This window comes from Heloderma suspectum, chromosome 6 (assembly GCF_057233095.1).
Source record: "Heloderma suspectum isolate Gila_16-S chromosome 6, 16-S_ref, whole genome shotgun sequence".
Lineage (NCBI taxonomy): Eukaryota > Metazoa > Chordata > Lepidosauria > Squamata > Helodermatidae > Heloderma > Heloderma suspectum.
The window spans coordinates 113,355,749-113,427,656 of record NC_139463.1 but is presented as its reverse complement, the minus strand read 5'-3'; the positions used below and the strand labels follow the sequence as shown (position 1 = coordinate 113,427,656).

Here is a 71,908-nt window from a genome sequence, read left to right as displayed (position 1 = left end):
TCTAAGAATCCTGCCTCATTGGAGTCCATGGCGGAATTCTCCGCCATCCCTACCAGGCACCCAAAAGTTTCCTTGGTCTTCTAGGAACATCATAGTTGCTTAGAAAAGTATTGGAAGTAACTATGGTTATTTTGATAATTATGGGGGATTTAACAGCCAACTCTGAGTTATAGGTTAAAAGTGAATTTGCAGAACAAACGGTGTGGGTAACATCATAGAATAGAAATCCTGAGAGTTTGGGGAGAATTTAGCAAGAAATTGCAACCTGAGAATTCCCTCTCATCATTCCTCTGATCTTCTTGGGTGCTCTGGGTGTATGCAATGGTATATATTTGTCATATGCAATGCCTTCCAAACTGATATTTTACTCCTGAATAGGGATCTTTTTTTCTTTATTAACTGCTCCTTTTTGTTCAGATCAGGCCTCAAAAAGATGATGTAGCATTTCTGGGAAGAAGACACAGCTTGTAACTCAGCACTGGAGGGCAAGATGGAGAAGATATCCCAAGCCACCATGTATTTTCCTTTGGTGCTCAGGTAAGCTGGAACAAAGGACAACCAGACACTGCAAATCAGCAACATGCTGAATGTGATCGACTTCATGTCCTGGAAATTGTATGGCAACTTCCTCGATAGGAAAGCCACAGTAAAACTGGCCATAGCCAGGAAGCCCATGAAGCCCAAGACAAAATGCAACAGACCCTATCATATGCCATCAAATGCCTGGGAGTAGAGGATAGTCTTAACCTGGGACTCAAAACATAACATAGATGGTGTTATGCAGACCTCAGTGAAGAGAGCATTTCATAGCTGGAGGCCATCACTGAGAAGGCCCTATCCCTTGTTGCCAGCTTTTGAGCCTTCTGATCCTACCTCAGACGAGGCACTCAGAGGAAGGCTTCTGATACTGATCATAGAGTAGGTTCAGGTCATGAGATACTAGACAGGGATCAAGGTCTCAAGCCTTGTAAGGCTTTATAGATTAGAAACAACCACCTTGAATCAGACTCAGAAATGTACAGACAGAAAATGCAAGTGGGCCAGTATTGGTGTTTTATGGTCAGAACTTATGGTCCTTGGCATTAATCTGGTTGCAACATGTTCAACAAGCTGCAGCTTCTACACATTCTTCAAGGACAGCCCCACATACAGAAAATTGCAGTAATCTAAATTGGAGGTTGCCAGAGCCTAGAATAATGAAGCCTGGCTATCCCTCTTCAGACAGAGCATACCAGGGCTATGAATAGGGATGTACAAAACCCCTACCTGGCTCTGCGCCAGGCAATCTGTGGGGGGGGGAGGCACTCTGTCCCTCCCCCCGGAATCCTTGATGGGGGGGGAGGCGCTCCATCCCTCCCACCAGAATCCTGCCCGGCCGGCACCGCTCCGCGTCCAAACTGCGGAGCCGCCGGCCGGCTCCAGCTGCCCCCAGCCAGACATCTGGCCACTGAGCAGCCCTGCAGGGACACAAATGGCAGCTGTCGTAGCTGCCGCCATTTGCATCCCTGTAGTGAGCCATGATAGGCTACGTAAATATTTACGTAGCCTATCACGGCAGGGGGAAAAACTCCAGCGTATGCAAATGGCGGTAGCCTCCTATATTTGTGTACGCTGGGGTTTTTCCCCCCATGCCGTGATACACGACTTAAATACTTACGTAGCCTATCACGGCCCTACAGGGATGCAAATGGCGTCCCTGCGTTAGGTGTGATAGGCTATGTAAGTATTTATGTAGCCTATCACGGCTACTGAGCAGAGGAAGCCACCATTCGCAAAGCAGCGCAGACGGAAGCAGGTAAGTACTCCATTTTGAGCACCATTCATGGGGTAGGGGGGTGGGGACTTTGTTCCGCGACAGATTTCGGGTGGCCGAATGCCAGTGCATTCGGCCTCACTGAGATCCGTCGCAGAATTCTCTGACATCCCTAGTAGGGATGTGCAAAAGTCACTTACCTTTTCGAAGGGGTGATTCGCAATGGGGGGGAGGTGCTCTGCCCCTCCCCCCGAAATCCGAACCCAGCCGGCCCCGTTCTGCCAGCCAGGTAGGGATGGCGGAGAATTTCTCCACGAACCTTGGGGAGGCCGAATGCCAACGCATTCGGCCCCCCGAAATTGTTGGTGAAATTCTCTGCCCCCCCCCCCCAGGATGGGACTTACCTCCCTCGAATGTCCCTCTCGGCAGTGGGTCCTGGTGGGAGTTTGGCGGCGGTTCATCAGGGGCGGGGGCGGCGGCCGGTCTTCCGACCAGCTGCCGCCGCCGCCATTACAAAATAAAGTAAAAAAAAACAAACAAACACCCGTGATAGGCTACGTAATGATTTACGTAGCCTATCATGGCTGACTTTGGAAATCTAGCCATGATAGGCTACGTAAATCGTTACGTAGCCTATCACGGGTGTGGTGTTTTTTTTCAACTTTTTTATTTCGCGGCTGGGGAGACAGGGCGCTTCTTCCCAGCCTGAATTTCGGCCGGGCGAGGCGGGGCGCCTCCCCCCCCAGCCTGAATTTCGGCCGGGCGAGGCGGGGCGCCTCCCCTCCAGCCTGAACTTCAGGGGGAGAACCGAAGCGCCTCCCCCCCACCGCCAAGCAAGCTGCGGGACCAGGTAAGTGCCTTTCGTACATCCCTACGGCTGGGTGCATTTGTAGGCGTGCAGACCCTGCAGTCGCAAATGGTGGCAGCTACGGTGGCCGCCATTTGGGTTCCTGTTTTTTTGCCGTGATAGGCTACGTAAATATTTACGTAGCCTGTCATGGCCTCCACAGGGACGCAAATGGCGTCCCTGCATTAGCCGTGATAGGCTACGTAACTACTTACTTACTTACTACGTAAATACATACTATGTACTTACGTAGCCAAAAATGGGGAAGCAAATGGTGGCCACAAACGCAGCTACCATTCACAAAGCAGTGCAAACGGCACCAGGTAAGTGCTCCGTTTTGTGCGCCTTTCGTGGGATGGTGGGGGGGGGCTTCCTTCCGCCACAGATTTCGGGGGGCCGAATGCACTGGCATTCAGTCTCACTGAGATCCATGGCAGAATCCTCTGACATCCCTAACTCCATGTGTTTATCCAGCGAACAGGCGAATCTGGGACTTGCCTGCTACTGCCAACCATCTAACTCCAATGTAGTGGTGAAGAAGGAAACAACCTTAGCATAAAATACATTATATGCATATCACCTAAATAATGTGTCTGTTAATGGTGTGTCATTTAACATCTGTACTTTCCCAGCATTTTGCAACTTGAAAGAACATTGAAAACCTTTAACACAACAAGTTAAACTGATTTTCATTTTGTGTCTATCTATCTATCTATCTATCTATCTATCTATCTATCTATCTATCTATCTAGTATAGGCAATGACTTCCAAGCTGAAATGTTATTCAATTGTTTCTTTTTATTAGCTGCCCCTTTTTGTTCAGATCAGGTCTCAAGAGGATGATGTAGCATTTGGGGAAAAGACACAACCCAGTAACCCAGCACTGGAGGACAAGATGGAGAAAACCTCCATAGCCACCATGTATTTTCCTTTGGTGCTCAGGTAAGCTGGAACAAAGGACATCCAAACACTGCAAAACAGCAACATGCTGAATGTGATGGACCTGGTTTCCTGGAAATTGCCTGGCAACTTCCTCGATAGGAAAGCTACAGTAAAACTGGCAATGGCCAGGAAGCCCATAAAGCCCAAGACACAATGAAACATTGCAATTGACCCTTCATTACATTCTAAAGTGATTTCACTCATTACTGAGTGCATATCAAAATCTGGGAATGGGGGAGAGGTTGCCAGCCACACAATACAGATAATCACTTGAATAAGGGAGCAGAAAAGAATAATGGAATATGCCAGCTGTTTCCCCATCCATTTCCTCCTTTTGGACCTTGGCTTGGTGGCCATGAAGGATAGAACCACAGTGATGGTTTTGGCCAGCACACAAGAAACAGCCATGGAGAAGATGATGCCAAAAGCAGTTTGCCGAAGGGGACATGTCACCTTCTCAGGTTGGCCAATGAAGAGCAAAGCACAAAGGAAGGAGAGCAGGAGGGAGAAGAGAAGGATGTAGCAGATGTTCCGGTTGTTGGCTTTGACGATGGGTGTGTTGCGGTACTTCATAAAGATTCCTAGCACCAAAATTGTGATGGAAGAAAGCAAAAGAGCCCAGGTGGCCAAGATGATCCCCAAAGGTTCTGCATTAGATAGGATAAGTGACATACTTTGGAATGCATGAATCTTGGTTGTTGTTTGGATAATAACCTTCTTGACACTAAATGCAATCATCCATGTCTGGGAAAGCAAATGTGCATATGAATAAAAGATATACTTGGAAGTTGTCTATAAAATCAAGGCTCAAAACTCCATAGTTGTGCATGAGGGGTGTAAGTTTTAAATCTTTGCCTCTATCACTGTCAACTGTATTTGCCTGGGAAGGACCTAGATCTAGCCTTCTTTCAGGAACGTTGTGACAAAGATAACCTAAACCTATTACTGAAAGTTCCCTTCTTCTATCCTCAACCCTTGCTACCTCCAAGCCAGAAAAAACAAGAGTTTAAGGTAGAATTTCACAATTCCTTGAGTTAGAAATGGACTTTTCCATAGTGATGTTGCCAAAATATACCTTGGTTCAGAAAAATCAATCAATCAATAACGATCAAATCAGGAAATGAGATGGGAAGGAAATGCTCTCAATGAGGACTCCATGGATCACTGGGCAATTCGAACAGCACTCACACCTGAATAAATGTAAGCTGTGCAGCACCAGAATGTATCTGACCAAGCTCTGAGAAGATTAGTTTCCCAGGTTCTCTTAGCTACTACCTTTTTTGCTTAGAGAACGAAATGATAGTGACTTGGTTAGCATCATCATGGCAGGGGAAAGAAGCCACAGAGCCTTATTTCCCACAATGCCCATGCTGAACATTTGCTGTAGGATTAGCATAATAACACTCAGCAGTGAGGCTTCCCATGTCATGCAAACCTGGTTAGGGTGGCTTGTTGCCATGGTTAACAGGACACCAAAAATCTTGCATGACCCAGGTTCTGGGTGGCTTGTTAGCCATGCAACAAGCTACCCTGGGTTCTCATGACACAGGAAGACAAACCACCTGTGCTGGTGGCTGCCCCTTTTCAGCATGTAACTCCTTTTTTGGAGGAACTGCACTGGCTGCCTATCCCTACTGGGCCAGGCTTAAGGTTTTAGTACTAGTGTACAATGCCGTAAACAACCTGGGACCAGGATACCTGAGACAGCGCCTTCTCCCTTACCAACCTTCCAGGTCACTGAGGTCATCGGAGGGCTTACTCCTGACAGTTCCATGTGGACCTGTGGCCCACCAGGAGAAGAGCCATCAGTGGGATGGCCCCCTTTCTTTGGAACTCCCTGCCCCTGGAGGTCAGGCAGGCACCAACATTGTGTTGTTTGAGGCACCTACTGAAAACAGCATCTTTCCTGAACAGTCACTGCTTCTATTGCATAATGCATTAAAAAGCATTTTCCTTTTTAAATAGCTTTAAAAGGTGGTGTTCAAATCTTTTTATTCTTTACTGTTTCATGTTTTGAGTTCAGTACTGTGAAATCTGTTTTAGATATGGAGCGGTATTCAAATATTGAACATAAATAAATAAATAATCCCTCCGGCATGTGACTGGCATGTGCAGGGTGCTAAACTATTCACCATGGCTTATTAAACATCCCACTGTTGTGCAACCTGGCCTTGTGTCTCAGTTGTGTCTCCTCTGGTTCACTAAATCACTGCACCCCACCATGGTTTATTAGCCATTGTGGGTTGCGGTGCCTGCTGGGGCCAAATTGCTGATCCAAGCCCCATTGCTGTGGCTTCTCATATCATACAAACCCAATGAGGATCGCTTGTTGGGATGGTTAACAAACAGTCCCACAACCCTATAATAGGTAGGGATGGTGGAGAATTCCACCACGGATTTCAGTGAGGCTGAATGCACTGGCAGTCGGCCCCCCGAAATCCATGGCGGAACGGCCCGCCACCCCCCCGCGGATCCCCCCCGGGATGAAACTTACCTGGGGCAGATGTTCTGGATGGCAGCGGCTTCAGCGGCGGCTTCAGTGGCAGCGGCAGCTGGTCTTTTGACCGGCTGCCGCAGCCGCCATTTGCAGTCTGGTCTTTTCTTTTTTTTTACACAGACGTGATAGGCTATGTAAGGACTTACATAGCCTATCAGGTCTGTAAAAAAAAACACACGTCATATCCAAATGGCGGCGGCTACAGCGGCCGCCATTCGCGTTCCCTATTTTTTGCCGTTTTAGTCTACGTAAATATTTACGTAGGCTAAAACGGCGAATAAAAAAGGAACACAAATAGCACTCACTACGCTATTTGCATTCCCCTTTTTTTCTCCATAATAGTCTATGTAAATATTTACGTAGACTAAAACGGCGAAAAATAAGGAACGCAAATGGCGGCCACCGTAGCCACTGCCATTTGCGTACATTTTTTTTACCCAGATGTGATAGGCTACGTAAAGACTTACGTAGCCTATCATGGCTCCCTGGCAGGATGCAAATGGCGGCCGCTACGACGGCTGCCATTTGCGTCTTCACCAGCCAGTCCACGGCTGGAAATCCGGCTGCGGACAGCCCTGGCCTGGCCAGCTGCTCTGCGGAGCTGCCGCAGAGCAGAGCCAGCCATCGAGGATTCCGGGGGGGAGGACCGGATTGCCTCCCCTGCCGTCGAGGATTCCAGGGGGAGGGGCAGAGCGCCTCCCCCCCCACACAAACAGAATCTGCAAAAAGGTAAGTGACTTCCGTACATCCCTAATAATAGGACATGGGTTCTTGGTTTTTTGTTAACCACCCCAATAAGCCACCTTCATAGTGTCTGGACTACATGAGAAGCTGCACCCAGAAAGGGTAATTATCAAAGTTAGCTGGTGTGTGACAGGCACCCTGTGATCATGCAAACGTGGCTTCTGTGTCCTGCACAAATGTTGTCAAATAAATTCAGGAACCTATTTCAAATTAGGAAAATTAGTTTTTATACACCCTGAGGTCTAAATGCTGGAACACAACATATGTTGCTTTCAGAAATGTATCTTGCCTATCTGGCTTGAAATCTTCCCTTCTGGACATGGGAGGCAATCATAGCAGCAGAATGGCTTCCCTTCCTTCTTTGTTCTTCTGTGACCAAAATGGCAGTTATCATTACACACCGAAAGGGGCTGTGCCTGTCCACAAGAGAATACAGTGTTAACATTCACAAACCATTTCGGCAAACGTCACATGTCACCTTCTTAGGTACATCCCATTTCTGCATGAGCTTGCAGTGTATTATGATCATTTGTTAAAGAAATCCATATGGAAATCCCCTTCCAGTTTTTGTAATGCATGCATTAATCCGTGCATCCATTGAATACAGAATGTTTGTGCACATTTTGGAAATGTTCACTTTTTCAAAGGTGTGCACGTTGTCAGATGTGTTTGCTTCTGTTCTGTGGAATGCATTGCAAGCTCAGAAACACATGGATTTCCATCCACAAATTGCATTATTGTTAGGGAGGTGCAAATTTGGTCTGGAAGGGACAATGCAGGAGCCGATTTTTCTTTAGGGAGTTCTCTGCTAATATAATTTCAAATAATAGGCCCCACTCCAAGGATACAACTGGATCCAATCGAACTGGATCTGTGGGATCTTGGACACTTGAGGTGGAGGAACTCATGATGAAGTCCTTGGCTCCCAGAATTCAGGCACGTAGGTAAGCTACTGTATAAGTTCAGAATAGAAAGGGGCCTCTTGGGAACATGGCGATCCCAGTAGAACACCTGATGGGATGTAGTGCTATCTTGTACTACCAGGACGTTTCTTCTCATACTTCAAAGGACAAGCTGTTTCAGTTGGCAGTTTGGGGTGGTAGATAATACTTTCAATGTCACTTTGAGGAGGATGCTTGAGGGGTGGTATCATGAGCACTCCCAGGGACAACCATCAGCCCATTTCCCTGTACATGCTGTGAGGCATGAAAAAATCCAGGGGACAAACTTTGCTCTTTTGCTTGTGAAACTTGCCTTTTCCATGATGCTACGCTGTCATGCTGCTTCCCAGCATTCAAGATAGGGGTGTTTCTTGCAGGCTTGTATTTTTAGTGTTTCTTATTGGAAAGGAAACATACAGTCAGGACCATAAATATTGGAACAAGGATAACTGTTTTGGCAGTTGGCCTCTGTACACCACCACATTGAAGTTGAAAGGAAACACACCCAGATGGAAGTGAAGTCAGGACTTTCAGCTGTAATTCAAGGGGCTTGACAAAAGTGGGGCACTAACCATTCAGGAAGGACAGTCATCGTTGGTGGCTCATAAGTAATGGAACAAACCAACATCATTTCAAACTTAAGGATCACCTTTAATACCTGGACGAAAAGCCTTTGCAGTCAATGACTGCCTGAAGTCTGGAACCCATGGACATGACCACATGCCGAGTTTCCTCCCTCAACATGCTTTGCCAGGCCTTTACTGCAGCTGCCTTCAGCTGCTGCTTGTTTGTGGGTCTTTCTGCCTTCAGTCTTGTCTTCAGTAAGTGAGAAGCATGCTCTATTGGGTGGAGATGAGGTGACTGACTCGGCCATTGAAGAACATCCCACTTCTTTGCCTTCAGAAACTCTTGGGTAGCTTTTGCTGTATGTTTGCAGTCATTATCCATCTGCAATATGAAGCTGCGTCCTATCAATTTGGCAGCATTCGGCTGAATCTGAGCAGAAAGTATAGCCCTATACACTTCAGAATTCATCCTGCTGCTTTTATCAGCAGTCAGGTCATCAATAAACACCAGTGACCCGGTTCCATTGGCAGCCATACATGCCCATGCCATAACACTGCCTCCACCATGTTTGACAGATGATGTGGTATGCTTTGGATCATAAGCTGTTCCTTTCCATCTCCATGCATTTCTCTTCCCATCATTCTGGTACAAGTTAATCTTGGTTTCATCACTCCAAAGAATCTTATTCCAGAACTGGGCAGGCTTTTTTAGGTGTTTGCTGGCGCAAATAAAAAAAAGGGGGAACGCAAATAGCGTAGTGGGCACTATTTGCGTTCCTTTTCTATTCGCTGTTTTAGCCTACATAAATATTTACGTAGGTTAAAACAGCGAATAGAAAAGGAACACAAATAGCGCCCACTACGCTATTTGCGTTCCCCTTCTTTTTTCACTGTAATGGTATACGTAAATATTTACGTAGACTAAAACGGCGAAAAATAAGGAACGCAAATGGTGGCCGTTGTAGCCGCCACTGTTTCCGTACGCCATTTATTTATTATTTTAGATTGGCTTGCCATGATAGGCTATGTAAAGACTTATGTAGCCTATCATGGCAAAGGCCAAAATGCAAATGGCGGCCGTGGCAGCCAGTCAAAAGACCAACCGCTGCCGCCACCGCTGCCGAAGCCGCTGCTGCAGCTGCCGCCATCTGGAACATCCGCCCCAGGTAAGTCTCGTCCCGGGACGGATCCGTGGGGGGTGGGGGGGCAACAGGCCATTCCGCCACAGATATCGGGGGTCCGAATGCCAGTGCATTTGGCCTCACTGAAATCCGTGGCAGAATGTTCCGCCTTCCCTAGATGTTAAAGAATTCTGCCACGGACTCCAATGAAACTGGATTTTTTTAAATCCGCCCCCCCCCGGAATCTGTAGCAGAATGGAGCAACCCCCCCACACAAAATTTCCCTGGGACGGACCCTACCTTTTCTGGTCCATCCGGTCTGTCCGCTGTCCTGGTCTGCGGCCGTGAATGGCTGCCCAAGTCGGCGGCCGCCATTTCCCTCCCTACTTTAGCCATCATAGGCTATGTAAGTATTTACGTAGCCTATCATGGCAAAGAGCAGGGATGCAAGTAACGTCCGCTATGCCATTTGCGTCCCTGCATTTAGCTGTGATAGGCTATGTATATATTTAGGTAGCCTATCATGAAAAGACCAGGGACCCACATGGTGTAGCGGGCGCCATTTGCATCCCTGCTCTTTGCTGTGATAGGTAGGGATGTACAAAACACTTCCCTTGCTCCATTCCGGGGCATCCATGGTGGGGGGGGAGGTACTCCATCCCTCCCCCCAGAATCCTCCCCAGCCGGCTCCGCTCTGTGGTGACTCCAAGCCATGATAGGCTACATAAGTATTTAAGTAGCCTATCATGACAAAAGGCAGCCACGCAAATGGCAGCCACTACGCCATTTGCATGGCTGCCTTTTGCGCAAAAGCTGGTTTGAAACTCAGCATTAAAAAAACTAAGATCATGGCATCTGGCCCCATCACTTCCTGGCATATAGAAGGGGAAGAAATGGAAGCAGTGACAGATTTTATTTTCTTGGGCTCCAAGATCACCGCAGATGGTGACTGTAGCCATGAAATTAAAAGATGCTTGCTCCTTGGGAGGAAAGCTATGGCAAACCTAGACAGCATAGTAAGAAGCAGAGACATCACCTTGCCGACAAAGGTCCGTCTAATCAAAGCTATGGTTTTCCCACTAGCAACGTATGGCTGTGAGAGCTGGACAATAAGGAAGGCTGAGCACCAAAGAACTGATGCTTTAGAACTGTGGTGCTGGAGAAGACTCTTACGAGTCCCCTGGACTGCAAGGAGGTCAGATCAGTCCATCCTAAAGGAAATCAACCCCGACTGCTCACTGGAAGGACAGATACTGAAACTGAAGCTCAAATATTTTGGCCACCTAATGCAAAGAGAAAACTCCCTGGAAAAGACCCTGATGCTGGGAAAGACTGAAGGCAAAAGGAGAAGGGGATGGCAGAGGATGAGATGGCTAGATAGCATCACCGATGCAATAAATATGAACTTTAGCATGCTCTGGAAGAGAGCGGAGGACAGGAAGGCCTGGCATGCTATGGTCCATGGGGTCACAAAGAGTCGGACACGACCGAACGACTGAACAACAACAAGCCTATTATGGAAAAGAGCAGGGGCGCAAATGGCGTAGCGGCCGCCATTTGCGCCCCTGCTCTTTGCCATGATAGGCTATGTAAATACTTACGTAGCCTATCAAGAAAGGCAGCCACACAAATGGCAGCCGCTACGACGGCTGCCATTTGTGGCTGCAGCAGCCTGGCAGCGGCCAGGAGACCAGCCAGAGCCACTGCATCCGCTGCCAGGTATGCTCCGTCCCAGGGGGATTCCATGGGGTGGTGGGGGGGCTGTTCCACCACGGATTCTGGGAGGCCGGGTTCTAAAGAATCCAGCCTTACTGGAGTCCATGGCGGAATTCTCTGACATCCCTAGTGATAGACTACGTAAATATATACGTAGCCTATCATGGCTAATGCAGGGATGCAAATGGTGGCCGCCATTTGCATCCACAGCCCGGCAGCAGACGGAGGTCTGGCTGTGGGCAGCCTCAGCTGGAAGCTCTGAGGACTCACTGTGGAGTGGAGCCAGCCAGGGGGGATTCCAGGGGGAGGGAGGGATCGCCTCCCCCTCACCGTGGACGCTCCAGACTGGAATGGGGTGAGTAATTCGAAGATCTCAGAGAAAGAACCCTGCAGGCTGGAGCAGACCAGTCGTGACAGATTAAGCTCCATTGTGCACCAGTTGATACGATAACCCACGGTGGGTTAAATAACCCTTACTGCAGACCGTGGTTTATCAGAGTGGCTTATTTTGGCCAAATAAGCCATTGTGGATTTTAACATTCCTGACAGATGATACGATAACCAACAGTGGGTTAAATAAGCCATAGTGGCTTATTTAACCTATCATGGGTTATGGTGACATCCAAACGCAGTCGTTGTGGTGTCCAATAGATACAGCACAAGAGTTTCTGCTGCATAAGGCATAACCTGGGATTCATGGATGCTTTGGAAATAGATGCTAAAGTAGCGATCTATTGATAGGCAAAATAGGACAATCCAGTCTCCGATTCCATTCCTGCTTAAGACCCTGTATATCGTATTTATTCAACAATATTAAGTATTCATAAATAAAGATTGCAGGTCGATATGATTGATTGGCCTCAATAACTACTTCCAATAGTAAAGGAGACTCTGAAGCTGTAAATACAACAGGGCCAACCATACATTCTAACAAATGCCACAGTTGCATGTATTGCCATTCAGCCATTCTTGATACTCAAAGCAGAAAAAGTCAACAATTCATCAGCTGCCCCCACTACTTGATCCCTTGTAAACATCTACTTATCCATCTAGGTTCACCACAAAAATACCAATTTTTATGTTTGGATTTATTTTATCTATTTTTATTTATTCCATTTCTATACTGCCCAGTAGCCGAAGCTCTCAATAGCTGAGTTCCCCATATAGTCAATTTAGCTTGAGAAAATGGATTGAAATGTAGTTGATGTGACATTAAACACCACACTTCTGTAACAGCGTAACTGTGGGCGGAACCCTATCCAGTGGAAATCCCAGTTGCAATTTGACAGTGGAACAAGAAATTCTTTTAACGTATGCTGATCTGGAGAGAGAGGGCATGTGAGAGAGAAAATGTAAACTGTATACTGGCAAAAGGACACCCACGGCAGTCTGAAATCTGAATGCGCATGGGGGCATTTTATCCTATAATGCACGTTTTCCCTACACTTAAAATAAAAAACCCACCCCCCAAAAAAATTACAAAATAAACATTTTGGTTGTATTTTTGGTGGGAGATAATAAGGAGGAATGTTTTACCTGTGGCTTCTCCACCGAGTAGGGATTGGATTTATGGGGATGGTATTGGTTGTGAGTTGGATAGATGTAATGTGGAAATATAATGAAGTTGCATGATAGCTTCACTTTCACATAGGGATGGCAGAAAGTTCCGCCACGGATCACGGTGAGGTCAAATGCCAGTGCATTCGCCCCCCCGAACTCCGTGGCGGAACAGCCTACCCCCCTGCCCCCTGGCGGATCCCCCCCGGGACGAGACTCACCTGGGGCAGATCTTCCGGGCAGAGGCGGCTCTGGTGGCGGCTCTGGTGATGGCTGCAGCGGCGGCGGCAGGTCTTCCGACTGGCTGCTGCCACCGACATTTCCACTCTGGTAAAAAAAAAAAAAAAAGACAGAAAAAGAAAGATGTGATAGGCTACGTAAAGATTTACATAGCTTATCATGACTAGGTTTTTTTTAAAAAAATGACGCGATAGGCTACGTAAATCTTTACGTAGCCTATCATGGCTGGGTGGGTTAAAAAAAAAAACACATACGCAAATGGCGGCGGCTATGGCCGCTGCCATTTGCGTCCCTTATTTTTGCCCTCTTAATCTACGTAAATATTTACGTAGACTATGATGGCGAACATCAAGGCGAACGCAAATAGCATAGTGGGCGCTATTTGCGTCCCTTTTTGATTCCCCGTTTTAGCCTACGTAAGTATTTAGACTCACCTGGGGCAGACGAGACTCACCTGGGGCGGATCTTCCAAGTGGCGGCAGCTGCGGCGGCTGCGGCGGGGGCAGCGGGTCTTCTGACCCGCTGCCGCCACCGCCATTTCCACTCTGGTAAAAAAAAGAAGAAAGACTGAAAAAGAAAGACGTGATAGGCTACGTAAAGATTTACGTAGCCTATCATGACTAGGTTTAAAAAAAAAAAAACACGACATGATTGGCTATGTAAATCTTTACGTAGCCTATCACAGCTGGGTGGGTTAAAACAAACAAACAAACTGCGTACGCAAATGGCAGCGGCTACGGCCGCTGCCATTTGCGTTCCTTATTTTTTGCCCTCGTAATCTACGGAAATATTTACGTAGACTATGACGGCAAAAATCAAGGCGAACGCAAATAGCCTAAATATTTACGTAGGCTAAAACGGGGAATCAAAAAGGGACGCAAATAGCGCCCGCTACGCTATTGGCATTAGCCTTGATTTTCGCAGTCATAGTCTACGTAAATATTTAGGTAGATTAAGAGGGCAAAAATAAGGAACGCAAATGGCGGCGACCGTAGCCGCTGCCATATGCATACGTGTTTGTTTGTTTTTTCACCCAGAGCCCTCCGCGGCCGGAAATCCGGCTGCGGACGGCTTTGGCCTGGCTGGGCCTGGCCGGCTGCTCCGCGGAGCTGCTGCGGAGCACAGCCAGCCTTGGAGAATTCCAGGGGGGGTGGAATGGAGCACCTCCCCCACGGCGAGGATTCTGGGGGGAGGGATGGAATGCCCCCCCACCATCAACATAATCCGCGAACAGGTAAGTGATTTTGCAAATTGACAAATGTGGGACTTCGCTCATACTGACAAGTGGAGATGCAAGAAGTAACCATAGCATATGATTCTGTACATAAGAATATTGCCTAAATAACATGTCAGTAAAGGGTGTGGCCTTTAAGAGCTGTCATTTCCCAGCATTTTGTGGCTTGACTGAACATGGGAACCCTTGAACACAACAAATGAAACTGTTATTTTTGTTTGTTTACTGAACACACACACCTGAGAGAGAGTGTGTGAGAGAGAGAGAGGGGGGGAGAGGGAGAGAGACAGAGAGACAGAGAGAGAGAGCAATGCCTTCCAAGGTGATATTCTGTTCATTTGTTTCTCTTTATTAGCTCTTCCTTTTTGTTCAGATCAGGCCTCAAGAGGATGACATAGCATTTGGGGAAAAAGACACAACCCAGTAACCCAGCACTGGAGGACAAGATGGAAAATATCTCCACAGCCACCATGTATTTTCCTTTGGTGCTCAGGTACGTTGGAACAAAGGACAACCAGACACTGCAAAACAGCAACATGCTGAATGTGATGGACTTGGTTTCCTGGAAACTGTCTGGCAACTTCCTCGATAGGAAAGCCACAGTGAAACTGGCCATGGCCAGGAAGCCCATAAAGCCCAAGACACAATAAAACATTGCAATTGACCCTTCATTGCATTGCACAGTGATTTCACTCATTTCTGAGTGCATATCAAAATGTGGGAATGGGGGGGCGGTTGCCAGCCACACAATACAGATAGTAGCCTGAATAAGAGAGCAGGAAAGAATTATGGAATATGCCAGCTGCTTCCCCATCCATTTCCTCATCTTGGACCCTGGCTTGGTGGCCATGAAGGCTAGAACCACAGTGATGGTTTTGGCCAGCATGCAAGAAACAGCCACTGAGAAGATGATGCCAAAAGCAGTTTGCCGAAGGAGACATGTCACCTTCTCAGGTCGGCCGATGAAGAGCAAAGCACAAAGGAAGGAGAGGAGGAGGGAGATGAGGAGGATGTATGAGATGTTCCGGTTGTTGGCTTTGACAATGGGTGTGTCATGGTACTTCATGAAGGTTCTTAGCACCAAAACTGTAATGGAAGTAAGCAAAAGAGCTGAAGTGGTTGAGAGGATCCCCAAAGGCTCTTTATATGATAAGAAGGTGATATGCTTCGGAATACATGAATCCTGGTTGTGGTTTGGATAATAACCCTCTTGACACTGAATGCAGTCATCCATGTCTGGAAAATGAAATGTGGATATCAGTACAAGATAGACAGTACTTGTAACTCCCCATATAATCAAGGCTCAATAATACATAGCTATGTATGAGGCACATAGGTTTTAAATCTTTCACTCTCCATTGTATTTGAACTGGAAGCACCTAGCTCTACCCTTCTTTAGGAATAGTGACCACAGCAACCTAAACCCATTACAGAAAGGTTCCTGATTCTGTGCTTAACCCCCCCCCCCCAAAAAAAAAGCCAAAAGGAACAGTTGTTTAAGGTAGAATTGAGCAATTCCTTGTGATAGGACTGGACATTTCCCTGGAGAAGTTGCCAAAACAGCATCTCAATTTTGTCTGGTTTGAGTTTATTAAACCTCATCCAATCCATTGTCACAGCAAGGCACTGATCTAGCATATCCAAAGCCTCACCTGATGGAGATGAAAAGGAGAAGCAGAGTTGTGTGCCATCAGCATACTTTTGAAAGCACACTCCAGAATTTTGGATGACCCCACTCAGAAGTTTCATTTAGATGTTAAATAACATGGGGGACAAAACCAGTCTTTGAGGAGGAGAATTAATGGTGCTGACTAATGTTCCCCAGGCACCAATTTCTCGAGCCATCCATCCAAATAAGAGCGGAACCAGTACAATGCAGTCCCCCCCTCCCCCAACTCCCAGTTCAGTCATTCACCCCAGCAGGTGACAACAGTATGGCTGATGGTATCGAAACCCACTGAGAGGCCAAGGAGAACAGGCCCTATATCACTCCTGACACAGGTCATCTACAGGGCAACGAAAGCTTGTCCCATGCCTAAACCAGTCCTGTACCTTGGCTGAGCTGGATCTGGATAATTCGTCTGATCCAAGAGTGCCTGGAGCTTCTTGGCCACCACCCACTCAAGGACCTAGCCCAGGAAAGGGACATTTGCTACTGGTCTAAGGTTGCTAAAATCTTCTAGGACTTAAGCTGTATGGCTCCAGAATTTGCATGGCCAAGGTTTGGGGAGATTCTGTTAGTGATTACATGTTTTCATTACATTTTTGGCAGAGAGGCCCAAAAGACTGACACAATTCACACAGAAGCAGTGGGAGAAATAGGCTACAGTGGCTTATTTCCCCTGCTGCATGTGCCGATCGTGTGCCCGGGGGGTGGGGAGGAAAAGCACAATTACCTTCAGCAGCACAGATGTTATTAAGCAAGAATAAACTAGTGCAACAGAAAAAACAAAACACATTATTTGCCACAAGAGGCTTAAAAACAAGACCATAAGCCACGTCCCTACATTTCCTGGGAATCCCATTCAGATATGGCAATGGATGGGACTAGGGATGTACAGACTCTGTAAAATTCTCTCTGGCTGTTTTGCGGATTGTCAGGCGCCTTTTGTTCTGACATCCACCCACAGGCAGATGTGATTCTTTTCCCTAAATGCGGAAAAAGACGGAAATGCGTAAATATTTACGTAAGTACTTACGTAAGGATTTAGATAATTTACCCCGGTACGTAACATTTAGTGTATTGTCCCCTATTCCAGTCTACGTTTCCTCAGCAGAAACTTACATATTTTTCTACGGATTTATATGCGTAAATTTCGGGAAAGTAAAAAAATGTAGGGATGCACGAAAGTCACTTACCTTTTCAACGGGGTGATTCGCGGGGGAGGGGAGGCGCTCCGCTCCTGCCCCCGAAATCCTAATCCGTCCGGCAACGCTCCGCGGACATTCCGCAGAGCCGCCGGCCGGGGCTGTCTGCAGCCGGACATCTGGCCGCTGGGCAGCCTTCTGGGGGAAAAAAAACCGCGTATGCAAATGGCGGCTATGGTGGCCGCCATTTGCATTCTGTTTTTTTTCACTGTTTTAGCCTACGTAAATATTTACATAAGCTATTACGGCGAGAAAAAAAAAGGAACGCAAATAGCGCCCACTACGCTATTTCCGTTCACCTTTTTTTTGCGATAATAGCTTATGTAAATATTTACGTAGGCTAAAACAGCAAAAAAAAGGGAACGCAAATTGCGGCCGCCGTAGCCGCCACCATTTGCGTACACGGTTGTTGTTTTTTTAGCTTGCCGTGATAGGCTACGTAAGTATTTACGTAGCCTATCACATCAAAGGCAGCTACTCAAATGGCGTGGTGGCCGCCATTTGCTTGGCTGCCTTTGCTGTGATAGGCTACGTAAGTAGGCTACGTAAATACTTACGTAGCCTATCACGGCAGCCTGGCCGGATGCAAATTGTGGCTGCTACAATGTCCACCATTTGAGTCCGCAGCAGCCAGCCGAGGGACTAGCTGCCACCGCCACCTCCAGAGCCACTGCCACCAGACCATCCGCCCCAGGTAAGTTTCATCCCAGGGGGGATTCTGTGGGGGGGCGGGGGGTGGGAGGCCGTTCCACCATGGGTTTCGGGGGGCCGAATGCCAGGGCATTCCTAAATCCCTAAAAAAATCATCTGAAAGTCCATGGACTCCGCAGGGCCTGAGGGGGTCGCTCCACAGCAGATTCTGCAGGTTGAATTCTTAGAAATCTGAGCTCATTTTAATCCATCTCGAATTTCTCCAGCATCCCTAGATATGACTACAGTAATGGCCTGGTCTTATGGAGCACCTTTCCAGATCAGCCTGCATTGAAATCTGACTGGCAGTTCCTCAAGGATTCACTTATACCATTATGCTCATACTAATCCCACCCCTATCCTGGCGATAGTCCAATGAATTTGAGAATATTTGGCAGTAAAACAGTATAATGCATGACTACCCCAGCTTCTCTCCTAACAACTGGCCAACCTTGAGATCTCACCATGGGTTTATCTAAAAATAAATACTAGTCTCTCAATCAGTACAGTCCCAAACAAATCACTGCATCTAGGAAGAAGCAGCAGAGTTAACCACTAACAGAACAGGGCCAACCAGAAGTCTTGACACGAGAGGGCACAATTTGTTGTGGACTACTAAACTCCTGAAAATAACAGTTGTCTTCCATGATTCCAGCACAGCAAGCCACCCTGGCTGGGATCTCATAGAATAGAATCATAGAATCATAGAATAGTAGGGTTGGAAGGGGCCTACAAGATCATCGAGTTCAGCCCCCTGGTCAATGCAGGAATCCAAATCAGAGCATCCCTGACAGATGGCTGTCCAGCCTCACCTTGAATGCCTCCAGTGTGGGAGAGCCCACCACCTCCCTAGATGATTGGTTTCATTGTCGTATTGCTCTAACAGTCAGGAAGTTTTTCCTGATGTTCAGCCGGAATCTGGCTTCCTGTCACTTGAGCCCATTATTCCGGTTCCTGCACTCTGGGATGATCGAGAAGAGATCCTGGCCTTCCTCTCTGTGACAACCTTTCAAGTACTTGAAGAGCGCTACCATCTCTTCCCTCAGGCTTCTCTTCTCAAGGCTAAACATGCCCAGTTCTTTCAGTCTGTTTTCATTCCAGTCCCCTGAACATCTGCATTGCCTTCCTTTGAACCCTCTCCAGTCTGTCTGCATCCTTCTTCAAATGCGGTGCCCAGAACTCGACACAGTACTCCAGATGAGGCCTAACCAGTGCTGAGTAGAGGGGAACTAGTATTTCCCAGGATTTGGAAGCTCTGCTTCTATTAATGCAGCCCCAAATAGCATTTGCCTCTTTTGCAGCCACATCACATGGTTGGCTCATATTCAGCTTGTGATTGACAACAATTCCAAGATCCTTTTCGCTTGTAGTATTGTTGAGCCATGTACCCCCCATCTTGTAATTGTGCATTTGGTTTCTTTTTCCTAGGTGCAGAATTTGGCATTTATCCCTATTAAATTTCATTCTGTTGTTTTCTGCCCAGTGCTCATTACCTCTCCCCAGTTTGAGAAGGTCCCATTGATAAGCACTCTTTGAGTCCGATTCTGCAGCCAACTGTGGATCCACATGATCGTTGTTTCATCTAGCCCACTTTGAGCTAGTTTGCTCATCAGGATATCATGGGGCACTTTGTCAAAAGCTTTGCTAAAGTCGAGGTATGTTATATCTACAGCATTCCCACAGTCCACAAGGGAGGTTACTTGGTCAAAAAATGAGATCAGATTCATCTGGCAGGATTTGTTCTTGGCAGATCCATGTTGCCTTCGACTAATCACTGCATTGTTTTCAAGGTGCTTACAGACGGATTGCTTTATCATCTGCTCCAGAATATTCCCAGGGATTGATGTCAGACTGACTGGTTCCCAGATTCCTCCTTTTTACCCTTTTTGAAGATAGGGAAAACATTAGCCCTCCTCCAGTCATCTGGCACTTCACCCATCCTCCATGATTTCTCAAAGGGAATAGACAGTGGTTCTGAGAGTTCTTCTGCCAGTTCCTTTATTACTCTAGGATGCAATGCATCTGGCCCTGGAGATTTGAACTCATTCAAAGTAATTAGGTGTTCCTTGACCACAAGCCTATCGATCTCAAGCTGCAATCCTGCCCCTTCAGCCTGTACTTTGCCTTTGCCAGGGGGCTCATAGACCCTCTTTTGGGAGAAGACTGAGCCAAAGCAGGAATTCAGCACCTCTGCCTTTTCTTTGTCATCTGTTATCGTTTTGCCATCCTGATTTAATAGCTGAACCACCATTTATCTCCTCTTTCTTTTACTATGCACATAGCTGTAGAAAGTCTTTTTGTTGCTTTTAGCATCCCTCGCTAACCTCAGCTCGTTCTGTGCTACCTGCCTGTACTCTCCCTTTGTTGCTTGGCCTTCTTTCCACTTCCTTTATGCGTCCTTTTTTTGTTTTCAGGTTATCTCTAAGCTTTTTGTGAAGCCACATTGGCTTCTTCTATTGCCTTCCACCTTTTCTTCTTGTTGGAATGGTTTGTAATTGTGCCTTGAGAATTTCCTTTTTTAAAAGCTCCCACCCATGTTGGACTCCTTTTCTCGTTAGAGTCGCTTGCCATGGCACCTTACTTATCATTGTTCTGAGTTTATTAAAATCAGCTTTCCTAAAATCCATGATATGTGTTTGACTACACTCAGCTTTTGCTTCCCTTAGAACCAAGAACTCAAGTATAACATGGTTGCTTTCTCCCAAAGTTCCTGTAACTGCTACTTTACCACTAAGTCATCTCTGTTGGTCTACTTTCTGTAGGAGGAAGTTATCCACCACACAAGTCAGGAATTTCCTGGAGGGGCCATATTTTGCAGAATTTGTCTCCCAACAAATATCAGGGAAATTGAAGTCCCCCGTTACTACTACATCATGCTTCCTTGAAACATTGGCTATTTGCTTTTCAAAAGTTTCATCCTTGTCTTCTCCTTGATTGGGTGGCCGGTAGTAGACTTCGACCACCAGGTACCTTTTATTCTTTTCTCCATTTATTTTGATCCAGATGCTCTCGATGGTGCTACCAAGCTCATGCTCCTGTATTTCTGTGCAAAGATACGTATTTTTCACATATAGTGGACATCCGGCCGCTGGGCAGCCCTGCAGGGACGCAAATGGTGGCTGTTGGAGCTGCTGCCATTTGCGTCCCTGTATTGAGCCGTGATAGGCTACGTAAATATTTATGTAGCCTATCAGGGCAGGGGGAAAAAACCCAGAATACGCAAATGGCGGTAGCCGCTGCCATTTACGTACTCTGGGTCCCCTCCCCCCTCCATAATAGGCTATGTAAATACTTATGTAGCCTATTACGGCCTCCTCAGGGACGCAAATGGCATCCCTGCATTAGCTGTGATAGGCTACGTAAGTATTTACGTAGCCTATCACGGCTATGAAGAGGAAGAAGCGAATGGCGGCCGCAGGATGGCCGCCATTCACAAAGCAGTGCGGACGGGAGCAGGTAAGTGCTCCATTTCGCGCGCCTTTTGTGGGTTGGGGGTGGTGGGGACTTGGTCCTGCATGCCTTTCGTGGGTTGGGGGGGGAGCTTCTTTCCACAATGGATTTCGGGGGGCCGAATGCACTGGCACTCAGCCTCACCGAGATCCATCACAGAATTCTCTGACATCCTTAGTTGTGGTGCCTGCTGTTTCCAACTTGCCAATCAAAGACCCTGCTGTTGTGAGTTCTTGTGTTGTCTGAACCTGGTGAGGGTTAGCGAACCACCCCATAACCCTACAACAGGCAATGGGTTCTGGGTGGTTTATTAATGACCCCAACAACCATCCTCACCAAGTTTGGAGGAAATGAAAAGCCACATTGGATAATAGTAATTATGCGAATTAGCTGACATGCAACCACCACATGCAAAGTGGTTAACCAGCCACTGTGGTTTGTTAACCACCCTGTGATTGTGCCAACCGGGCCTCTGTGACCAAGAAAAATGTGGTCAATTATGTTTTGAAATCTTTTCAAACTTGAAGAAAATGAGTGTTGCTGCACCCTGATATCTCAATTCTGGAATACAGCAATATATATTCCATAAACTCTGTATACAACATCTCTTACCTATCTGGTTTGAAATCTTCCCTTCTGGACATGGAAGGCAGTCATAGCAACAAAATGGCTTCCCTTCCTTCTTTGTTTTTCTATAACCTGAAGGGCAGTTATCATTACATACAGACAGGGGCTGTGCCTGACCATAAATGAAAGAGAATAAAGTTTTAGCATTCACAAACTATGTTGGCAAAGGACACATTTCACCATCTTTTCTACATCCCATTTCTGCATGAGCTTGAATTTATTACTGTAATCTGTTAAATATGTCCATACAGAAATGCACACACAGCTTATATAATGTATGTGCATAGTGTACATTTGTAAGTGTACACATTTCTGGATCCATGCATCCATTGACCAAAGGGTGTTCGTACACATTTTGGAAAGGTACACTTTTTTCCCCCAAATGTGCATGTTATCAAATGCATTTTGTTTTATTCTGTAAAATGCATTACATGCTTGGAAATATATGGATTACTATTCAAAATTTGCATTATTGTCAGGGATGTGCAAATTTGGTTAGGGGGAGTCAGTGCAGGAGGCAATTTTTTCCTTTCCAGCAAACAAACTTGTCATCCGTGGCCTGTGAACCAGTTTGGCATTTCCAGGCCTCATCTGGGACTGCCAGTAAGGAACAACCCTCTTCAAAACCTCTTCTTCAACAGGACACAGGCAATCTTGCATTTTCTAATCTCTATGCTATAGCTAGAAATTGCAGCATGCCATTTGGAAACAATTCTGGCTACTAAGGTGAAGATTTGGAAGGGGGGTGCCATTTCTTTGTTGTTCCATGGACCAGAATGGAAGGACAAGCAAATGGATGGGAATAACAATACAGATAAAATTAAGAAGGAAATCATAGATAGAAGCTGGGCTAAGTGGTTGCCAGGGTTTCTCACATACATGGAAATAGTTCAGGAGAAATAACCATCCAGGGGTTCAATCTTAACTGAATGGCTGGATATTATTTATAGCGCTTATACAGAATTAATGGGCCTGGCAAGCAGGTAGAAAGTTTTGGAGAGGTGGTCAAAATCCTGGTAAATTATCTCAGGCCTGTTAAGGTACAGGAATTATGTTGACCTTTAGCCGTATATCCTAAGGTTGCAGAGAGCCCCAAGGCAAGCCCTCCCTCCACATGAGGTGGGAGAGGACATGTACTGCATCAACGCCCCCTCCCCTCCCACACCGGCTTGCCACTGCTACCACAATGCAATGCATTCCACAACCCCACACACATTGCTGTCAGGGGGCTTGCCACTGCCTGCCCTCTGGCTTGTGCTGAGCATCCTATCTGAAGAGGGGCACTGGCAGCTTCTTCCATCCGAAATGGCTCTCCAGGAAATGTGCCCACCTGCTGTGTCACACAGAGAGAGTTTTCAGTGCCACCTAGGGAACAGGTAGTTGACAGAGGCCACCCATCCTGTGTTTTGTTCTGAGGATCCCCTCAGACTGAAACAGAGGGTGTCCCAGTGGTCTGGTGAGCCACATTTTCCACAGTGGGAGAGTGGTACAGTAGGCCTCTCTGGAGCACGTACTAGTGTTGCTGAACGGTTGGCTATTCCTGAGTCCTCCACATGCCGTGGTCTCCTACTTCAGCAAATGGGAATGCAAGTCCCTTCCTGCCTGACGACTAGCTAATGAACATCAACATTCCTGTGGCAGAGGCGGAGTAAAGAAGACAGAGCTGATCCCTCAGAACCCTGCTAGGTTTGAATTCTGGCCATCCACCCCCCACAAAGGGTTAGTTGGCATCAACTGCTCTGTGGAGAAGAAGATCGAGCAAGGGAGACAAGGGCAGGAGGGTTGCTGGAGGGTTCTAGAACATGCATATAAATGTGAAAAATGGTATGGAGCCTACCTGATTAAATATATTGGGCCATACGATGGTATCTGCAGAAATGGTGAATCGTTTTTCTAGCAGGGCATGTGGGTCGATCCTTCCCACTTTGACTCGAAGGAAGGACTGGTTTGGGAACGTGACCCAGTTGATAATATCAAATCCTGTTACTAACTCCCCATTTCGGTCAAAGGAAATTTTCCCCCCAGCACTGTTGTTAAAGAAGACACTCCTCAGAAAGGGGTGGAGCTAAATAAGAGGGGCAAAGGAGCTGTAATAAAACTATGGAAACATATGTCTTTGTATAATATCCTCTCACGTGAGGTCTGTGGTTAATCATCCTATTAAAAGGTTTATGTGAGCTAATAACATGCATGCTAGCAATTCACAAACTAAAAATGCTAGATACGTTTAAAATGAAACTAGTATTATCTTAATTCCGCTGCTGCATATTAATAATAATAATAATAATAATAATAATAATTTGTTCTACATAAAGATTTACAGACTGACAAATGAAAAAGAGACATAAGATACACTTCAGTGAAGGTTTACAATCTCGTGAATATAAAGCCCACACCAGAAGAATTAGGAAGAAAAACAGAGATCACTGCTTAATTCAGTTCCAGAAGGTGGCTGTTAAATTGGGAGGGATCTTAGACTCCATGCTCACCCTAACAAGCATGCCTAACAAGCAAATGGTTTTTTATTAATATCATAATAGGTGGTCTCCAAATTGAAATATTTTATTAAATATGTGCAAAATAAGGCATATTTCTACAGATGCAACATGTATATTTCATTCACAGGAAAAATAATAATATTAATTTTTGTACTGTATAGGCCTGGTGTTGTTGTTGCATCAGTTGATACACTGAGCTCTCATGTTTGTCTACAGAAGTTACCTTCCATTACTGTAGATTAAGATGCTTCTCTGTCCCTCCATTCCCCATTGCTCTCTGTTTGGATCTGGATGAATACATGGCATGCAAAGCATGTGCGATGGCATAGACAGCATTGTAGATGCTGTAGCTGTGGGCTGTCATGCTCATTTCAAAAACAGATGCAGGAAGAGCCTTCAGTTTCTCCTCCCCAGTGCAGATGTTCTCATCTGTCATGTCTATGGCAGAACTTAGGAACAAACAATTAAATGCCTGTTGCCAGAACTCCACCAGAAAATGGTCTTCTTTGTCTGAAGTAGGGTTCCTCATCTGAAGAAATTTCTGGAATCCCAAAACCTCCTTTGAACGAATTGCAAGGGATATAGAGCCATGGATGAAATCAATATCCCAACTCCTTTGAAATGGAAGTGATGTGAAATCCACCTCTGCTGTCATAATCCAGACCTTTTCCTTCTCTGTTATATTCTCAAACTTTGCAACTTTGAGCAAAGTCATCAGATTTATCATACTGTGAAAATCACCATGAAAGATCACTGTATTTGCTCTGCCTACAATGACATCACTTCTTTTTTCTTTTGCACCCTCCATCATTTTAGTGACATCACTGGAAAATCTGCCAGATAATTTTTCCATGAAGTCAAAACAAATACCGCTCTTGGAAAACATGGGAAATATACTCTGTAACAATGTCTCTTTTACACTGCCAATATCAAGGTAAATCAACCTAATCCATGTCCACTTGAAATGCAAAAATAGCTGGAGGATCCCCTTATATTGATGTTCACTATTAGGGAAAATCCAGAGGAAGAAAACAGCTTCAGTTTTGGTGTTCATCTCTGGAGCAGAAGTATATGTCAGCTAAAGAAAAAGAAACAAGACAGGAAATGGCAAGAGACAATTCCTCAGAGAAGGGGTCCGGTCAGGATGTTCTCTATTTGTTCAATGATGCGTTGGGATACCTGTCTCCTAACATCAACTGAGATCCAATCCAGATTTTAACATGTACAATTTAATTGGTGTCTTTAATTACTCTTTATGAATAGGGAGGATTCATATTCTTCTTGATTTTGGTGAATACAATGGAATTGCAAATACATAGAACTTATGTGGTATCAGAGAAGGGATCAAGCACCCCCTGTCCAGATACGTAACTTCACCCCTAATTGTTTTATTTCTATGACATTTTTCCTACAAGAATGTGACAAAAGGGGCTCACAACAACATATCACATGAAAAAGGAATAAACATGACATTTCAAAATACATAAGAGAAATATTTACAAGAAATAACCTTGCTCTCAATACGTATGTTTATCAAAAGAAAAGAAAAGCATCACCCCAGTCATACAACATTGTAATATATAACACAAACTGATCTATTCCAACAGCTTAAAGATAAAAACATGTGTGAATAAAGTCTAACACAACGATAAATAAAGGTATTGCATCCAAGATCAAATCACCCTCCATCCATAATGGCAATGGCAGGTTCTCCACAATTAATATCCAGCAATTGAATTGGTTCCATATTCAGTCACACTTTGAGTAGACCCATTGAAATCAATGGGACAAGTTAGTCAGGATTAATTTAAGTCCCATTGATTTCAGTGGGTCTACTTGACGTATGATGAAGTCTGGATTCCACCTGGAACAAAAAAGAAAATAATCTAGGCATTAATAAAAAATACTCAGTACAATTACACTGATTTAGTCCAGTGGCTTAAAACTAATAGAAAGAGAATAAAACCAGGAGTGATATACACTCTATGCAAGGACAATTATATGTCCATTCCACAAAGGCAACATGTGGTTCTCTACTAATGACCAGGCTGCCGTGATAGGCTACGTAAGTATTTGCCCAAAAAACACACACACACAAAAACGGCATATGCAAATGGCGGCGGCTATGGCGGCTGCCATTTGCATTCCCTATTTTTTGCCATTCTAGCCTACGTAAATATTTACATAGGCAATTATGGCAAAAAAAAAAAAGGGAACAACAAATAGCGTAGTGGGCGCTATTTGCGTTTCTTTTTTCTTTCGCCGTAAAAGCCTACGTAAATATTTACGTAGGCTAGAATGGCGAAAAATAGGGAACGCAAATGGTGGCTGCCATAACCACTGCCATTTGCATACACCTTTTTTTTGGGGGGGGGCATGCCATGATAGGCCACATAAATACTTACGTAGCCTATCACGGCAGCCTGGAAGGATGCAAATGGTGGCCGCTACGGAAGTCCGGCTGCGGCTGGGCAGGATTCCGGGGGGGGGGGGAGGACTGTGGGGGGAGGGACAGAGTGCCTCCCCCCCCCAGCAGATGCCCCGACTGAACCAGGTAAGTGATTCGTACATCCCTACCTGAACCTCATTCTTAGGCAACATCTTCACACAGTCTGGCCAATTTTTGAGGACAGTCATTGGTGTTGACATACCTTCTTAGCAAAGAAAGGCTTCTCCTTTTAATTTTTCTGTCTTTCTTGGCTTATTTAAACAGTTCAGGCACTTCACTGTTGATTCTTGCCTGTGCGTGTGTGTGTGTTCAGTTCAGTTCAGAAAAGAAAAGAAAAGTGGGTCATATCTTGTCCAATAAAACATGAAATGAGATGCCTTTGAAGTTGTGGATTTATACTACAGATGCTCAAGGGCTGGGCTGGCTAGGGTTGCAAATGAAACGCCTCTCCTTCCACATGCAGAAAGAATTTCAAGTTAGAATTGCAGGGTGTTGAGACACACACACTCCAAATCGGCTGTTATTACCAGAGTACAGTATTTGAAACATAGTCTGAAGTAATGTTAAACACGAAGGGATGCCACTGAGCACATGCAGATTGCCTTGTCCTGCCAGTGTAGAATTGTTGCAACATAAATCCTGTGACTGCAGACAGCCCTGAGGAAAGCCCTCCCACCACATTGCATCACATTCCACACCCCTGCACCCATTGCTGCCATGGGGCTCGCCATGGCCTGCCCTCTGGCTCATGCTGAACATCTTATTTGAAGAGGGGCACTGGCAGTTTCCTCCATCTGAAAATGCTCTCCAGGCCCACACACTGTGTCACAAAGAGAGAATTTTCAGTGCCAACTAGGGGAGAGGTAGCTGAGAGCAGCCACCCGTCCTTTGTTTGCATCTGAGGATCCCCTCAGAGTGAAATAGAGGGCAGCCCAGTGGTCTGGAGAGCCCTGCCAGCTGCTCCTTCACTGCAGCATTTGCCATAATGGGAGACTGGTATGGTGGTGGGCCTCTCTGGAGCATGGATTGGTGCTGCTATGTGGTTGGCTGTTCTTGAGACCGCCACAGGCCATGCTGTCCCACTGCAGGAAATGGAAATGCAAATCCCCTCCTGCCCAAGGAATGTGTGAGTTGTATTCTGTCCACCCACCCACCACACAGGGCTAATTGACATCAACTGCCCTGTAGGGAAGAAGATCAAGCAAAGAGACAAAGGCTGAGGGAACATCAGGGCTATCTCTCCAGTTAGAGAGAGTTCACCCTCCAGGCAATAACGGGCAAAGCAGAACACTTCTACCATAGCCACTGAAAATCTTTTTTTTTTTTTTTTGGTCTTATTTTTTCCCCCCTTCTTTCCCCCTTTCCCCTCCCTATCCCCCTTTCCTTGTATGTCATGTCTTTTTGCATTGTAAGTCTGTGGGCAAGGACTGTGTTTTACTTATTGTAAACCATTCCAGGAATCCAGGGGGTTGTCGAACAGCATACAATACCTACAGTGATAATTTAATAAATATCTTAATGTTGCCTGCATAGTATCCTTCCTACAGCATATATGTGAGGCCATGAAGGCATCACATACTTAACTCTATGTGCAAAAAATATGCCCATAACCATATATGTAAAATGGCACCATGAATCACCCATATGAGCAAGATTCACAGTGCCATTTTTCATATACGTCTCTGGATACAGTATTGTGATTGCCGTGGTTTTTCAAAACATGGCAATCACAGCGGAGGCAGACTAGGCCCAGGAACGTTGATTGCGAAGGGAGAGTACGAAGGAACATGACACCCGGATGGTCTTACCGCTATTGTTCTTTGCTTGAGATTGCTTATTTGATGTTGTTTGGGATGTATGTTCTCTTGTGTATATTGTCTGATTCTCCTCCCCTTTTAAAGGTAAATGATTTTAATCTTTGTATACTATTTTTTTAATGTTTTTAATCTTCATAAACTACCCAGAGAGCTTTGGCTATTGTGTGGTATAGAAATGTTCCTCCTCATCGTCATCATCATCGTGCCACCAATGATGAACTCCCCTGGTTGATAATACTTATGAAGAATGGAAATAGGCTCACTGCTTCTACATTTAATGACAAGAATCTTACAAACATTTCTTTGGGAGCAGGTTGAATACAAACACCCCAACTAGTACAAACATATATGGAAATGGTCTTGCAAAAAAAGTAGGGATGGCGGAGAATTCCACCACGGATTCCAGTGAGTATCGTCCACTATAATAGGTGAATAACATCCACTACGCTATTTGCGTCCCCCTTTTTTTTTGCCGTTTTATCTTACGTAAATATTTACATAAGATAAATCGGCGAAAAATAGGGAATGCAAATGGCAGCCGCCGTAGCCACCGCCATTTGTGTATGCTGCATTTTTTGTTTTTTGTTTTTAGGTTAGCCATGATAGGCTACATAAATTCTTACGTAGCCTATCATGGCTGGCTGGCTGGATGCAAATGGCGGCCGCTATGGTGGCCGCCATTTGCGTCTGCACCAGGCTGTCCGCAGCCGGAAATCCGGCTGCGGACGGCCCTGGCCGGCTGCTTCACGGCCTGGCCGCGGAGCGGAGCTGGCCATCGAGGATTCCAGGGGGGAGGAGCGGATCGCCTCCCCCTCTGGTGAGGATTCCAGGGGGAGGGACGGAGCGCCTCTCTCCCCCACTGCGAAAGATTCCGTGAAAAGGTAAGTGACTTTCGTACATCCCTAAAAAAAAAGGTCACAAATTCCTACACCATTGTCAGTGCACCCCTGAACTGCACAGCCTGAGTCAAAGCTAGGGCAGTGCAGCACTGAAGGTCACAGGGAAGATATAAACTGTCCTTCCATCTTGCTTGTCGTACTCCTAATGACCACTTGAACTCTCTAGGGGGTTTGGGAAGGTGTAGAAATAATCATGGTTAATTGGATAATTACAAATAGATAATTGTCTTGTTAGAGTTAAAGGTTCTCTACATAATTACAAAAGAAAACATGTTGATCATGTCTCTGCATATACATTCTCTGGTTTATTTCAGTGGGGCAACCAGGGACATTGAAGTTTGTAATAATCATTCCCATGATAAGGACCACAACACACACACACACACACACACACACACAGATGAGTCACTAATCTCCAGTATGTGTTTTCATCAAATGTTACGTTTGACAAGGTGAATGCCTAAATGCTACGCAGTGTGAAAACTGAGACAGTTTTACAACACTGGAATTCTTCAAAATCACAAATGGGAGCTTCAGTTATTTCAGAGTGCCCACTCACACCAATTTCTATTCTCGAGTTCAGACATTCACCGTTGTCTTCTGTTCAACTACTGTAAAGCAAAATCAGTTCATATCATTTTATTTTTTTCTCTCTAAATACATTGATACAGAAAAAATTAGGGATGGTGGAGAATTTCTCCCCGAAACTTCGGGGGGCCGAGCGCCAACGTGTTCGGCCCCCCGAACAAGTTTTGGGGAGAAATCCTCTGCACCCCCCCGCCCCCCGCACCCCCCCGGGACGGGACTTACCTTCCCTGAATGTCTCTCCCGACGGCGGGTCCGGCTGGCGGTTCGTCGGGTGTTCGAGCGGGGCGGAAGCGGCAGCCGGTCTTTCGACCGGCTGCCACCCCCACCATTGCAATAAAAGAAAAAAAAAAAAGTCCCCTGATAGGCTACGTGACGATTCACGTAGCCTATCACGGCTAGATTTGCAAAGTCAGCCGTGATAGGCTACGTGAATCATCACGTAGCCTATCACGGGTGACTTAAAAAAAAAAAAAAAGTGTGTACGGATAATGGCGGCCCCCATAGGGAGCCGCCATTCCCATTCCTTATTTGGTCGCTGTAGTCTACGTAAATGTTTACGTAGACTACGGCGAAAATAAGGGCAACGCTATTTGGGTTGCCCTTATTTTTGCTGTAGTCTACGTAAACATTTACGTAGACTACAGCAACTAAATAAGGAACGCGAATGGCGGCTCCCTATGGGGACCGCCATTCGCGTACGCGCTTTTTTTTTTAAAAGTCACCCGTGATAGGCTACGTGACGATTCACGTAGCCTATCATGGCTGACTTTGCAGATCTAGCCATGATAGGCTACGTGAATCGTCACGTAGCCTATCAGGGGGCGTTTTTGTTTTGTTTTTTTTACTTCTGCGTTCGCGGCCGGGCGAGGTGAGGCGCCTCCTCCCCGGCCTGAATTTCGGCCGGGCGAGGCGGGAAGCCTCTTCCCCAGCCTGAATTTCGGCCGGGCGAGGCGGGAAGCCTCTTCCCCAGCCTGAATTTCGGCCGGGCGAGGCGGGAAGCCTCCCCCCTGGCCTGAACTTCGCGGGGGGAGCAGCGAAGCGCTCCCCCCCATCGCGAACAAGCTGCGAGAAAAGGTAAGTGACTTTCGTCCACCCCTAGAAAAAATGAGGTCTTGAAATAAGTAGAAGAAAAAAATATAAATCATAGAAATATGCCCGGGCAAGTTAATTCAACCCAAACTCCAATGCCTAAGATATTTTGTTAAGAAAGGAAAACTTTGCTGCACCTTCCTTTGTCTCTTATCATATCCTTGAGCTGCATAAAAAGAGACATGAACCTGGGATAGGATCACTCGATTTCTGATGTTCAGACTGTGAGTGCTGTTCCAAAACTATCCCCCCAGACACAAGAGGGGAAACTGCATGACTTAGGAATGCACATTGCCAGCACACACCTGAACGTTCCAGAGGGGGGAAGCCAGAAAAAGCCCCACATGATTATGTGTTCTTATTGGTTAAACAAAGCTGACTGACTCCTGAGGGGCAGGGCAGAAAATCTGGTTGGGGCGGAGGTGGAAGCAGGAATGGAATGGCTTGAATCTTAAACATGTTGTATGTCACACATTTGATCGTTCGTTTCCATCCCTTCATTTTCATCAGAATCTTAGCTTACCTATGATTCTAGCACCACTTGGGGTATTCTAGTTTGCCTCCATGGGTGAATTTACCATACATGTTTTACTATAAGAGGTAGATAAGAAAGTGTTTTGTCTAATAAGGGGCTTCTCCACACAGAGGCTTTTATCCCGCAATTTACCGCACCTTCTTCTTCCAGATTCTTGGTGGGATTTATATCTTCTCTTTACACAGCTGATTTTCTTTTACTGAGTAATAATGCTACCTGCCATTTCACTGGAGGCTGGAGGCTGGTGTGATGTTATCGGATGTCAGCACCACTGTGCTCTCACTGTCCACCCTCTCTTTGGGAGCCCTTGGCCATTCTCAGCATGATCTTTTCCATTCCAAATTCTTTGCCTCCCCTTTCCACATCGTCTGCCTTAGATCCCTACTTCAGCAACTTCTATATTCAGTCCTCAGTACCTTCGTGACTTCAGAAGACTGCCCTCCCCACCACGTGTGAAAGTCAGTATTGTTCGAGTAAAAGCAAGCAGTCTCTCTTGGGTATACACTGAGAAAGGGCATTGAGTAGAAAGGCATTGCATTTGCTCACATTTGCCTGTATCATCCCTGAGACATGGAGCTGACCACGGCTTGGCTCCATGTTGGACTAGTGACACACCAGTATCCTGCACCTCTGAAATTCACAATGTTGTTCCCAGGAGCAGAATGGTGGAGGGGCAGGAAGTCAAAGGAAGCACGGGAGAAGACACTCCAACCAGGGACACCCCATATCACTCCCTATCTTCCATCTATGACTGCCAGTGTTGAGTGTCTTCCTCTGGATCCCCAACTTCTCCAATACCATGACTCTAAGTGTGTTAGTAATTTGGGTCCAGAGGGGGTTCCCTCCCTGCCCTGAGTCCCAATCACTGACCTGGTCATCCATGGAAGACTCAAATTTGCCACAAGTTTTTCTGAAGTCTCCATGTTTGGAAAATCTATAGAACTGAAAAATAATGCTAAAATATGATGATTATTGCTAGTAATCCTGACTAGCAATAGCATGGATTACTAACAATATATTTAGCATAATAAGCCTTTCAAGGTATCTCAGGCAACATAAGAAACTCCATTATACTTGCTCAGACTATTTTTCCTTTGAATCCAGTATTGTCTTCTGTGAATGGAATAAACACCAAAGAGATTTGTTGGAATTTAAAGACTGACACATTTATTATGGGATATACTTTCATAGACCAAAATCCACATCAGCAGATGCAGGAAATGAACCAATAGTGGATGGACATATATAGTTGTGCACTGCCCAGACAGCCTTGGCTGATGGGCAGTATCTAAATGTGATATAAATAAATAAATGCAGATATCACACAGCTTTCCTGTTTTGGGCCAGAGTTAAGGCTATCTCATGTTTCCGAGCTCCACAAAGCCAAAAAATTAGAAGCTCGGGTTGATTCCTTTACAGACATGCCCCATGATCATTTTAGAAATGTTTTTATTGTAGAATTTTATTGTTTTAAACTGTTTTATTATATACTTTGTACATCGCCCAGAGTGGCTGGGTGACCAGCCAGATGGGTGATTAATACATTTAATAAATAAATAATCATTGATGATGTTGTTCCATGTCAACATTATGCTAGCTTACAATTTACTGTCCAGGAACCCACACGTTTGCCTGGTCCTTTAGGAATTTGATAGGGGTTTGAGAAGCAGTGGACATAATCAAGGTTATTTTGATAATTATGGGAGATTTAACTCAAAGTTACAGGTTCAAGGTGAAGTTGCAGAACACACAGCATGGGTTATATTAAAGAACAATAAATATTCCTTGACTTTGGGGAGAATTTAGAAAGGAACCTCAGTTATAAGTAAGAATACTACCTGCAATTCTACCTCACCCATCCTTTGATCTTCTTGGGGGTTCTGGGCAATAAGAAGGAAAGAATAGATAGATAGATAGATAGATAGATAGATAGATAGATAGACAGACAGACAGACATATAGATATAGATATAGATATAGATATAGATATAGATATAGATATAGATATATTCAATAAACAAAGAACAACAACTGTCTACAAACACACACACATACACACAGTTAAGGCCATGCACCTTTCAATCAATCACCAAGAAGCCGTGAGAGAATGAGTTCAGACTTGTAAGGTCACAAAACTCACCACCACATCATAAGTGAGGAGGCAGGAAGTGCAAGAGAATTTTTTATTCTCCCAAAGTAGTTAAATCATGTAGAGAGAATAGAGAATATGATATGCAAAGGTGACTGGAGTGTAGTGGAAAAACAATGAACAACTGAACAGTCATTCATCTTTTTGTAGAGCAGCCTTCCCCAACCTGGCAAACGAGGCAGCTATGTTATGTTTTAGTTTTTATGTCAATAACCATTTTGATTCCCCCAAAGCACCAGAAAGTATAGCATGATGGAAAAACAACATGATGGATACAAAGTAAGCAACGCCTACATATCCTTTCATTTCTCCCCTCTTACCTCAATGTTCTAAATTAATAGCTGAGTGGCGTGAGAGGCTTCTGAATCTTCATGGGCTTCTGATTAAAGTTTTAAAAAAATAATTTCTCTTAAAAAAATGGAAATGAACAAATTAAAAGAACTCAACCAATCCTAGTACAAGAGGAAGAGGAAACCATCAATATTTCCAGTGAAGAAACTCAGTTTCTACAGAAATTGTGGGCAAATTCATCATCATTCCAATTCTCAAAGCCATTTTTGACAGAGGGAGGACTTTATTTTTTCATTTCTCTTTTCATCTTTTAACTGCCATCTCTCACTCAATATTTCAGTTGGGTAAACTTTCTGGGAATGTAAAACAAACTATTCTTCCTGGCACCTATAAATTTCAGAAAGATTGGTCAAACCATCGATGAAGGTTAGGACAGCACCAACCAAATAACAATTAACAAGGTGGTACAGGGTTGCAGGTGGAAAGGGGGTGGAAATAAAGAGATGAAGTACAAGTGATTGGTATGAAAGTGGGACACATTTACTGATAAATCTGCAAAGGAGACAATACCTGAACAGGCAATGAATCTGTGCCAACAACTAGCTATGCACTGTAAAGGGTGAAACATTCAAACCCTGATGAATGGGGTAGCAGATCATCATGCTCCAGGCTTACCCCTATTGGGGAAGTTAGGTCTTCCCCTGTTACCCCCTCCCAGGCTGCAAAACACTGGGTGGATGAGGTGAGTTGGCCTCACAGGTAACACTTATCCCCATACTGGGGCTACAAAACCCAGAGTGGGAGGCCTCAGGCATCACCTGTCACCACCAGAACAGTGCCTCTGACTGCTCACCATCCCTGCTCTCATCAGCATTGTCCATCCCTAGCAGCTCAACTTGTTAAAAATGTGGCCAAACACACCTGAACCATCAGATAGAGCCAAATTGACCTCATGGACACACCCTCCCATTTACAGTGTGAAGCAGGCAAAAAGCCACACAGCCCTGGCCAATCAGACTGTGAGCCAAAAATTCCTTCTCTGCCACAAAATGGATGACCAGCAGAACCCACACTGCATACAGGGAGGGACGGAAGGAGCTGAACTTTGAAGAGGTGGTAAGGAGAGGCCTGGAGAGCTGAGAAGGCCTTTCGAGCCCATCCCAACCAATGGTGTCACCACATCAAACTGCCAATTGTGGTCACCCATGTCTTTTCCCTCCACTGGTTCCTGCAATAACCCCCCCCCCACAGCCAGGCAAGCTGGATGCAGGGTAGGGCATTTCTGTTGTTGGTGTGTCTGGACATCCAATGCCTTCTAAGCCAAAATTTTATTCATTATTTTTCCTTTTGATTAAATACACTTTTTTGTTCAGATCAGGCCTCAAGATGATCATATAGCATTTGGGGAAAAAGACACAACCCAGTAATCCAGCACTGGAGGACAAGATGGAAAAGACCTCTACAGCCACCATGTATTTTCCTTTGGTGCTCAGGTACGTTGGAACAAAGGACAACCAAACACTGCAAAACAGCAACATACTAAAGGTGATAGACTTGGTTTCCTGGAAACTGCCTGGTAACTTCCTCGATAGGAAAGCCACAATGAAACTCATAAGAGCAAGGAACCCCATAAAGCCAAGGATGCAGTAAAACATTGTGTCTGACCCTTCATTGCATTTCAGTAAAATGTTGTCAGTCATTGAGTGCATGTCAAAATCTGGGAATGGGGGAGAGGTTGCCAGCCAAACAATGCAAATACTGGCTTGAATAAGGAAGCCACAAAGAACAATGGAGGTGGCCAGTCTTTCTCCCACCCATTTCCTCATCCTCGATCCTGGCTTGGTGGCCATGAAAGCTAGGACCACAGTGATGGTTTTGGCCAACATGCAAGAAACAGCCACAGAGAAGATGATGCCAAAGGTGGTTTGTTGAAGGAGACATGTCACCTTCTTAGGTCGGCCGATGAAGAGCAATATACAAAGGAAGGAAAGCAGGAGCGAGATGAGAAGAATGTAGGAGATGTTCCGGTTGTTGGCTTTGACAATGGGTGTGTCATGGTACTTTGTGAAGATTTCAAGCACCAAAACTGTGATGAAAGAAAGCAAAAGAGCCAATGTGGTCAAGATGGTCCCCAAAGGTTCTTGATACGATAGGTAGCTTATATACTTAGGAAGGCATGAATCCTGGTTATCGTTTGGATAATGATCTTCTGGACACTGAAAGCAGTCATCCATGTCTGGAAACCAAATGTGCAGCTAAATATAAATATATATTTGGACCCTCTCTATACAATCACATTCAATATTGCATTGCCATGTATGGGGTGGGTGGATCAGGGTTTAAATCTTAATGACAATTTTGCAACCATTTCCTGCAATTACAGTTTACTGTATGAACTGGGGCAGACCTACACCTCGTGTCATACTGATACGATCACATCTGGGTGACAGTATATCTTGCTTGCACACTTATACCTTGTAGCACACACAATGACATCTGTTGTGGTTTTGCAGACCATGTGGAATATAAAGCTTGAAACAACACTAGAAAAGCAGTGTATAGAATGTGCAGGGTGAACCAACAGCTACCAGGGCACTTCAACACTGATAAAAAGTATGAGTGTACTTCCCATCAGAATATACCGACCCAGGGAATTTAAACTCCATTACTGAAAGTTTCTTGTCATCTGTGCTCGAACTCTTTCCCAGACAGTCGGAAAAAAAGAGTAAATAAAGGTAACATGGAGAAATTCCTTTAGCTAAGCCTGATACTTTCCCTGATGATGTTACCAAAGCATAACTGGCTTCAGGAAAATCTAAATTAGCTACCTCATGGCAAGCAGGCAAATAAATCAATTCACAATTCACAATGGCTGACAATGTTGTTCTACAGGTCAAAATGGAGCATGAATATTTGCAGATGACTTGATAATGTTTTTTTCTGTTCACATATCTTCTTAATTTAACTCCTGAACAACAATTACTGTTCACACAGAGGTAAGGAATCACTCTCACAGTGGATTCTTACATCTCCATGATTCACATGGCAATCTCAGTGATAATTCCACCTTAGTTAATTCTGGTACAGTCCCTGGCCTATGTTTTCACAGGCTTATACATTAATTTACACTGACACAGGAAAAACCATAGAGACTGCATCTGAGTTCCTTCTGTATCCAGCACAAATGTTTAACACCAAATTGGGAAACTTTTCAATTCTGTAAATTGTAACCCAGGCAATATCGTACCCTCAATACGCAATCCTTCTTACCTATCTGGTTTGATATTTTCCCTTTTGGACATGGAAGGCAATCATAACAGCAAAATGGCTCCCCCTCCTTCATGGTCTTTCTATAACCTGAATGGCAGTTTTCATTACACACAGAGAGGGGCTTTGCCTGTCCATAAATGGAAGAGAAAAATATTTTAACATTCACAAATTATTTTGTTGAGAGAGGCATGTCACCATATCTGGATGGGCATCCAGCCTCAGGTTATGCCATTCCTTAAAAGAAAGAAGAGGACTTTTAACATTTAGACAACAACATCATCAACAACAACAACATCAACAACAACAACAACGCTTTGCATTTGTATTTGAAAAGATTCGTCGTTGTTCAGTTGTTAAGTCATGTCTGACACTTCATGACCCCATGGACCATAGCACGCCAGGCCTTCCTGTCCTGCGCTCTCTCCCGGAGTGTGCTCAAGTTCATATTCATTGCATTGGTGATGCTATCTAGCCATCTCATCCTCTGCCATCCCCTTCTCCTTTTGCCTTCAATTTTTCCCAGCATCAGGATCTTTTCCAGGGAGTTTTCTCTTCACATTAGGTGGCCAAAATATTGGAGCTTCAGCTTCAGTATCTGTCTTTCCAATGAGCAGTCACAGTCAGGGTTGATTTCCTTTAGGATTGTCTGATTGGACCTCCTTGCAGTCCAGGGGACTCATAAGAATCTTCTCCAGCACCACAGTTCGAAAGCATCAATTCTTTGGCGCTCAGCCTTCCTTATAGTACAGCTCTCACAGCCATACGTTGCTACTGGGAAAACCATAGCTTTGATTATACAAATCTTTGTCGGCAAGGTGATGTCTCTCCTTCTTACTATGCTGTCTAGGTTCGCCATAGCTTTCCCTCCCAAGGAGCAAGCATCTTTTAATTTCATGGCTACAGTCACCGTCTGCGGTGATCTTGGAGCCCAAGAAGATAAAATCTGTCACTGCTTCCATTTCTTCCCCTTCTATATGCCAGGAAGTGATGGGGCCAGATGCCATGATCTTCGTTTTTTAATGCTGAGTTTCAAACCAGCTTTTGCACTCTCCACTTTCACCCTCAACAAGAGGCTCTTTAGATCCTCTTCGTTTGAAAAGATGCAGGCATCTAACTCATGTGTGTCAGTTGCCCATTATTCCTTGACACAACTCCTTTATACCAACCCCTGGAAGTGGTCTTCCGCTCCCAAAACATCCAGAAGAAACAGTAGTTTATGGTGGGACATTTAGGAAAGAATGGAGTTATTCTTTGAGTGAAAGCTGGGCTATATTAGCTTGTGATGTCAGAGGCTATCCCAATAGGAAAGGGTTGGGGTCTTGGGCAACCTTGCACTCAAAATTCTCCACCTTATTCAAAAGCAGCAAAAATTAGGGAGACCATTTTTTAAATATCATTTTGGATGGAAATTTAAAATTGTATTAGGAAATTTTCTTCTTCAACTTTATTTTAAGGGTCTTGCTAAACAGAAATGCTTTCAGGTGGTGCTCATGACAAGTTATTAAAGACAAAATCATTATTGAGAAATATCACTTCTCATTTTGGGGAGGTAGACATCCTAGGTTAGACATTTTGAAGTGTGCAAATTGCCTCTCAAGATTGTCTACCCTATTTCTGAGCAGAAAATTTGGAAATATTTCCCAAATGTACCCCCGGGGAGAAGAAATTCTCCAACATAGGTGTCAGGATTGAGCCCAGAGCCCCTGTGCTTTCTGATTATTCCAATTCTGATTAAGATCTGGAATTAAAATAGTTAGGGCAGAGGGCAGGGGAGGAAATTCCCTGAGAGTCCACAGGATTGGGGGAAGAATCTTCCCAAGGCCATGACAACCAGGTGGCTCTTTCTGAAACACTGTGTCCCCCCTCCTCCACCCCAGGAAGCCAAGTCCCTCTGAGGAGGAGAAGGGGCATGACTTGGTTGATGCAAGGGCATGTTATCGGTCTAAGTGGGCAGAGTTATGGAGTGGTTTGAGATGCTCTGCAAGAATTACCACTCACTAGAGCTAATGCAAAAGGGAGCCACCCTTTTGCCATTTTCAGTTAGTGGCTATTGTCAGTTTGGAACCAGCTTCTCTACATTGCAAAAGCCTTCCCTAACAGAGAGCTCAGGACTGGCTATTCAGGCCTGGGCTGTCTTTGAGATTCACTGAGTCTGTATTGTGGAAAAGCTTGCCATCAGCTAAATTAGAGCCTTATTAACTTGAAGTTCGATTCTCCATTTTGTTGATTTCTAGAGGGAGGGCTACCGCTCCTGACAGCAGGTTTCTTTTTTTTTTGGGGGGGGTAAATTTAACACTGGCAATAGCAGTGCTTCTTTCTTTCTCCTAATGTTATTTTTTGTGCTGCTTATGGATGGCCATTGCAGGGAAATCCATCCATTTTGGAGTTCAACGGATTTCCCCAGAGCCCCCAGGCCAAGCTGGGGGCTTTTTCCAGAAATGCGAGATCTTTTGCATTCCCTCCCCCAAATCAGCATTTACCCGAATTATGCCCCAAATTTGCATAATTCATTCAACTTTTGGACAGTGTGCAAAGTGTGGACATAGATATGCTCTACTTGAGCATATGGGACCTGTAATTTGTTCAAGTTAAGTAATTTGTACAACCGCAATTGGGGCATATCATGGCTGCAATGTGAGCAAATGCCGATTTTCAGGGGGGAGGAAAATCGTATCCAAAATTCCACAAGCTGGTCCAACTTGATACAGATCTAGTCAGTCCAGCTCACAGGTAAGTGAGCTGGAGTCCAGGAGTCCAAGTTGCTGGTGAACTTGACTCCTCAGACGAATTTCTCTGACATCCTTATTGCTGTTTTGACTGTAGATGACAGTGGTGTTGGCATCCTGGTGATCATTTTGAGTCCACCGTGTCACGTGCCTAGTACAATTGCAAGTCATTCTTGCGGGGAGGGGATGGAGGCCGCCACACAAAATAAATGGTGATTCTTCACAGAAGATGGGAAAGAAATAAGAAATATACCTATTAGTCTACTTATACAGAATGTATGTACACAAAAGTCTTCTCTGGAATTTTTCCTTAGCTCTAGGTTTGATTAAAAAACGACATAGCAGTTTGATGGTAAACAGTGCTATTTCGGTATCTGAACACTCAGGAATGTTGGACACTTCAGGAATAAGTAAAATGTTAAAATGACATGAATCCTACCTGGTTCAGCCTGCTGGGCCACAGGATGCTCTTCTCAGTAATAGTGAACTGCTTTCCTTGGGGCGCCTGTGAGTCTATACTCCCAACTTTGACTCGAAGGAAGGACTGGTTTGGGAATGTGATCCAGTTGACAATGTCAAATCGAGCTATTAATTCCTCATTTTGGTCAAAGGAAATCATTTCCCCGGCACTGTTGTTAAACGAGACAGTTCTCAGAAAGTGGTGGAGCTAAATAGGAGGGGGAAAGAGATTGTAACAAGATGATAGAAATATATGTCTTTGTGAATTGTCATTCACATTGATTGATTGATTGATTCATCATTCATTCGGTATATTGCTTAACCACCCTATAACTGAAGCTCTCTGGGTGGTTCACAGATATTCACATCAGATCGATAGTTAATGTCCCCTTAACTGTCTCCAATGCCCAACCTAGCGGAGTGCTAGGGGCAGGCCATGCCAGGTAAGGGGAACAAGGGAGAGATGTGTAATATCTGTCCCCTGCTCCGGGCCTGTCCAGAGCCAAAGGATGGTTGGAGGAGGCATGACCCTATCTTCTGGCCTTCGTTTGCTGCTCTGCAATGCCAGGTCTGTTACCCAGAAAACCTCCCTCATCCATGACATGATCCTGGATGAGGGTGCAGACCTGGCATGTATTATGGAGACCTGGCTGGCCGAGGCTGCTGCTCCAACCCTTGCAGCCATGTGTCCAGCTGGATTTTCGTATGCACAGCAGCTGAGGGCTGGGGATCGGGGAGGGGGAGTGGCTGTTATCTACTGAGAGTCCTTGGTCTTCACCAGACCCCCTCTCCGGGAGACCAAGGTTGCTGAGTGCATGTACTGGAGGTTGGGCCCAAAGGGCAGTCTGGGGATTCTGCTCGTGTACCGTCCACCCCACTGCACGACTGACTCCCTGGCCAAGGTGCTGGAGGTGGTCTCTGATGTGTGTGTACAGTCCCCTAACTTACTGGTGTTGGGGGACTTCAACGTACATTCGGAGGCCATCCTCACAGGAGCACCTCAGGACTTCATGGAGACCATAGCCTCCTGGGAGCTGCACCATATTCCAACTGGGCCCACCCATGTAGCCGGTCATGCACTAGACCTTGTGTTTGTTTCTGGAGAAGCGGGGAGTGATCTGGAAGTCGGGGGTATATCCACCACCCCCTTGTCATGGTCAGATCACTATCTGGTAATGTTGGACTTCTTGGTTCCACAACCCCTCCGCAGGGGTAGAGGACCCATTAAAATGGTCTGCCCCAGGAGTCTTATGGATCCAAATGGATTCCTGAATGCGCTTGGGGATTCTCTGGGGCACACCAACGGCCACTCGGTCGAGACCCTGGTGGGTGGCTGGAATGCCGCAATCACTGGGGTATTAGATCAGGTGGCTCCGAAATGCCCTCTCCCCCTGAACAGGGCTCGGACTGCACAATGGTTCAATCCACGGTTACGAGCTCTGAAACAGGAGGTGAGACGGCTAGAGCACCGGTGGCAGAAGTCTCGCTCCAAAGACGATCAGACACGGGCTAGAGCTGTATCTTCAGCCTATCACGTGGCGGTGAAGGCAGCAAAAGAGGAATATTATGCTGCACCCATCGTGCTGTCCCAGGAGGCTGTTCCAAGTGGTCCGGAGCCTGCTCGGTCCTGTGGCTCCGGAACCACTGGAGCATTCTAAGGCCTCCTGTGAGGCCTTGGCAAGGCACTTTGCAGATAAAATTGATCAGATTAGGTGTGTTACTCTGCACACTGTGGATACAGTTAGTGAGCAAGAGGCAGCCTGTGGCAAACCGGTTTTGTGGGATCGGTTTCAGCTTCTTCCTCCTGATGAAGTGGACAAGGTGCTTTCATCTGTACAGCCAAACACCTGCTTACTTGATCCTTGCCCATCTTGGCTCATTATGGGCTGCAGAGAGAGACTGGGTGAGGGGATCAGGGCGGTGGTGAACACCTCCCTTGAGGAGGGAGTGATGCCATCAGCCCTCAAGGAGGCAGTGATAAGACCGCTCTTAAAGAAGCCCTCCTTGGATCCTCAAGTTCTGAATAACTTTCGCCCAGTCTCAAATCTGCCATTTTTGGGCAAGGTGATCTAGCGGGTGGTGGTGGTGCAGTTGAAGGGAAACTTGGAAGGAACTGATTATCTAGACCCATTTCAGTCAGGCTTCAGACTTGGGCATGGGACACAAACGGCCTTGGTCACCTTGGTAGATGATATGAGGAGGGCTCTGGATAGGGGTGAATGCTCCTTCCTTGTTCTCCTCGACCTCTCAGCGGCTTTTGATACCGTTGACCACGGTATCCTCCTGGACTGCCTGGGGGGGTTGGGCATTGGAGACAATGTATTGCGGTGGTTCTGGTCCTTCCTCTCCGGCAGGTACCAGAGGGTAGCACTGGAAGAGGAGGTTTCAGACCCGTGGCCACTTACCTGTGGGGTGCCACAGGGTTCCATCCTCTCCCCGATGCTATTTAACATCTATGTGAAGCCGCTGGGGGCTATCATCAGGAGGTTTGGGGTGCAGTGTCACCAATATGCAGATGACACGCAGCTCTACCTCTCGTTCAAATCTTCACCAAGGTTGGCCGTAGAATCCCTGTCCAAATGTTTGGAGATGGTGAGTGGCTGGATGGGGAGGAATAAGCTGAAGCTGAACCCTGACAAGACCGAGGTACTTTTGGTGGGAGACAAGAGGAGGCTAGGGGATGTTGACCTGGTGTTGAATGGGGTACGGCTACCCTTGAAAGACCAGGTCCGCAGCCTGGGGGTCATTTTGGACTCCCAGCTGTCCATGGAGGCTCAGGTGTCAGCTGTGTGAGCCGGACAGCGCTGTATCAACTCCATCTGATACGGCAGCTGCGCCCCTTCCTTCCTGACCATCTGCTCCCATCGGTAGTACATGCCCTGGTCTCCCCTCATTTAGACTACTGTAATGCGCTCTACGTGGGGTTACCCTTGAAGACGGTTTGGAAACTGCAGCTGGTACAGAACGCGGCGGCTCGCCTGATTAAAGGCAGCCGCTGGCATGATCACATCACTCCAGTGCTGAAGGAGTAGCACTGGTTACCAGTTGTTTTCTGGGCGAAATTCAAGGTGTTGGTTTTGACCTTTAAAATCCTATATGGTTCTGGCCCAGCCTATCTTAAGGAGCGCCTCCAGAAGCACCAGACAGGCCGCTTAACAAGATCAGCCTCGGATGGCCTTCTCTCTGTCCCATCAGCCAGGACAGCTAGACTGGAGGGGATGAGGGAGAAGGCCTTTTCTGTGGTGGCCCCCACTCTGTGGAACTCCCTCCCTAGGGAACTCCATCATGCCCCCTCTTTAATGAGCTTCCATCGTGCATTCAAAATGTGGTTGTTCAGGCAGGCATTTGGGGTGGGTTAGGGTATTTTAAAAGATGTTTTTATTGTAGAATTTTATTGTTTTAAACTGTTTTATTGTGTGTTGTACATCGCCCAGAGTGGCTGGGTGGCCAGCCAGATGGGCGATTAATAAATTTAATAATAAATAAATAAATAAATAAATAAACATTTATGATTAGCTCTTCTATTTTCTCATAGAGATTACCTTCCATAACTGCTGATTGAGGTGCCTCTGTCTTCCTCCATTCACCATTGTTTTGTGTTTGGATATGGATAAATGCATGTTATACAAAGCATTTGCAATGGCATAGACAGCATTATAGATGCTGTAGCTGTGGCTGGTCATGCGCATTTCAAAAACAGTTGCAGGAAGAGTCTCCAGTTTCTCCTCGCCAGTGCAGACGTCCTCACCTATCATGTCTACAGTGGAACCTGGGAACAAGCAATTAAATACCTGTTGCCAAAAGTCCACCAGAAAACCATCTTCTTTTTCCAAAGTAGGATTCCTCATCTGAAGAAATTCCTGGAATCCAAACACCTCCCTTGAATGAATTGCAAGGGATATAGAACCGTGGATGAAATGGATATCTGAACTCCTTAGAGCTGCAAATGATGTGAAATCCATATCTGCTGTCATAATCCACACTTTTGTTATCTCTGGTATAGTCTCAGATTCTGCTGTTATGAGCAACACCATTAAATTTATTATACTCTGAAAATCACTATGAAAAATCACTGTATTTGCTCTGCTTATCGCAACAACACTTATGGTTTTTTTTATATCCCTCACCGCTTTAGTGACATCACTGGGAGTTCCAGGAGTTAATTTTTCCATGAAGTCAAAACAGATGCCACTCTTGGAAAACATGGGAAACACACTCTGTAGCAATATCTCTTGCACACTGCCAACATCAAGGTAAATCAACCCAATCCATGTCCACCTGAAATGCACAAAGAGCTGAAGAATCCCCCTATACTGATGCACCTCATTAGGAGACATCCAGTGGAAGAAAACGGCTTGGTTTTTGGTGTTCATGTCTGGAGCAGAACCGTATATGAGCTAAGGAAATTGAGATAAGGCAGGAAAAGTTTAGAGATAACTCCTCAGTAAATGAAGGGAGGGGGAGGTAGTCTCTTTGTGCAATGATACATTGGGATGTCTATCTCCTAACATCAACTGAGATCCAATCCAGATTTTTACTTGTGCATTTTAATTTGTGTCTTTAATTACTACTTATGAAGAGGCAGGATCCATATTCTCCACTTTGGTGAATCCAATGGAATTGCAAATACAGAGAACATACCTGGCACCAGAGAGCCTATCAAGCACCCCCTGTCCAGATACATAACTTCATCCCTAATTGTTTTACTTGTATGGCACTTTGCCTACAGGAAGGTGACAAAAGTGGCTCACAACGTGACACATCAAAAGGAATAATCATGACAATTCAAATCTACAAGGAATAACCTGACTCTCAATAAGTATGTTTACCAGAAAAGAATATCAACCCATTCATACAACATTGTGATATATAACACAAATTATCTATTCCAATAGCTTAAAGCAAAAAGAAGTGTGTGAATAAAGTCACACACAGAGATAAATAGATATATTTCATCCAAAATCAAATTGAACTCCATCCATAATGGCAATGGCAGATTCTCCACAATTAATATTCACAAATTGAATTGGTTCCATATTTAATCAAACTTTGAGTAGACCCATTGAAATCAATGGGACAAGTCAGTAAGGATTAACTTAAATCCCACTGAAGTATGATTAAGTCTGGTTTCAACCTGGAATACAAAGAAAATAATCTATGCAATTTCTAAAATACTCAGTGCAATTAAACTGATCTAGTCCAGTGGTTTAAAACTAATAGAAAGAGAATAAACCCAGGAGGGATAGACACTACATACAAGGACAACTATACCTGCACTCCACAAAGGCAACATGGAGTTCTCTACTAAGGACCAACACTTCCTGTTTGGCAGCCACACTTTTCCCCTGTGGCAGCCTTTTCCTTCCAGCTCTCACTGGGGTTCTTTTCTCAGTCTCTTGCCTGGAGAGGTAAAGACTGCTGTCCTTCTTAGTGCCCCATGGTTTTGATAGCAGTCTCTCTTCAACAAACACCACTTTCTTGCACTGTCCTCAAGGCTGCAGGATTTGTCAGGCTCTGAGGTGGTGGGGGTGAGGCGAGGCCGGTGGAAACGTTGATGACTGAGATACTGGACTTTCTTCCAGGCTCGTCTCTACCAGCCCATGTGGGCCTTTGACCACTTGACAGAACACCATTTCTTCACATGCAAATTATAACTGGACTTTAGAGGTGTGCCATTAAAATAAAATAAAATAAAATAAAATAAGAGCTTGTCAAGTTTCTGAATTCTAGCTTGAAGCTCATCCCACTTCATGTCCAAATCAGATTGCACGCTTTCTTTCTTATGTTCACATTGAAAATGCGTGAGTATTTTCATGAGCTTGTTTTCAAATGTTCACCTCAGTTGTGCCCATTTTTTTCTTAAATGTACACATCTTATCCCATTTATGAAGGCATGTTTGTGCACATTTTATGATTGTATGCATTTTTATCCCACTGGTTACAGCATGTTTGTGCGTATGTTTTTCACAGCTATGTATTTTTCATGTACGTTTTTGAATTGCATGCATTCCATTGAACACATTTTGGGTGTCTGCAAACATACTGCAAGCTGGGAGATTTATAGACTTTAAATGCTGATTGTGTTCAAGTCTACATTTGGGACCAAGAGGTGTCAATAGTGTAAAGTCCAGTCAAAACCAAAGTGAAATAAATTTCTCATGAATTCTTACTGGACTGCAAAGTGGAAAATAGATTATCTGGAAATCCCAAGGATGCTTATTTTAAAGAAAATGCCATGAAAAACAATAGGACTAACTTCAGAGAAAACATGTTAAGATGAGAGTGTCAAAAATGAAATGTTCTATTTCCCCCCCACCCCTAGAAATTTCCCCCAGACCAGCAGCCAATGGCAAGCGGATGGCAGCGGACGGATGGTGGCAGGTAGGATCCATTCCGGGGAGACTTTGCGAGGTGGCGGAAGTGGGTGATTGGTTCCACCACAGATTCCGGGGGGGGGGGCGGATTTTTTAGAATCAGGCCTCATTGGAGTCTGTGGTGGAATTCTCTGCCATCTCTAATCACGGGTTGAGTGAGATTTTCAGCAGCCCAACCCAACATGGACACAGAAGGTGTAGAAGTTGCCCTGAAGCAATTCCAAAAGGTGTCAATAACCAAGTTATATTTGTTAGCTTGGAGGTAGCTAATAGTGTTGATAGAATTAAATAATTTGATTAAGGAGATTTGACCCTGAGGCTGAGAAAGTCAAAGGAATGAAGGAGACCTGGTCACCCCTTTTTCTTAACTTTGTCAACCTGTCCCAAACAAAAGAGTTTGTCAAAGAAAGAGCAAAAGGACCATTTGGCTCAGTCCTATTTTATTTCATTGATGGCTTATCCCAATTAGGGATGTTTCATGCATCCCAAGGAGAGGTGATTTGTCATTTGTGGCATGCCTGAAAAGGAAATCTCCTGACACTCCCATCTACCTGTCTGGTGCTGCCTTGTTGTTTTCTCCATGGAATAAGTGGACAAGGGCAAGCTATATCAAGGTAAGGCCCAGGAACACAAGGACACAGGAAACTATTTCACACTGAGTCAGACTTTTGGCCCATGTGGCCAAGTATTGGCAACAGTGTCTGGTGCATTACTGAAATGTGCTATGTGAAGTGCATGAAAATGTGAATTAGAGAACAATCCCATGGTCGCTGGTAGAGCAGCTTAGATGACATGGGATTTTTCAAATTCCCCCTACAGGATATTGTTGTAGGGGGAACATAACTTGGACTTTCAATCTCCACCCCTGCTGCAATGCAGCCAAGGTGGAAAGAACCATGGTGGCAGTTTTATGAAGCTGAAATTATGTCCTTGGAGGGAGTGAAAAGGAGATGCAGTCGTGCACAGGGAGGGAAGGGCAGGGAAAAGGAGAGGCCAGGATATGAGAAATCCTATGGTCTCTCTAGCTCCAGAAGTGCAACTCTCTTGATGGTCTCAAAGGCCTATCCAGAGGTACATTTTGTAAAAGAAGGGAAAAGAGGAGAAATTTCCTCTCCACCCCTTTCCCAGCAACAGCCTGGCAGAGCACGGGAGATTCAGACACTTCTGAGATGGGAGGCTTCCTTCTAAGGGGAGCACAATCCTTAAATGAGAGTATAGAAAGATGCTTCCCATTGTCAGAGCAGAAAGCACATATCTGAAAATGAATTATCTATGAAGTTTTTATTTAAACAAATGTTATTGCTATTTCACAATGACAAATGAAGAATGAGGTTCCTTTCCTCGGACAGGATTGGTCCATTCTGCAAGATACAAGGCTTACTTCCCCATTTCAATCACCCATGTTCTTGTCTCTATCCAGCAACACATCTCAATGGCTTGGAAAGATGGAATATCTTTTTAAAAACTCCCCTGCTTCATGCATACAACTTACCTGTGATAACTTGTAGATGCTCAGGACAGTTGCCATGTCGAGACAGTCATTAGTGTTCGGTCCCCCAATGACTGCTATCAGATCGTTCTGGAGATCACATTTGTAGTTAGGGATGATTCTGCCTGGTCTGGAGAGAAGTTCCATTGTGGCACCATAGGTATGTTTTCCACTAAAATAGTTATTGTAGATGTTGAAACCAAGGGTGATGTTGGGTAAGATCTGGGTTTTTTCATTAATCTCCTTTACAGCAAAAGCCAAAGCCAAGATGTGTTGGTAACTCTGGGGCAGCAACCTGCAATGACAGGTGTATGCAGTCCAACTCCTTCACAACACAATGCCGCCTACATTGTAGTTCAACATATCAATTGTTGTTGGTATATATTGACAACCTTCCTGAAAACGTTTGATGCAGTACTGAGCTTTGGAATTCCACCACCACCACCACCACCACCACCACCACCATTCACACTGTACATTAAACCACAAGGAGGGATGGATTTTGATGAGGAATATGCATCTGTGTCTGCAGAATGCAAGATTAATTCACCACTATTACTACATTGATACTACAACTACTACTGTTACAACTCCTCCTCCTAATAGTCATTGAGGAGGCAGGGGTAGGATGCTTTTTTGAAAAGAAAAGAAAAAGATGCTATGTGTACTGCCCACATGACTGAAGCAACCGCTAATCTAGGGAATTCTCATGTCTGGACTGTTATCTGGACAGAGGTTAAAATATCCACTTCCTTACCTGAGAGCGGTGACAGTGTCCTCCAAAGGATGGTTTGTGAATGTTATTCGAAGTGAAACAAGGTCAATCAGAGAAATTATGCCACCAGTGATGAGATCCCCTGACTGATAATACTTATGATGAATGGGAGTAGGCTCAGTGCTGCTATATTTAATGTCAGGAATCCCACAAGCACTCTTTGGGAGCAGCATTAATGCCAACCCCCCAAATACTACAATCACATATGAAAATCTTCCTGTAAGAGACCAGTTCACCTGTTCACACATTATCATCAGAGCACTGCTGGACTTGCACAACTTTACACAAATGTGTATTTAGATGGCAGATTCAGAGCTACAGCAGGACAGCGTAAATTTGGAGTCCACCTGGCTGATGGAGCACAGCTGTGAAGGGGGCACAGGGCATATTTATCACATCATTTAGTCCTTGTATGCACAATTGCTAATGGCCGTTTCGATCCTCCAGGGAGTTGGAGGAGCTATACAAGTAATAACATTTAATTGGGTAATTTCAAGGGAGATAATTACCTACTCAGAGTGGCATGTCCTCTGCACAATTTCAGAAGAAAACCTGTTTCTTAGTCTCTGCAAGCATGTTCTCTGATTTACCATGATGGCAGCAAGAAACAAGAAAGGTTGTAATAACTCAATCCATACCAAGAAAAAAAAGTTGCTCTAAAGATTGCAAAATGTGCACATGCAGCCACTTTGCAAAACTGCGACTATTTAGAATTCAAATAGGAAATTTCACATGCAGTGGATTTCCCAAGGTCTCCTTCACCGTATCTGCTGTGTTCCTTGCTACCATGTAACGCTTTAGGCTGGAGGCTTAAAATATTGGGTGCTGGCTGGAACTCTTATTTTGGCACCCCAGTCATGTCCCAAAAGGACTGAGAGTCCCCTGGCACAGGCTGAGGTGGTTATACAGGGTTGCTAGAAGATTACTGGGTATTAGTTCATCCCTGCCTACACTTCAGGGAATTTGGACAACCCCCTTTCTCCCTTCACCCATCCTATAGATAATATTGTAAAACACTGCTATGCCACTACATCTACTTTGAATAATAATAACAATGATGATAATTACCTTGTCTTCTTCCAAGTTTGGAGGAAAGATTTGCCTCTTCCACAGGCTGAGCGAGTTTCAGCTGCCCAACGCCACTCTGTTTAGTGTCACTGTTGGGTGAGAGAGATACTTTACTGTCTCTGAATATGGAAGTTCCATTTTGCTCTCAAAGTCATAGGCCGGATTCCCATGGGAACAGAAACCACCATGGGGGGATTCCCAGATGTGGCTTCTTGTTGCGGCAGCAGCCACCATTTTGAATAGCTTTCCATTATGTGCCAACCCAGCACGGATGTGTTGCTCAGGTGGTTGAAAAGCCATCCTCAACTGTAAAACACCCCATTGTTTCTGGGTGGCTTGCCGAGCACCCCAGCAAGCCACCCTCACCAGGTTTGCCCATAATGGAAAGCTGCAGAAGCAGCTTGGATCACCAACCTGGTGCCCATGGGTGCTACACTCTCCCGTGGCTAATAGGTAACAGTGAGCTGCAGTGATCATTTGAACCAGGTCTTTCTTTTCTTCCCTAGAAAGCAGGGGGCAGGCTACAAGCATGCATATATATATATATATATATATATATATATATATATATACACACACACGCACATGCACACACACACACACACACACACACACACATTGTTTAGCTTCTTCCAAAAAGTATGAAGGCGTGTACCTAAATTATCTCCCGCCCATGAGTGAGAGACACAACAGAGAGGAACCTGGACTGTAAGGTTTTAGATATTATCAGATTGCAAGCTTAGTAACTGGGGACTGTCCAGGAAAGCAAGTGAAATGAAATCCATTAGCATTTAGCAGCATTTTGTTTCACACACAGACACACACACCAACCAACACAAGCAAAACAAAGTGATTTGCAAAATCAACAAACAAGTAAGAAAACCTCAAGGCAATTGCTGGACTTTACAAGAGTGTCTAACACGGTGATAACGTTGCCACTTGAAGGAATGAGTAGGATATTTTAATTTCTCTTAAAAATGTATTTTATTTTATTTCATTTCATTTTATTACTCTTGCAGACCTCAGTGTTTGCCCTGTGGGGAGTTTTCCCCAGGTACATCCACCTTTACTTGGGACCAAATAAGAATGGACTATTTGACTTAATTTTGAGTCGACCCACACAAGGTCAGAATTCCTCAAGGAAGTAGCTGTAACACTAGCTCATTAGCAGAGTTGTGTGGGTGTAGTCCTAACTTCTGCTTCTTCAGCATTGAGTTTTTGATGAAATCTCTTCACTACCTGTTTCATGACTGCCATGTTCAAAGGCAGTATGCGTCTAGTTGCAAGAGAAAGGAATATATCTCCTCTTCTCCCCATCCACCCTTCCATACAGAAGAAGTATATTCAGACCTCTTCCCTGGAAAATCCTCCGAGAGAGCCTCTATGTTTAGAGACAGTATACCTCTGATTGGAAGAGAAGAGGGAAATGTAGGATTTTCAGTGTAGACAACTTTCTCCCCCATCTCAATTAATTTTTAATTATTTTTATTGTGAATTTTGAAGAATACAAAATAAAACAAAAAGGGAAAGAGGGAAAAAGTCATTGCATAAATTGGAATATATCACAAGTGTGTGTGTTTGTGTGTGTGTGTGTGTGTGTGAAAATACAGCTTTCTAAAAATTATACATAAACATCCATTGCATTATAGGAGATAAGTCATTAGTGTTTATCCTTCCAATGCTGTAATATCTGCTAGGAGAGAGACAGGAGGAGTGTAATCCTGTCGATTTTTCTGGACCTCTCAGTGGCTTTCGATACCATTGGCAATGGTATCTTTCTGGATAGGTTGTCTGGGTTGGGAATTGGAGGCACTGCACTGCAGTGGTTCTGCTCCTATTTGGATGGCCAGTTGCAGAAGGTGGTGCTGGGGGATTATTGCTCTGTGGCATGGCAATTATGCCATGGAGTTCCACAGGGGTCTATTTTATACCCTATGCTGTTCAACATCTACATGAAAGATGGATTCTTTAGAATCCAGCCCCCCAGAGTCCGTGGTGGACCAGGGCAATCCCCCCTGCCCCCCTGTGGAATCCCTCCAGGATGGAGCTTACCTGGTGTCGGCAGTGGATTCGGCAGCAGCTCCAGCTGGCCTCCCAGCTGCTGCCGGGCTGCTATGGCCGCAACTGGCGGTCGTCGTAGTGGCCGCCATTTGTGTGGCTGCCTTTTGCCATGATAGGCTACGTAAATACTTATGTAGCCTATCACAACAAAATGCAGGGGCACAAATGGCAGCTGCTATGCCTTTTGCCCCCCTGCTCTTTGCCGTGATAGGCTATGTAAGTATTTATGTAGCCTATCATGGCAAAAGGCAGCCACGCAAATAGCGGCTGCTATGATGGCCGCCATTTGCGGCCACAGCAGCCTGGCAGCGGCCGGAATTCCTGCTGCGTCCGGCCCTGGCCGGAGGCTCCACGGAGTCACCATGGAGTGGAGCCAGCCAGGGAGGATTCCGGGGGGAGGGACAGAGCGCCTCCCCCACACTGCAGATGCCCCGGACTGGACGGGTGAGTGGGATTCGTACATCCCTATTATCCGGAGGTATGGGCTGAGGTGCAATCTATATGCAGATGATACCCCGCTCTACCTCTCTTTCTCATCAAACCCAAGTTAGGCAGTGGCTGTTCTGAATCAGTGCCTGGAAATCGTAATGGACTGGATGAGGGCCAATAAACTGACACTCAATCCAGACAAGATGGAGGTAGTGTTACTGGGTGGTTCATCTGCTCGGCTAGGTGATATTCAACCTGTTCTGGAGGGGGTTGCACTCCCTGTAAAGGATCAGGTTTGTAGTTTGGGGGTGCTCTTGGATCCAGAACTGTCACTTGAGGCACAGGTGAACTCAGTGGCATGGATCACTTTTTATCAGCTTAGGCTGGTATACCAACTACGCCCTTATCTGGACAGAGATAGCCTAGCTACAGTGGTCCATGCCCTGATAACTTCTCATCTGGATTACTGCAATGCCTTATACATGGGGCTGCCTTTGAAAACCATCCGGAAACTTCAGCTAGTCCAAAATAGGGCAGCAAAATTGTTAACAGGGACTGTCCATTTCCAGTCCATTTCCAGGCCCGATTCATAGTGTTGTTATTAACATCCAAAGCCCTTAATGGCTTGGGTCCAGGTTATATGAAGGATCGCCTCCTCCCATATGTAGCTGCCTGGACCTTAAGATCATCCTCAGCAGTCCTTCTCAGTGAGCCTCTGCCAAAGGAAGTGAGGCGTGTGGCTACTAGGAGGAGGGGTTTTTCTGCTGTGGCACCCCGGCTATGGAATGAGCTCCCTAGTGAGGTTCGCCTGGCACCTACATTGTATTCCTTCTGGCGCCAGGTGAAGACCTTTCTATTTTCCTAGGCATTTTTGCATTTTAGTTTTCTAGTCTTTTAGCTTTGCTGTTTTAAATCTGTATTTTAAATATCTGCATTGTTGCTACGTTTTATTCTGGTTTTATTCTTGTTGTATTGTTATATTGTGGTTTTAATGCTTTTATATTTTATATTGTTTTACTGTGTGCTTTTGGGTTTTAATTTTTGTGAACCACCCAGAGAGCTTTGGCTATTGGGTGGTATAGAAATAATAAGAATAAGAATATCAGTCGTCTAGCTGCCAAACTTGCACAGAGAATCCATTTGTGTTGATCTTGCATTAACTTCCAGGATGCAGGCAGATAATTTAAAAGCACATGTACATCAGTAAATATTACAGTCTTCCAATAGCAAGTTTATTCCCCAAAGAGGGAAATACTGGGCATTGCCAAAACCTATGGTTGAAAGAAACATTAGCTGTATTAGACGTGCAGCAATTAGCCAGCTTAAACAAACCCTTTTTAAGGAGATGTTGGCCACATTCGGACATCACTTTAAGCCATGGTGGCTTAAGAAGCTACTCACAGTAGTTTACATTTGAAAGAGACCACCACATGACCTGGCTAATAAACTACAGATTATGCTACTGTGCATGGCCTGAGTCATCCCCATGCCCCCTGTCCGACTGCAATTCTCCCACCCAAGCAGCGGCCCTGTTTCACCCATTGAAACCATCACAGCACCTTTCTTTAAGCTTCCACAATATCCCAATGAGAGGGGATAGCCGTGGGGTGAAGAATAGGGGCTTAATTCAGTGCTCCCAGTATCACCCTGACAAAAGGGTGGTGACTCTAAAGCACTGGAAGTTTGCAGGATTGGGGCCAAGCTTCACCCACAGCCCCTCCCCCCCCAGTTGGGAGGACCCGAAGCACCATCAAAACCCTGCGTAATTACTCACAAAGGAGAAGCACTCCTGTGTGCACCAAAAAGGAGGGTTATGGCTATAAAAACGTGGAGGTTTGCAGGATTGGGACCAAACTTCACATGCAACCTCTCCCAGTCAGGAGGCACCCAATACACCATCCAAATTGTCTGAAATTACACCAAGAATAGGGAAAATCCCAGGTGCAACTTTCCTTCTCCATCTTTACATCCCCTGATGGCACTTATTCCTCTTCCCACTGCCCTAACAACTGAAGGATTTAGGCTAGGGGTTGAAACACCTCCTTCATCTGGACTTTGTCCCCTGCCTTGGCTTGCCTGCAGTCTTTGTGCTCCATTTTGTTTCGCTTTCTCTTCCTCCTCCAAATCCTCAGCATTTTGTTGGTCTTAAGTCAATGTTTGTCTCGGACATGCCTCCTTCATCCTATCTCTGTCCTCCCCCTTCTGCCAAAATGCTGCCTTATTAAGTACACTCTCCTGGTGCAGCCTCTCCCTCACCCCTCAGAACGCTGGCACACTGAGCAGCATCTCCCTGCTACTTCTGGGATGCACTGCATAGTAGCAGCAACTGCTTGCCTGGCCTCCCCACTTGTGGCTACTCCCAAACAGCCTGTTGACTGTTCCTCTTGCTACTTTGGCTGATTGATGAGTGGCCTTGGGGGTGAAACAGCTGCAATGGGGTCTCCCAGGGCCGGGCAGGCCTTGGAGATCCCCCACAAAGTCATAGAATCATAGAATAGTAGGGTTGGGAGGGGCCTACAAGACCACTGAGTCCAACCCCCTGCTCAATGCAGGAATCCAAGTCAGAGCATCCCTGACAGATGGCTGTCTGGCCTCATCTTGAATGCTTCCAGTGTGGGAGAGCCCACCACCTCCCTAGGTCATTGGTTCCATTGTCGTATTGCTCTAACAGTCAGGAAGTTTTAGGGATGGCAGAGAATTCTGCCACGGATCTCGGGGATGCCGAACGCCAGTGCATTCGGCCTGCCGAAATCTGTGGCAGAACGGCCTGCCACCCCCCTCCCTCCCACGGATCCCCCCGGGATGAGACTTACCTGGGGCAGATCTTCTGGGTGGCGGTGGCTCCGGCGGCGGCTTTGGTGGCGGCTTTGGCGGCGGCTGGCCTTCCGACTGGCTGCCACCGCCACCATTTGCAGGATTTTTGTGTTTTTTTTACACCGACGTGATAGGCTTCGTAAGTTTTTACGTAGCCTAAAACATCGGGGTAAAAAAAAAAGGCATACGCAAATGGCGACGGCTACGGCCACCGCCATTTGCGTACACCTCTTTTTTTTTTAACCCACTTGCGTTCCTTATTTTGGGCCATCTTAGTCTACGTAAATAATTACGAAGATTAAGACGGCGAAAATAAGGGGAACGCAAATAGTGTCCACTACGCTATTTGCATTCCCCTTATTTTCGCCGTCTTAGTCTACGTAAATATTTACGTAGACTAAGATGTCAAAAATAAGGAACGTAAATGGCGGTGGTTGTAGCCGCCACCATTTGCGTACGTGGTTTTCTTTTTTCTTTTTCCCCAGAGCCCTCCGCGGCCGGGAATCCGGCTGCAGATGGCTCTGGCCTGGCTGGGCCTGGCCGGCTGCTCCGCAGAGCTGCCGCGGAGCACAGCTGGCCAAGGAGGATTCCGGGGGGGAGGGACGGAGCGCCTCCCCCCCATCCAGGATTCTGGGGGGAGGGACGGAATGCCTCCCCCCCATTAACATAATCCACGAACAGGTAAGTAATTTTCATACATCCCTAGGAAGTTTCTCCTGACGTTCAGCCAGAATCTGGCTTCCTGTCACTTGAGCCCATTATTCTGTGTCCTGCACTATGGGATGATCGAGAAGAGATCCTGGCCTTCCTCTCTGTGACAACCTTTCAAGTACTTGAAGAGCACTATCATATCTCCCCTCAGTCTTCTCTTCTCAACGCTAGACATGCCCAGTTCTTTCAGTCTCTCTCCACAGGGCTTTGTTTCCAGTCCCCTGATCATTTTTGTTGCCCTCCTCTGAACCCTCTCCTGCTTTTCTGCATCCTTCTTAAACTGCAGTTCCTGGAATTGGAAGTTGTCACAATACTACAAAAATGCTCCTTTTGTAACAAAGATTGTTCTATTTGTACCCATTGTTTTGCTTCTTCTTTCCTAACCATCAGTACTGACAGCAAATGGGGGATCTGGAATACTTCATGATTAGGGATGGCGGAGCATTCTGCCATGGATTCCAATGAGGCCAGATTCTAAAGAATCCAGCCCCCCGGAGTCTGTGGTGAAACGGAACACATACCTCCGCCTCCCTGCAGAATCCTCTTTGGTTGGATCCTCCAGCTCTGGATTGCCAGCAATACGGCCACCATGCTGTATCGATGGCTGAAGGGGATTGACTGCGGACACAAATGGTGCCCAGTACGCCATTTGCGTCTGTTACAGTGTTAGTTTCAGGTAAATGCAGCCGTAAATGGCTGAATTTAGCTTAAACTAAGACCTTTACAGCCATAAATGGCATCCTGGATGCCATTTGCATCCCTGCTTTTCATTCACGCGATAGGCCATGCAGATATTGCATAGCCTATCAAGTAAAACAGAGGCACAAATGGCATCCTGGATGCCATTTGCGGCCGTAAAGGTCTTTGTTTAAGCTAAATGCAGCCATTGATGGCTAGGGATGTACGAAACTCTTACCTGGCTCCACGCCGGTGAATCCACGGTGGGGGGGAGGTGCTCTGTCCCTCCCCCTGCAATCCTCCCCGGCCAGCTCCTCTCCATGGTGACTCCACGGAGCTGCCGGCCAGGGCTGCCTGCAGCAGGACATCTGGCTGCTGGGCTGCACAGGGACGCAAATGGCGGCCGCTGTAGCTGCCACCATTTGCATCCGCGTCTTTAGCTATGATAGGTTACATAAATATATACGTAGCCTATCACAGCTAAAGACATGGATGTAAATGGTGGCGGCTATGGTGGCCACCATTTGCTTTCCTTCCTATTGCCATGATGGGCTATGTATATATTTACGTAGCCTACACGGCAAAAGACAGGGGCTCAAATAGTGGCCACTGTGCCATTTGTGCCCCTGTCTTTTGCTGTGATAGGCTATGTAAATATATACGTAGCCTATCACGGCTAAAGACACGGACACAAATGGGGGTGGCTACGCCATTTGCGTCCCTGCCCTGAGCCGTGATAGGCTATGTAGATACTTAGGTAGCCTATAATGGCTTGCCAGGGACACAAATGGCAGCTGGCGTAGCGGCCGCCATTTGCGGCCACAGCCCGGCAGCAGCTGGAGCCGCCGGAGCTGCTGCTGCCGCCAGGGCCGCCGCCGGAGCCGCAGCCAGATAGGCTCCATTTCACGGGGCTTTCGCGGGGTGGTGGGGCGGGTTGCTCCATTCCACTACAGATTCCAGGGGGCCAAATTCACTTGAATTTTGCCTCCTTTGGATCCATGGAGGAATTCTCTAACTTCCCTACTGATGGCTGCATTTACCTTAAACTTAGGGATGTAGGGAAGTTCCGCCACGGATCTCGGGGAGGCCGAATGCCAGTGCATTCGGCCCCCCAAAATCAGTGGCACCCCCCTGCCACCCCCCCAGGACAGGGCTTACCTTGGGCGGATCTTCCTGGCGGTGGCGGCAGTTCGGCAGCGGCGGCTGCGGTGGCTGGTCTTTCGACAGGCTGCCGCCGCCACCATTTCCAGTTGAAAAAAAAAAAGAAAAAAGTGATAGGCTACGTAAAGATTTACGTAGCCTATCACGGCTAGATTTTAATAAAACACCGTGATAGGCTACGTAAATGTTTACGTAGCCTATAACGGCTGACTTAAAAAAACAACAACGCGCGTACACAAATGGTGGCGGCCATGGACGCCACCATTTGCGTTCCTTATTTTGGCACATCTTAGTCTACGTGAACATTTACGTAGACCAAGACGGCGAAAATAAGGGGAACGCAAATAGCGTAGATGCTACGCTATTTGCGTTCCCCTTATTTTCGCCATCTTAGTCTACGTAAATGTTTACGTAGACTAAGACGTGCCAAAATAAAGAAAGCAAAGGGCGGAGGCAATGGCCGCCGCCATTTGTGTATGTGCGTTTTTTGTTTAAATCAGCCGTGATAGGCTACATAAACATTTACGTAGCCTATCACGCCTGACTGCAGGGATGCAAAAGGCGGCGACTACAGCCGCCGCCATTTGCATCCCTGCTAGCCAGCGGACAGATGTTCAGCTGCTGGCGGAGCCGGCTGGCAGCTGTGCAGAATTGTTGTGGAGCACAGCCGGCTGGCCAGGATTCCGGGAGGGGAGGAACGGAGCGTCAACATAATCCGTGGAAAGGTAAATCACTTTCATACATCCTTACTTAAACTAAGACCTTCATGGCCGCAACTGGCGTCCTGGACTCCATTTGTGTCCACAGTCAATACCTTCAGCCAGGGATATGTAGGGATGTACGAAAGTCACTTACCTTTTTGAAGGGTGACATTCATGGTGGGGAGGAGGCGCTCCGTCCCTCCCCCCAAAATTCTGGCCGGGGGGGAGGCGTTCCATCCCTCCGGCGCTTGTGTCCCTGCAGTCAGCCATGATAGGCTATGGAAATGTTTACGTAGCCTATCAGGGCTGATTTAAAAGAAGAAAAAAAACCCAGGCGTATGCAATTGCGTACGCTAGGGATGTACGAAAGTCACTTACCTTTTCGCAGGTTGGCTTCGCGGTGGGGGGGAGGCGCTTCGCTTTCCCCCCCAAAGTTCAGGCGAAGGGGGGGAGGCTTCCCACCTCGCCCGGCTGAAATTCAGGCTGGGGGGGAGGCTTCCCGCCTCACCCGGCCGAAATTCAGGCCGGGGAGAAGCGCCCCATCTCCCCGGCCACGAAACAAAAAGTAAAAAAAAAAAAAAAGACCCCGTGATAGGCTACGTAACGATTTACCTAGCCGATCACGGCTAGATTTCCAAAGTCAGCCGTGATAGGCTACGTAAATCGTCACGTAGCCTATCACGGATGACTTTGAAAAAAAAAAAGCGCGTACGCAAATGGCGGCGGCCCATGGGCGCCGCCATTTGCGTTCCTTATTTTGACACGTCTAGTCTACATAAAGATTTATGTAGACTACTGCGAAAATAAGGGCAACGCAAATAGCGTGCCCTTATTTTCGTCGTAGTCTACGTAAATCTTTACGTAGACTAGACGTGCTAAAATAAGTAACGCAAATGGCGGCACCCATGGGCCGCCGCCATTTGCGTATGCGCTTTTTTTTTTCTCAAAGTCACCCGTGATAGGCTACGTGACGATTTACGTAGCCTATCACGGCTGTCTTTGGAAATCTAGCCGTGATAGGCTATGTAAATCATTACGTAGCCTATCACGGGTGGTTTTTTCTTTTTTTTTACTTTAGGTTTTTTTTTTTTGCAATGGCGGTGGCATCAGGCAGTCGGGAGACCGGCCGCTGCCCGCGCCCACGATGAACTGCCGCCGAACCGCCGCCAGGACCCGCCGCCAGGAGGGACATTCGCCAAAGGTAATCTCGTCCCGGGGGGGGCGGGGGGATGGCGGCGAATTTCACCGCCGATTTGGGGGGCCGAATGCATTGGCGCTCAGCCCCCGGAAGATTCGGGGAGAAATTCTCTGCCATCCCTAGCGTACGTGCGTTTTTTTTTTCTTCTAAATCAGCCGTGATAGGCTACGTAAAAATTTACGTAGCCTATCACGGTGTTTTTTAAAAATCTAGCTGTGATAGGCTACGTAAGTCTTTATGTAGCCTATCACGTTTTTGTTTTTTTAAAAACTGGAAATGGCGGTGGCAGCGGCAGCAGGTTGGAAGACCGGCCACCGCTGCACCGCCGCCGCACTGCCGCCGGAGCCGCCACGGCCAGGAAGATCCGCCCAAGTTAGGTCCCGTCCCTGGGGGGCGGGGGGGGCAGACCGTTCCACCACCAATTTCGGGGGGCTGAATGCGCTGGCATTCGGCCTCCCCCAGATCCGTGGTGGAATTCTCTGACATCCCTAGCGATATGGCATGGCAGCCATATTGCTGGCACTTTGGAGCCAGCTGGCAGTTCTGGGGAATCGCCGTGGAGTGGAGCTGGCTGAAGAGGATTCCAGGGGGAAGAACGGATCACCTCCTCCCATGGGTGAATTCCCCACAGACCGTCAGGTAGGGAATCCACCCAACCCTATTCATGATAAAGCATTAAACATGGGATCCCCAACCTCCTTCTCTAATGAGTCTGTACCAAAAAGTCTTAATTATTCAGGGTTTCTTCTTCCTAAAAAACAAAAACAAAAAAACACTCCAATTCTTGTTGCCAAATGTTGAACCATTGTGGTGGGATTTCAATGGTAAGTATGTAAAATAAATATGTAAATTTTGGCAGTACCATCATTTTTATTAAAGAAATTCTACTTGAAAATCAGAATGGCATTTTACTCCAATTATTCAGATCTTTCTTAACTTTTTTCTATAGTTTGCTATAAGTATAACTAAAGGATTTGGAAAAGTTGTAACTTGAACACCTAAATTACCTAAAAGAATGCTGCAATAATGGAATTCCTAACTTTTTAGATATATATAGGTGATCATTAGGTGTCAGGAATGCCCTTGCTGCTGTCTGTAATCCTCAAGTAGCCAGAATCAACATGCAGACAAAAGGGCTCTTTTCCAAGGCTTTATTTCCATACAACCTAATGACACTTACAGATGCTAACTGCCTGAGCCTAAGTGAAAAACTCAAAGGAGCAGCCTACCAGGGGATTCTAGCATTAGGGAGTCAATTGGTCTCCATTTGGAGGAAAAAACATAGCAAGCCTCTGAACTTAAGGAGTAGGAGGGGAGAGTCCACCCATATCCCATGGGGCATCAGGGCGCAGCTGTTGTTGTCGCGCCAAGCAGGCTGAGCGCCTCCTTTCGGTGCCCGCAACCTCCCTCTTGTCTCTAGAAAAAATGTCTAGAAGCTCAAGTTGTCGCTCCCTCTCCCTGCCAGGGTCACTGTCGCTCTCAGGAATGTGAGTGGGGGGGGGTTCTTCCTCCAGCTGTGCCTCTGAAAAACAAGCAGGTTCCTCTCCCACGGATTGTGTCTCTTCCTCAGAATCAGAACTGCTTTGGGACTCTATGGGCTCATATCCAACCCTGACATCATCCCCGCTTCCATGAGGCCCTCCCTCTTGCTCCCCCCCAGAGGCTCAGGCTTGTGGAACATTTGTCCGACCCATAGCCTTTCCAGTCCACTAAATATTGTAGGCACCCATGGGAAAGGCGCGAGTCCAGAATCTCAGTGACTTCAAACTCCTCCCCTAAGCCTAAGTGGAAAACTCAAAGGAGCAGCCTACCAGGGGATTCTAGCCTTAGGGAGTCAGTTGGTCTTAGGGATGGCGGAGAATTCTGCCACAGATTCCAGTGAGGCTGGATTCTTTAGAATCCAGCCCCCAGAGTCTGTGGTGGAACGGCCTCCCCCCACGCCAGCCTGCGGAATCCCACCAGGATGAACCTACCTGGTGGCGGATGCAGCGGCAGCTCTGGTGGCAGCTCTGGCAATGGATGAAGCGACAGCAGCGGTGGCTCCAGCGACTCTGGCGGCTGCCGGTCTGCTGCAGCTGCAAATGGCAGCCTTCGTAGCGGCCACCATTTGCATCCCTATGCTGGCCCGTGATAGGCTACGTATATATTTATGTAGCCTATCACGGCTAAAGCAGGGATGCAAATGGCGTAAGGGGATGCCATTTGCGTCCCTGCTTTAAACATGATAGGCTACATAAATATTTACGTAGCCTATCATGGGCTAGTGTAGGGACACAAATGGCGTCCCCTACACAGGACGCCATTTGCGTCCGCAGCATCCCCGGCAGTGGGTGGAGGCCCCGTTGTGGGTTGGCCTGGCTGGTGGCTCCGCAGACTGGCTGCAGAGCAGAACTGGCTGGGCAGTATTCTGGGGGGAGGAGCGGATCAGCTCCCCCCACCTGCGGACCCCAGCGGAGCCAGGTAAGTGGGTTTTCGTACACCTCTAGTTGGTCTCCGTTTAGACGAAAAAGTGCGGCAAGCCTCTGAACTTAAGGAGTAAGAGGGAAGTGTCCACCCCTTTCCCGTGGGGCATCAGGGCACAGCTGTTGTCATTATGCTAAGCAGGCTGAGTGCCTTCTCTTGGTGCCTGCACCCTCCCACTTGGCTCTACACCTGCGCCTCGCACCTACAAACTCAAGTTGTCCCTCCCTCTCCCTGCCAGGGTCACTGTTGCTCTGAGGCATGTGAGCAGGGGGGGGGGGCTCTCCCTCCACCTGCTCCTCTGAAAAACGAGTGGGTTCCTCTCCCACAGATTGTATCTCTTCCTCAGAATCAGAACTGCTTTGGGACTCTATGGGCTGAGATCCAACCCTGACATTAGGTTTTAAATGTAAACAAAGAAGGTCTGTTTTAACAAAGCTGACCCTCAGTGCAGATACCAGATAAAACAGTTGTAACTCAGCTTGTAATTCCCCTGATGCAGTTTTTGGGTCTGTTATACGGATGTACGAAAGTGACTTACCTTTCGCGGATTATGTTGATGGTGGCAGGGGAGGCTTTCCATCCCTCCCCCCAGAATCCTGTCCGGGGGGGAGGCGCTCCGTTCCTCCCCCTGGAATCCTCGAATGGCCGGCTGTGCTCCACGGCAGCTCTGCGGAGCAGCCGGCCAGACCCGGCCCGGCCAGGCCACAGCACAGCCGGATTTCCGGCCGCGGAGGGCTCTGGGTAAAACAAAAACAAAAAAACCCGCGTACGCAATGGCGGCACCTATGGCCGCCGCCATTTGCGTTCCTTCTTTTTAACGTCTTAATCTCTGTAAATATTTACGTAGACTATGACGGCAAAAATAAAGGGGAATGCAAAGTGTAACAGGCGCTATTTGCATCCCTTTTTGATTCACCGTTTTAGCCTATGTAAATCTTTACGTAGGCTAAAATGGCAAATCAAAAGGGGATGCAAATAGCACTGACTACGCTATTTGTGTTCCCTTTTTTTTCATCGTCATGGTTTACGTAAATATTTACGTAGATTAAGACGGTAAAAAGAAGGAACGCCGCCGCCATTTGCGCACACAGTTTTCTCTCTTTTTAAAACCCACCCAACCATGATAGGCTACGTAAAGCTTTATATAGCCTATCATTTCTTTTTTTAAAAAAACCTAGCCATGATAGGCTACGTAAATCTTTACGTAGCCTATCACGTCTTTTTTTTTTTTTTTACACAAGCCTGGAAATGGTGGCTTCGGCAGCCGGTCGGAAGACCACCTGCCACAGCTGCCACCGCAGCCGCCACCTACTTAGGAAGGCATGAATCCTGGTTATCGTTTGGATAATGATCTTCTGGACACTGAAAGCAGTCATCCATATCTGGAAAGCAAATGTGCAGCTCAATATAAAGTATATTTGGAGATGCGCTCTATAATCAAGTTCACTATTACATTGCCATGTATGGGGTGGGTAACACAGCATTTAAATCTTAATGACAATTTTGCATGTATATCCTGCAATTACAGTTTACTGGATGAACTAGGGGCAGATTTACACCTCGTGTCATGCTGATACGATCACATCAGGGTGACAATATATCCCTCTTGGACATTTATACCTCATAGCACACACAATGACATCTGTAGTGGTTTTTCAGACCATGTGGAATATAAAGCTTGAAATAAATAACACCAGAAAAGCAGTGTACAGAATGTGCCATGTGCACCAACAGCTACCAGGGCACTTCAACACTGATAAAAAGTACGAGTGTTCTTCCCATCAGAATATACAGACCCAGGGAATCTACCCCTGGTCATCTGTGCTCGAACTCTCTCCCAGACAGAGTTCTGGGAACACCATCATTATGCCCACCATCAGCATAATCCGTGAAAGGTAAGTGATTTTCATACATCCCTACATTCTTTTACCTATTTCTAAAACCCTTAATTGAATTTATTAACACCTTCAGGATATAACTAAGAATTAGAACTTTGCCAGACTGCTGCCCTATTTAATTCATAAGGTGGCCATGTAGAGAGATCACATCCTCTGCCTCTCATTCTTTCCAATTTAATAGGCTCATGAATAGGCTTGGAGGTGCATTCCACTCCCTCCTGTTGCCCCTGTCAGATTACTGAGTCATTCCCGGTGCCATTTTAGAGGCTGTGAATTGTTCCTTGTGGGGCTTCAGCATTCTCTGTTTTTTCTGGCAGAATTATGAAGTTATATCTTTTACTTTACACCTCCCTTCTTCACTAGACATCCTCCTTCTTTCTTAGATTGTTCTTAAGTGGAGGGGAGAGTGTCTATAATATTTATCAAGCTATTTTTTTTTTCCTTCCAGGCTGAGGAGTTCCTTCTCTATGCTGCCATATGTGCCAGTGTCCATGCTCTGCCCCTTGATTCTTGTATGACCAATGTTTGGGGAGGTTCTGTTAGCTATTACCTGTTTTCATTGCATTTTTGGCTTACAGACCAGAAAGACTGACCCAGTTCACCCAATAATGGTGGGGGAAATAAGCCACAGTGGCTTATTTCCCCTGCTGCATGCACTGATCATGTGCCAAGGATCCAAGGCAGGAATTGGCATAAGTGCATTCAGCAGCACAGCAACCCATGTTGTGCAAACCCTGTGAGAGTGGACTGTTGCTGTGGTTAATAAGCTATACCAGAACCGTAGTACAGCCCATACATTCTTTGATGGCTTGTAAACCATGGCAAAAAAAGTGTGTGTTGCCAAGAGGCAATGGATCTTTTCAGGATTCAGAATACAATCAACACAGTAATTGGTGAAGTCTAAAGATGTTACTAAGCAAGAATACATCAATACAACAGTAAAAACAAAATACAATATTTGCCACAAGAGACTTCAAAGGAAGATCATAAAATTCCGTCCCATCAATTCCTGAGAATCCCATCAAAATATGGCAATGGATCATGGATGTGACTCCAGTAATGGCCTGGTCTTATGCAGCACCATTCCAGATCAGCCTGCATTGAAATCTGACCCTGGGAGTCTCTCAGGGATTCATAGATTTATGTAGCCTATCATGGCAAAAGGCAGGGACGCAAATGGCGTCCGTTATGCCGGATGTCATTTGTGTCCACAGACCAGCTGTGGCCAGAAGTCCAGCAGCAGCTGGAGCTGGCTGTTGGCTCCGTAGACTTGCCTCAGAGTGGAGCCAGCCATGGAGGATTCCGGGAGGAGGACAGGATCGCCTCCCCCCCCCTGCGGACCCACGGGCGGACAAGGGTGAGTACAATCCATACACCCCTACATAATAGCCTTTCTACAGCATATATGTGATGCCATGAAGGTGTCACATATATACGTCTGTGTGCAGAAAACATGCACATATATATGTAAAGTGGTGCCATGAATCACCCCCATGTGCAAGATTCACGGCACCATTTTGCATATAAGTCTATGGGTATAGCACTGCGATTGCCATGGATTTTCAAAACATGGCAATCACAACGGAGGTGGACTAGGCCTGGGAAAGTTATGGGTGGCTCGGCAAGTATGGGAAGGGGTGGAGCAGGGACTGGGGCTCAGTGGGAGCAGCTCAGAGGGCTCAGCTAGTCTGCTGGAGTCCCGAAGCAAGATGAGTGCCTGCACCATCCCTATGTGTGGTATTTAGGGATGTCAGAGAATTCCGCCACTGATCTCGGTGAGGCCGAATGCCAGTTCATTTGGCCCCCCGAAATCCATGGCAGAACAAAGCCCCCCGCCCCCTCCAGGAAAGGCGCGTGAAACAGGACACTTACCTGGTGCCGTTTGCGCTGCTTTGCGAATGGCAGATGCATCTGCGGCCGCCATTTGCTTCCCTATTTTTGCCGTGATAGGCAACTCCTCACCAATCATGTCCTGAGAAGGCTGTGGTCCCAGGGCATAGTCTGAAGGCACATGAGGCAGCCACCTTGCTGAATCTAAGCAGGTTTGGGTCTGGTCAGTGCTTGGAGGGGAGACTACATGGGAACCATATGTAGCCAGCTTGAGTTCCATGATGGAAGAAAGGTGGGACAGAAAAGTAATAAATGAATGAATGAATGAATGAATGAATGAATGAATAAATAAATACAATGTTTTGTGAGTGTTATTGGGGACCACAATACCTGATGGAATGCCTCTCCCGACACAAACCTACCCGTTCATTACGCTGAACAGCTAAGGCCCTCCTCCAGCTGCCTACTCCAAGGGAAGCTCAGAAAACAGCAACAAGGGAGAGGGCCTTCTCAGTGGTGGCCCACCAATTATGGAATGATTTCCCCAATGAGGCTGCCTGGCACCAACTGTGTTATCTTTTGGGGACCAGGTTAAGACCGTCTTCTCCCAGGCATTTGCCAGGATATGATAAGTTTGAATAGATCCTGGATTGTCTTATAGTTACTGTTGTTTGCTTGAGATTGCTTGATTGATGCTGTTTTGGATATATGTTCTCTTGTGTATATTGTCTGTTTGTGGTTTGTTTGTTTTTTAAGGTAAATGCTTTTAATCTCTGTAAACTGTATTTTCAATGTTTTTAATCTTCGTAAACCACCCAGAGAGCTTTGGCTATTCAGTGGTATAGAAATGTGAATCATCATCACAAATCATGCCATCAGCCTTGAATTCCCCTAGTTGATAATACTTATGAAGAATGGAATAGACAATGTAAATGCCTAAATGTTACACAGGATGAAAACTGAGACAGTTTTTCACAAGTGGATTTCTTCAAAATGACAAATGGAAGCTTCCGTTATCATGGAGTACCCACTTACCCTATTGTCAAGTTCAGACATTCACTATAATCTTCTCTTCAACTCCTCTAAAGTAAAATCAGTTGATATCCTTTTATTTATTTATTTATTTATTTACCATCTAAATGCATTGGCCCAGAAAAAAACAAGGTCTTGAATTAAGTACAAGAATAAATAGAAATCATAGAAATGTCCGTGGGCATGTCTACTTAACCCAAACCCCAATGCTTAAGACATTTTGTTAAGAAAGGAAAACTTTACTACTCCTTCCTTTGTTTTTTATCATATCCTTGAGCTGCAGAAAAATAGACATGAACCTGATGAGATTAGACTGGTGTAGGATCATTCTATTTCTGATGTTCGGGGTGTGAGTCCTGTTCCAGAACAGCTCCCCCTGGACACAAGAGGGGGAACTGCAAGACTTACAGATGCAAATTTCCAGCACACACCTGAACATTCCAGAAGGCGGAAGCCAGAAAGAGCTGCACATGATTAAGTGTTCTTATTGGTCACAAATGCTGAAGGACTCTTGAGGGGGGGGGGACAGAAAATCTGGTGGGGGGCGGAAACAGGAATGGAATGGCTTGAATCCAAAACATTTTGTTGTATGGCACACTAGGTTTTTTAGTTCCCCACGCCCTTCATTTTCATCAGAATCCTAGCTCACCAATGAATGAATCTAGCACAACTTTAGGGATGTACAGAACCCCTACCTTTCATTCCGGGGGGGGGGGGTTTCCACAGGGCGGAGGTGATCTGTCCCCCCCCCCCCCGTAATCCTCTGGAGCAGTTCCGCATCTGCTGGATTCCGTGGAGCTGCACTCCAGCTCTGAACCGCAGTCGATACGGTATCGCCATATCATAAGCCACCATTGCCATATCATTGAGGATATGGAGCAGGAGTGCTGGTCTATGGGGGATCCTCAGGAGGCGGAGGAGAGTGGTACCGTTCCGCCGTGGATTCCAGAGGCTGGATTCCAAACAATGCAACCTCATTTGAGTCCGCAGTGGAATTCTCTGCCATCCCTACACCACTTCAGGTTTTCCTAGTTTGCCTCTGTGGGAGAATTGACCACAGATGTTCTACTATAAAAGGAAGATAAGAAAATCCTTTGTCCAACAAGGGGCTTCTCCACACAGGGGCTTTTATCTCGTGATTTACTGCAAATTCTTCTTCTGGATTCTTTGCCGGATTTAAATCATCTCTTTACACAGCTGGTTTTCTTTTACTGCATAACGTTCCCTGCCATTTCACTGGTGGCTGGAACCCAGTGGGATGTTATTGGATGTTAGCACCATTGTATTCCTACTGTCTCCCCCTCTGGGGTAGCCCTTGCCCCCTCTTGGCATGAAATTGTCCATTTCAACTTCCTCGCCCCCCCCTTTTTCACATCTGCTTTCTCAGATCCTACCTTGGTAACTGCTATATACAATCCTCAGTACCTTGGTGACTTCAGAAGCCTGCCCCCACCCCCCACCCTGCAAGTGCAAGACACTACTGTCCTTGTAAAATCAAGCAGTAACACATGTGAATACACTGAGAGAGAGGATTGAGGTGAAAGGGGTTGCATGTGCTCCCATTTGCCTGTATTATGCAAGGGCTGTTGCCCCCCCCCATCCCTCAGCCCATCTGCTTAGGCATCCCTGAGACATGCAGCTGAGCAGGGCTTGGCTCTGTGTTGGACTAGTGAAACACCAGTATCCTGCACCTCTGAAGTTCCCAGTGTTGTTCCCAGGAGCAGAATGGTAGAGGGGCAAGAGGTCAAAGGAAGCGCGGAGGAGACACTCGGACCAGGAACACCTCCATATCACTCCCTATGCCCCATCTATGACTTCCAGTGTTGAGGGTGTTCCTCTGGATCCCCAACTTCTCCAATACCATGACTCGAAGTGTGTTAGTAATTTGGGGCCCAAGGGGGTTCCCTTCCTGACCAAAGGCCCAATCAATGAGTGACCTAGTCTAGTCATCCATGGAATTGTCAAGGTTGCCACAAGTTTTTCTGAAGTCTCCGTGTTTGAAAAATCTATAGACCTGAAAAGTAATTCTAAAATGTGATGTTTTCTCCTGATTAGGAAGAGAATAGATCATGAAGAAGGTATTTAGCATAATAAGGCTTGCAAGGTATCTCAGGCAACAGAAGCTCCATTATACCCACTCAGACTATTTCTCCTTCGAATCCAATATTGTCTGCTCTGAATGGAACAAACATGACAGAGATTTGTTGGAATTTAAAGACTGACACATTTATTTTGGGTTGTACTTTCATAGACCGAAGTCCACTTCAGCAGATGGAGGAAGTGATCCAATAGCAGATGGACATGTATCAGAGAGCTGTGGCTGATGGGCAGTATATAAATGTAATAAATGAATGATAATTAAAGAAATGCAGCTTTCATGTTTCGGATAAGGCTGTCTCATGTTTGAGCAAGCTCCACAAAGCCAGGGAATTAGAAGCTCAGGTTGATTCCTTGACAGACATGGTCTGTGATGTTGGATGATATTGTTCAATGTCAAAATTATGCAGCTTACAACCTTCTCTCTAGGCACCCACACTTTTGCTTGACCCTTTAGGAATTTGATAGGGGTTTGTGAAGGAGTGCACGTAAACATGGTTATTTTGATAATTATGGGAGATTTAACCCACCACTCAGAGTTATAGGTTAAAAGTGAAGTTGCAGAACAAACTGTGTGGGTTACATCAAAGAACAATAAATAGTCCTGGACATTGGGGAGAATTTAGAAAGGAACCCCAGTTATCAGTGAGGAATGCCACCGGCAAATTCTCCTTCACCCATCCTAGGGGGGTAGTATGCTCTCCCACACTGGAGGCATTCAAAATGATGCTGGACAGCCACTTGTCAGGAATGCTTTGACTTGGGTTCCTGCATTGAGCATGGGATTGGACTCGATGGTCTTGTAGGCCCCTTCCAACCCTACTATTCTATGATTCTATGACAGCACCAGCCAAACAACAATTAACATGGTGGTACAAGGTCGAAGGCAGAAAGGGGGGGGGAGGATAAAGATATGAGACACAAGTGATTGGTATCTAACTGGGCCACATTTGTTGTTGAATCTGCAAAGGGGAAAGTATCTGAATGGGCAACTAATCTGTGCTAGGGATGTCAGAGAATTCCGCCACGGACTCCAGTGACACCCCCAGAATCCGTGGCGGAACGGCCTCCTGCCTCCCGCCCCCCCATGGAATACTCCTGGGATGGAGCTTACCTGGGGCGGATGTGGCCGCAGCGGTGGCTCCGGCTGGTCTCCTGGCCAGCTGCTGCTGGGCTGCTGTGGCCGCAAATGGCAGCTGTCATAGCGGCCACCATTTGCATCCTTGCAGGCAGCCGTGATAGGCTATGTAAGTATTTATGTAGCCTATCACGGCAAAGAGCAGGGGCGCAAATGGCATAGCGGCAGCCATTTGCGTGGCTGCATTTACCGTGATAGGCTACATAAATACTTACGTAGCCTATCATGGAAAGAGCAGGGGCACAAATGGCATAGCGGCTGCCATTTGCGTCCCTGCTCTTTGCCATGATAGGCTACGTAAATACTTACGTAGCCTATCACGGCTGCCTGCAAGGATGCAAATGGCCGGAACTCTGGCTGCGGCTGGCCCCAGCCGGCCCCAGCTGGCAGCTCCACAGAGCCGCTGTGGAGCACATCCAGCCGGGGAGGATTCTGGGGGGAGGGACAGAGTCCCTCCCCCCCACCGCGGATGCCCCGGTGTGGAGCCAGGTAAGAGTTACATACATCCCTAATCTGTGCCAGCAATCAGCAATGCACTCGAACAGGAAAAACATGCAAAGCCTGATGAGTGGAGTCACAGGTCGCCACTCTCCAGGTTAGGGATGGCGGAGAATTTCTCCACGAAGCCGGGGGAGGCCGAATGCCAACGCATTCGGCCCCCCGAAATTGGCGGTGAAATTCTCCGCCACCCCCCTCCCCCACCCCGGGATGGGACTTACCTCCTTCAAATGTCCTTCTCGGCGGCGGGTCCCGGTGGCATTCCGGTGGCGTTTCGGCGGGGGCGAGGGCGGTGGTCGGTCTTCCGACCGGCTGCCGCCGCCGCCATTAGAAAGTAAATGTTAAACACACACACACACACACGTGATACGCTATGTAACGATTTACGTAGCCTATCACGGCTAGATTTCCAAAATCAGCCGTGATAGTCTACATAAATCGGTACGTAGCCTATCACGGGTGACTTTGAAAAAAAAAAGCGTGTATGCAAATGGCGGCACCCATGGGTGCCGCCATTTGCATTCCTTATTTGGGCCTGGGTAGAGTACGTAAAGATTTACGTAGACTACGGCGAAAATAAGGGCAACGCAAATAGGGCGCCACCATTTGCATACGCGCTTTTTTTTCCACCAAAGTCACCCGTGATAGGCTACGTAACGATTTACGTAGCATATCATGGCTGACTTTGGAAATCTAGCCATGATAGGCTACGTAAATTGTTACGTAGCCTATCACGTCTGTGTGTTGTTGTTGTTTTACATTTACTTTTGTATTTCACGGTCGGGTAGACGGGGCGCTTCTCCCCGGCCTGAATTTTGGCAGCGAGGGATGGGGCGCCTCCCCCCTGGCCTGAATTTCGGCCGGGCGAGGTGCGGCACCTCCTCCCCCACCATGAACTTCAGGGGGAGAACCGAAGCGCCTCGCCCCCACC

At 46.2% G+C, this 71,908-nt stretch overlaps 2 protein-coding genes across 3 annotated transcripts; both read right to left on the bottom strand.

The window, feature by feature from the left end:
• Nucleotides 1–6,989: 6,989 nt before the first annotated feature.
• Nucleotides 6,990–17,430, bottom strand: LOC146342583 (vomeronasal type-2 receptor 116-like). 2 transcript variants are annotated; one of them, XM_084806205.1, is made up of 5 exons: nt 17,018–17,430; nt 15,105–15,244; nt 12,906–13,011; nt 8,038–8,120; nt 6,990–7,199 (listed from the first exon to the last, which is right to left on the bottom strand). In XM_084806205.1, exons 2-4 carry the CDS (start codon nt 15,222–15,224, stop codon nt 8,059–8,061), a joined length of 288 nt encoding a protein of 95 aa, XP_084662331.1. In that variant the 5' UTR covers nt 15,225–15,244; nt 17,018–17,430; the 3' UTR covers nt 6,990–7,199; nt 8,038–8,058. The 2 variants fall into 2 exon arrangements, with proteins under 2 accessions (XP_084662331.1, XP_084662330.1); XM_084806204.1 differs by lacking the exon at nt 17,018–17,430 and having other exon boundaries at nt 6,992–7,199; nt 15,105–16,807.
• Nucleotides 17,431–35,435: 18,005 nt separating this feature from the next.
• LOC146342582 (vomeronasal type-2 receptor 26-like) lies at nt 35,436–63,188 on the bottom strand. The gene is made up of 7 exons (XM_084807909.1): nt 63,023–63,188; nt 50,269–50,357; nt 48,429–48,720; nt 44,105–44,331; nt 40,543–40,770; nt 37,378–37,504; nt 35,436–36,193 (listed from the first exon to the last, which is right to left on the bottom strand). The coding sequence occupies exons 4-7, from the start codon at nt 44,315–44,317 to the stop codon at nt 35,436–35,438; spliced, it is 1,326 nt and encodes a 441-aa protein (XP_084664035.1). The 5' UTR covers nt 44,318–44,331; nt 48,429–48,720; nt 50,269–50,357; nt 63,023–63,188.
• Between the last annotated feature and the right edge of the window lie 8,720 nt (nt 63,189–71,908).

Coding starts and splice junctions, on each gene's coding strand:
- LOC146342582 (XM_084807909.1), bottom strand. CDS start 44,317: ATGATAGGTGAGGACGTCTGCACTGGCGAGGAGAAACTGGAGACTCTT. Junction 40,771..44,104: donor TCAATCAGCAGTTATGGAAG/GTAATCTCTATG, acceptor CCTCCTATTTAG/CTCCACCACTTTCTGAGAAC. Junction 37,505..40,542: donor GGCCCAGCAGGCTGAACCAG/GTAGGATTCATG, acceptor ATTTATGGACAG/GCAAAGCCCCTCTCTGTGTG.
- LOC146342583 (XM_084806204.1), bottom strand. CDS start 15,392: ATGGATGACTGCATTCAGTGTCAAGAGGGTTATTATCCAAACCACAAC. Junction 13,012..15,104: donor TCATCGGCCGACCTGAGAAG/GTGACATGTCTC, acceptor TTTTTTTACCAG/AGTGGAAATGTCGGTGGCAG. Junction 8,121..12,905: donor GCCCGGAAGATCTGCCCCAG/GTGAGTCTCGTC, acceptor CTTTCCAATAAG/AAACACTAAAAATACAAGCC.